This window comes from Lates calcarifer, unplaced genomic scaffold, assembly GCF_001640805.2.
Source record: "Lates calcarifer isolate ASB-BC8 unplaced genomic scaffold, TLL_Latcal_v3 _unitig_5708_quiver_918, whole genome shotgun sequence".
In the NCBI taxonomy this organism is placed as follows: domain Eukaryota; kingdom Metazoa; phylum Chordata; class Actinopteri; family Centropomidae; genus Lates; species Lates calcarifer.
The window spans coordinates 1-62,463 of NW_026117680.1; the positions used below are offsets into that span (position 1 = coordinate 1).

A 62,463-nucleotide genomic window follows, 5' to 3' on the forward strand; every position below is an offset into this window, starting at 1 on the left:
GTTAAGCTAACAGGCTGCTGGTTGTAGCTTAATATTTACTATTCAGATATGAGATATGATATGAGACCATGTATTGTACTGTTTTTGAAGTTTGACATTTGGGAAAATAGTCTCTAACATGCAAAGGGCTACGTGAATATTTATATATCAAATATGAAAATCAGGTAAAATTAGCTTAGCTTAGCATAAAGACAAAAAAACAAGCAAAACAGGTAAAAGTAAAAACAAGCATAAAACACATAATATCTTTTTGTTTTAATCTGTACATAAAAAAAGAGGGTTTTTATGGGTGGGGTGGGGGTTATGTGCTGGCAGTATTTCTCGGCACTGACATAATGTTTGTGTACAGATTAAGCAACAAGATATGTATTAATTGCCAATCTATATTTTTTTAAACTTTTCTCCTCTACACTGACCGGCACGGGAGGTGGTGCAGGCTCTTCCATTACGTGTGAACTGGGATCCAGGAATACAGCGGACCACAGCATGCAGCCTCCCCTGCATGGCACATCACTCCTGGGGAGGGACAGCTGGGCCTGACACTGTGACAGAGAGGCCTCCACACCCTGACACTGCACTTTCTCCACCCAGTAGGCCTTTTTAGTAATCTGTGTCCTCAGCCTGGAAGGGGAATGAAGTGGAGGAACAAGTAGAATGACAGGAGAGATTTATTTGTATTTACATGAATTAGGATCCTCTGTACTGAGAATATAAAGTTATTATGCTTCAGAGAGCTGATGTTAATTTTACCTGGATGAATCAGCTAACTTGGACTCCCACTGTTTCCTGAAAGACAGAGAACATCACGCTCTTTTTTAGGGTTACAACTGTACAGCTTTACATCCAGTAGACTAAACAACCAGCTTATATCCAGTCTTATACACTCCCACAGTCTACTCCTATGCCCCTGCCTCCTGCCCAATCTCTTTTTTTCCTCCTCAATCATCCTTTCTTCTCTTCCTTGACACCCCATACTCTTCCATTCTGATCATCAAACCTTAAATAAACAAGCCGAAAGCCATAAATATGAAGGAGACACAACATGCTGGAGAGGGCGTGTATTCTTCTGGATAAACATAGCCTCGTGTAAGAGACAGGGACTGAGGGAAATTTGCAATAACGGATCACATAACTCCCCATTTCTTTCTTTCTTCCCTCTCAAACCACTACCTTCTTGTCATGACTTTTTTTTTTTAGATCTTCCATTTCCACATTCATGGGTATTTCTGTTTTTAGTGTTTGTCTATATGTCTACAGTGGATGTCTGGTTTTGGGCATGCATGTGGAAAAAAGCCTAAAAATATGAATAAACCACTATACATTAATCCCTTGAAGAAGCCTTATTGAGGTCTGCCAACTTCAACAGGGTTTTCAAAACTGTGTCTAGTTTCATAGGTATTACTTAAACTAGAGTCAAATCCTAAAGGGAAACTGTGTATACAGAAAATGAGGCCCCCTATGCCTGGGCACACACACACCACACACACACACACACACACACACACACACACACACACACACACACACACACACACACACACACCCCATGCCAAAACCTAAAACAGCGAGAGAAAAAAAGGAGAATTCAATAAAAAGAATGATTCACAAACCAGGCAGAGTCTGGGAAGTGTCTTTCTACAACACACACAAACACACACACATCAGAGCTGACCACTTGCATCAGCCAGTGTGACCACAGACAGGTGCAGCGTGACTGACGCCCTTCATGAATGTGCCTGAATTAAATGAGTCAGAACACCAAGTATAGACAGGAGCAGAGTTTACTGTACGACCAGATTCATGATGCAATTAAATATTTAAAATGAGACATGTTTCATCTCTGGGAGAACCCCAGTACCCTGGTATTCCACAGGTTATTATCCACAGTCCCAACATTAGATGAGAAATGTGTTTGAGGCTGGAATTAATCCTGAGCCAGAGAAACTACTGGATGGAACATGTGAACCACAAATCATTCACAATCCAACAACAGGCCAGACAGTGAGGGGCAAACTTGTATATACAGTATAATTTCTTTAACAGTACAATTTCCACCCTAATATAAGTTTACATATTATTATTTTGTTACTTCTTCTGCAGTCCAACAGTAATGAAATGTAATTCGAACAGCCCGTCTGGTTCAGACAGCTGAATACATTTATTTATCTTCCTCTTTTACAGTGTGCAGGCTCAGTGTGGGTAAATCTGCAAAGAAACTCAAAGTCTTTGCTTCTCTCTGCATTGTACTTGTACTACCAATACATTAATGCTTGGAAACATATCATTGACATATCATGACCTTTCTGAATTGATATGGTGAGCGAGTTAGCAAACAGCTGCTTCTTTACACATCCAGTTATGGAGGTACACCTGTTGAATGTAAGTCCAACATTCACTCTCTTTTAGCTCTGTTTTTGGTCTACAAACTCCTGAGAAAAATATCTGGCTCTGTAGCTGCTAAACGCTTCACTATGTTCACAAACTACAACCAATGTTTATATGTCTGCTGTTTGGTGCTGAGCAGGTAGTTTGGTAGTTTAGTAAGTTTTTTTAAATAAAACTTTTCATTGAAATTAGCTACCTGCTGCGAGAGAGCATTGAAAACCATCCTTTTTTGTCTTCCCTCCTTCTTTTCCCCCTCAATTCTTTCCCCCTCACCCTATTTCCTTTTGTGGCATTTCTTCTTTTCTCTCTCTTTTTCCATTCTTCCTCCCTTCCTTCCTATTGCCCTTTCTCTTTGTTTAGGTTTCAGCTGATCTGAAAAGCATGAAAGTATATTGATCAACAAAACAGATATAGAAACACAGGCTGTTCCAGGGTAGATTTCTCTATGCTGATGAGACAGAACCTATGACTTTTCTGTGCAAAGTCAATCAGTTTATGTATATGTTAGCTGTGTATGATGGTGTGTGTTCACTTGTGTCTATTTGCATGCATGTGTCTGAGGCTATCTGTGTGTGTTTGCACAGTTTAAAATGTTTCATAACTCTGATAAATCAAAGTGAGAGAGACAGGCCGTAAGGAGGTGTTAGTTCATGGTTTGGAGGAGGGGGAAAGAGCACTACCCATATAATTGCCTGCTGTGCTTGGCAGTGTCTGCTCTGTGGTCGAGCAGTAGCATGTTGGTTCACACACACCAGACATGGAAATATGCACGTACATATCAGCTTTCCCTGCCTTGCCTCTGTAAAAACAAAGCTCTTTAAAAACCCCAGCGTCGTTACCCAACACTATGACTGCATGCTGGGAAACACGGAGCGAGTGATGTAAGACTGAAGTCTCTGTGAACTGGGCTACTTTTATGAGCATCACTGAACTTCACAGGAAGAGCAAAAGTGTATGGTTTCCAGACACATTTCAGTTATCCTGCAGAGAGCTGAAAACACTGTGTGTGATGTTCTTTGTCAGGTCGGAAACAAAAGTTGGAGCTGAGTTAAGGCTTTCTCAGTCTTATAAGGAGATTTAAAGGAAGGGAGGTGAACCACAGTATCAAGCCTCAACACAACAAACAGGTTGTGACCGCAACACTTCTGCTGAATCCCTTCAACCTGGATGAAGCTCTCTTACTTCTCAGGATCTTCAGCTGGATGCCAGGTTTTTTATGCAACTCTGACCACACAATACCATAAGCCACACTGGAGAGAGGAGCTGGCTGTCAGGAAAGCAGAGATAACCTGTTATTATGCTGCATGAATGCAAAGCTGCCTGACTGGAACAATCAACTCAGTCAGGAGACAGCAGGTTGCCACACTAACTCCACAAAAGCCTCTAGACAGTCCCATCAACCTCCGTGGAACAAAACTCAAAGGGGTCATAATGATGTACTTTCCATGAAATGTGGGTTTTAGTATAATTGCAGCAAAGGAATTAAGTGTGGCCTTAAAAAAGGCTGTAACTGAGGACGGGAGAAAAAAGGAGCAGGGGGTGAAAGTAAATTAGAAGAACTGAAGAAGTTTTAAGTCAGCCTCAAAGAGAGTGTGGATGTGATGAAACAAGGGAGCTGGAAAATGGTTTTAGTGCTCGCCTTTTGTAAGCATGGCAAAGTGGGGGAGTATTTAAACATCTGTAAAAACGCACTGAGCAACTTAACAGGCAGAGACAAAGGCAGTCACACCAAAAAAACAACCACATGGCCAGAGAGGGAAATGCTGACATAGCACAGGCGGGTGCAGCAGGTTCAGTCGAGAGAATATTCTAGATTAGAGGATCGCTCAAACCATAATTACAGCTGTTCAAGTGGATGCAAACCCTAAAGAAGAGCAGGCATGGAGCACTGCCAGCACAATGGGTAGCATCAGGAAGATGTTGTGTTATCATAAAGACTGATGGAAAAATTGGTTACTTTCACTTTTGCTATTGTGTGTGATACTGTTTGTCACAATTTCGTAGTAACAAGAAGACCAAGCATCTACAGCCATGCTAGTGGCTCCTGAAGGTTGTCCACACAGTAATGCTTTGAGCTAAATGCTAACATCAGCATGCTAAAGCTCATAATAACGCTGTTAACCTGTTGATGGAGAAGGTATAACATTTGCCATATGCATTACGTTCCCATTCTTGGTTTGGTGTATTAACATGCTAACATGCTCAAAATGTCAAAATGCTTATGTTTAGGAATTAATGTTCACCATGTTCATCATCTCTTAGCATGTTAACATTGCTAAATTAGCTGACGTGAATGTCATTTTGAAGGTATTAAATCAAAGTATTGGACAAACTGAAATTTTGATCTGATGGTGGCACTAGATTAAAAGTTATCAAGTTGCATTTTATTTAAAAACATATTTCAGTCTGGACAAAATTGGTGCACTGAGAGACCAGCATCGCTACACCCAGAGCCACGCTGCTGGAGGGGCTAAAATGTCTCTTGCCACCAGCTAGGTTAGTCCTGATACAAATTTAAAAGGGAACATTTTGAAAACATAAACAGCATAAACATCTGACTCAAAATACTTGATTGCAAATGCCAGAGATCCACCATATGCTGTGTTCTTTTCTGTGAAAAAACCCAACCTACCCCCCTCAGCTGTTTACTGTCAGACAGAAATGGCTGCTTGATTCATCTCCCACGTAGCTGGGTGGAGGTTGACAAAAAACAAACAACATTCTCTGGCCTGATCCTGTCTTTACGTAAACTGCTGGTTGAGTTCTTGGCACAGATATGTGATGTTTCTCCAGAATACTCTGAGGTGTTTTCACCGCAGAGAAGTCTACATTAGCATTAGATTTAGAAAGTCAGAATGATGGACAACTAGGCTCTGACGTCTTTACTCTATCTTCGATGTGAGAGGGCTCATAGTTTAACCAGAAGGACCAACATAAGTAAAAGTGAGTACAAAGCTTCTTGCATCATTGCATCTGGACTACACTGCTTCATTTCAAGGCTCTAATGCTTGTGGTGAACAGGGCAGCTGAGGAGAAGCCTGTACCCTGCTGCCGAGCAAAGCAGAGCAGGACACAAGGGGTAATTATTGGCAACATGGAGAGACAGATGGTGCAGGGCAGGCCAGCGGTCAGTACAGTCGCCCTGTTAGCCAAGCCATAAAAAGACCTCTGTGGGCAGACAGACGGACACACAGAGGCTTGTATTTGCATGTGCACAAGCATGTGTGAGTGTGTTTGCGTGTTTATTTGTGTGTGCACATGGATCTTGGATGTAGTTTATGTAAGGTCTCGTAGGATGCTGTGTGATGAGGGTGGAGGGAGGGATGTATTAGCATGTGTGTGTGCAAGTGAGGCATTGGGGTTTTGCTGGTATGTGTGTAAGAGCTTTGAAGGTTTGTGTAGGAGCTTCAGTGGATATTTATGGCTAATGTTAGACAGATGAGTTGGATTTATGGGGATAAAATCAACATAACAACCTGACATTATTAGCATAGCCAATGATTTGTGTTTGAGGGACAATGACAGAGCTCTGAAAACATGAACAAACAGAAACCTTAAGTCCTTCTTCTTCCCTTCTTCTGTTCCACTAGCTTCTGATTTTCTCATAGAGGGTTTATTTCATAGGTCTGTCTGAAAAGCTGAAACATATTTTTGGACTTTTCCGTCTATATGCTGAGGTAAATGTGTATTTGTGACCATACTACATAGTAAAATTTTAACACATTATAATTTTAACAAGGTAAACACTGTGATGTTTTACCGGGATTCAGTCGCTATATCTCCCTTTTGGCTGTAGCTGTTGAATCCTAACAAACAAATCATGATGTTCTCTTTGTTAAAACGTTGGAAGTGTAGTCAATTTTAAAACTGCACTAAGTGATGTTTTGTTCACTTGGGGGCAGAGGAAATTAGCTGTGAAAACAGTACTAACATATCATCTTACTTTAGCATTTATGTGAAGTCATGTCTCTGTCTCTGTGTAGTTTTGTGTCCTGCCACTAAACCCTCTGCTATGTTCACCAGCTAAGTTGCTAACTGTGTCTGTCTGCAGATTTGTACTGTGCAGGTACGTGCAGTGGGTTTCTAGAGCTTTTTCACTGAAATCAGCTGCCTGTTGTGTCTGGAAATGGTGTTGGTGTGAGCTAATATAATATAATATAAAAAACTGAAAGAAAACATGACAACATGTTACTTTTATTATAGAATGCTGTTGTTTAATCTGTTAACTGGTTTAAAATTTATGAATGTAATTTGTGATTTAATTTGAATCTTCTCTGTTAAGGGATTATTGTCTAATGATTTTGACAGAGACATACAGAGACATTAAATTGCCTCTGACACACCACTCTGCATTAGAAAGTGCTTCTGCACACAGTTCTTTCTGGGAGTTTCTTAATTATGTGAGATTAGAAACCATGTATGGGAGGATTCATGTAAAGACATACACCATGATGATGATGATAATCTTGTAGTCTGGATCTGACATTAATAACATACTCTCTCAAACTATTTTCAAGACTTGTTTTGAGGCCCTCTCAGCCAATGTGGCAGACAGGCCTGGCGGACAGCCGGGCTCGGCTAATACCACAGTGGACATGTCATGCCAAGTGTGGTCGTACTAATGACAGTAGTTGTGGTCAACCTCTACTACAGGGGGATGGAACAACAATCCAGGCATGGGGCTGCCTAATCCATGAGGGGATGTGTAGTCCACCACACTTTTCCATCCCTTTCATAACTATACACCCACACAAAGACACACACATCCGTTTTTATACACACTCTCTCTTTTTCTGTTTCCTTCCTCCTCTATTACTCTGCCGTGTCCCCTCACATACTCACCTGTAGCTGATTTGGTCGAACGCCTCTGCAGCAGGGAATCCTAACATGCCACAGACGACCCTGCTGCTGCTCATGTCCCATCCCTGGTTACACACGTGACGCCACCTCCCAGCATGCTTCACTTCCAGCACTCCCTCCGTCACCAGACCGCCATGATTGCCCAGCACAGGCCGTAGACGCACCTCCTCTAAGTGAACCCTATGAGATCCCTGTCCATGAGAGAACGCAGCTTTTGACTGATTTAAACATGACTGATTATTCAAAAAAGGAGAACTGCTTTGTTGCTTTTTGTACTGACACAGGAGAGAAATGGATCTTTGTCACACTTATTGAAGACTTTACTCCAACCTCAACCCACATCAACCAAGCTTTTGTCCTGACTCCAAAAGAAGAAAAATTTGATTTCATAAACATGACCTCATCTATGATCAAACAACACATTGTTTATTTAAATATCTGCAGACACTACACGATCGAGAGAATGATAACATGAGGAGATGCTATGTCTCTAATCATCACACTCTCTAATCATCTGCATGACGTACTGTAGGCAGCAGGATGGAAACTAACAGAAAACAAAGAGTTTGCTTCATGTGTCATGATGATTACAAAATGGTGAGGAAAGTGTAAACTCTGCAAGTTGAAAAGGAAGAAAACCAAACACAAGTGATAAATGTCTTGCAATTTCCTCTGTTATGAAGTTCTTGCACGTTTGAAGCTGTTGAGCGACTGGTGTTTTAACTAATTAACTTCAGGCCCTGCTGCTGCATATGAAGTGGATCTGGAGAAGGTTTGGTTTTAGCTTTGTCTCTAATTATATATTCCCACAAATGACATTTCAGCATAGGAGTCTGAATAAAGTGAAACTGGTGTACTTCTTTGGTGTGCACTAGAGGTTGTGCTGTCTGTGTGTGTGCGTTTTTACCTGTGTGTACTGAGCATCAGCCTCCAGTCCCATGTCTGGATAACCTGGGTCTGGTTCCACATGGTTCCCACTGAGCTGCTGATTCCTGTTGCTCCCCCTCTCAGACTGGAGTTGGGAATGAGGCTGCTGCTGCCTGTTCACCTGCCCCTCTGCTTCCCGTCTCACTGCTTGTGGACTGCTCCGCGCCATCTCCTGCCTCTGCCTGTAGGCTGCACCATTTATCAGATGTGAAGGCAGCTCGTGTCCTTGTGGCAAAGCCTGGCTCACCTGCTGGGTCGTTCTGGAACCTCCTCGATTCCGTCGCAGGATCTGGATCTCGTGGCCGTTTTCCTGTGGTGAGACGCTGCTGCGACGGGTAGAGGATGGGTTGCGATGGAGGGCAATCTCATGACCTCTTGCAGAAGAAGAGGAGATGTGGGCCACAGGTGGAGCTGGAGGGGACACAGACTGTGGCAGTGGGTTTCTCTGTCTTGGTTGGCTTTGTTGTTGCCTGGAAGATGAAGTGGCCTCCCCCAACGAGACCGGGGGGAAGCCAGGTCTCCTTTCTGGGCTGCAAATGACCCCCAGGTCCTCAGCGTGGGTGCAGTCATTGACTCCCCACCCATTGGAGAGACATTCTGCAATAGAGAGCTCTGTGCCCCTGCAGCGCACATTGTCCAACCAGATCAGACCTAAAAACAAGAAAAGCATGTGGTAAGTCATTGAATCATTAATTAGTGAACAAGTAAGTAAGGTTTTCAAAACTAAATATACTTGGCTGGACATACCTTGCCCCTCACCAAACTTGGCACTGTGCGCCCAAGTAAAGCTGCGTTGAAAGCCCAACTGTCTGCACACCACGTTGGCCAGGTTAAGATCCACCTCATCATCACACACGGTGCCCCACGCTCCATTATAGAACACCTCCACACGCCCCTCATTTGCACCGCGCCTCCCTACACCTGCCAGACGCACAAGCACCTCCTGAGCTGACAGCGGAGGGGGGTAGAGGAGAAGCAGGAGGAGGAGTGTGGACAGGGAGCTGAGGCACAGCATCCTGGAGAAAAATGGAGAATGAGGGACACCAGGTAAAGAGAAGTACAGCAGCACAGAAAACAGAGAACATACATGTCAAGTAGAAGCCCCATAAATAAATATGCACATGTTACCGCAAAAATCCCAAAAATCACACAAAGCCATGGAACTCACATTCCATTCTCTGACAAAACATATAATTAGAAACTTCTCCTCTAACCCTAATGGGACATTTCACAGTAAAATGAAAGATTGATAGATGTTTTTATCTTTTAAAATAATCAGAGTCGTTTAAAGGACAGTCAGAGGCTTGAGGAGCATTGTGAAAACGTAGCCCTCAGTCTGAACCAGCTGGGGCACAGGGAGTAATAACTGAAGCTAAAAGTAGCCTCCTCATCCAACCAACGGAAACCTTGGCTTTCCGCAAACCCTCAAGTTGAGCTGCATGTATTTAGCCAACAGACACAAAAGCAAATAAACACAGTCATAAAAATGTTCTCACACATAAATAAAGCAGCAGGTCTGCGTATCTGTGAGAGGCAGTTTGGTTAATGAGAAATGATTAGTTCATCCACCTCTAAAACCTTCACCTTCTATTAAAGAAGAAGAAGAAGCTGGAGAGGAGGAATCTGAGGAAGAGGAGATGTGGAGGACCTTGCATTGAATGAATTCAGCCAGGGGTCAGCTCCACATATGGATAACATACATTCATACAAGAACATAAATATAAGCAAATAAAAACAATAACTCAGACTAACGAGGGCTGAATTGAAGTTTGTTAAAAGGGTATGGATAAGTTCAGGTTCTCACAAGGATGAAATCTTGAATTATGGAAGAAAGATAAACTGAAGCAAAGAGGGGGAAAATGAACAAGGAATGAAAAGAAAGAAAATGCTGAAGTTGAACTCACCTATCCGTTGATCTCAGCCTGGAGTCACTGGAAGAAAGAAGGGAGAGAGCACTGGAGGAAAAGAAGGCAGTGAGTTTAGTCCTGCTGTCTCTCTATTCTCCTCTTTTCCCTCCCTCTCTCTTTTTCTGTCACTCCCTCAGATTAGCTACTTTATCCATCCCTCCCATTTTGCTCATTTAAGCAACTTTTCTCTCCTTTTCATCTGGTCACGTTTGCCCTTTCCATCACCTATCACCCATCAAACTAAACCTAGAAAAGGGGAAATGAGCCACGGAAATCAATTAAAACACAAAGGAAATACAATTAAATTAATACAATTAATTGTTTTGGTTTCCCAGCTGTCAGATTAGAAAATCAACAATTAGATGATTGTGTAATATTTAGTGCATCCCAACACATATCCATTAACACTTGCTTTATCTACTTACTTACCCTGCAGCAGGTAATTAAAATCAAACCAACCTCTATCTTACAGGCTGGTCACATGGTTGGATGCATGGGACACGTGAGCTCAACTTATAAAAGGGCATGATTTCATAAGGATCTCTTATTGTTTGTTTATCAGTCTCATTTCATCGTAACCCTTGATGTAAAAAAGTTAAAAGTTAGTTTCCCCTCTGATGTCTGAAAGTATGAAAGTGTGTGCATTTTTTTCCACACAATGGCTAAGTCATATACACACACTCACTTGTACAACTATCTTTGTGGGGACCCGTCATTGACATAATGCATTCCCTAGCCCCTTACACTAACCTTAAACATCACGGCTGAATGCCTAACTCCAACCCTTACCCAAGCCCTACCCCTTAAACCAAGTCTGAACCCTCAGACAAAGCTGTTAGACCTCACAAGTATAGTGGGCTCCTGGTTTTCAGATCCCATGAATGTAGAACAAGTCTACACACACACACACACACACACACACACACACACACACACCACACACACGAACACAGCCCTGGCACCATCCCATGCCCACAGTTAGTGGTGTCATGAAATAAAGAAATAAATACTATGTGCTCTGCAGTAAGAATGGATCTGCCTGTCTGAACTCCGTCTCTTTGCATGAAGTTCAGTTTCATAACATCCTCAGTCGTGGCACCTCCTCACTTGAAGGAAGCCTTCTCTAAGAATAGAGACAGATGGTGGCTCCATATTTAAACAAAGAAAAGCAGATATTCCCAATGCTTTAATACATATTGTGTTAAACATAACTAAAATGAAACATCAAGGAACATACATGATATCTACAGTGATTTATGTAATTTTATCTTTAAAATTCTAAAATGTTTGGTGTTTATGTGTGGCTTTATGTGTGGCTGTTTATCAGTTTTGTTGTTACTGTAATGCTTCTTCAAACCTAACCTTCTCAAATATTAGAGACGTTTATGTGAACTTGAAAAGAAAACATAAAAGATATTATAAAGTCATTAGAACTCATAGTAGATCTTTAAAACAAATGTTACAAAACACAGTAGTATCTACATCCGTAGATATTAAACTTACTAAACCACTTTATATATCATGACAGAATATTTCTACCAGATTATGATGCTTTTGTGGTGGAAGACAACTCACTGTAATGAAATGTGTCAGGAGAGGAGCTATTGAGGCTCAAGAGCTCACTCTAGTGGCGTAAATCATTACTATGGTTAAATACTGTAGCTTGAAATGACTTTCTCTGACTTTTAGTCTATGTATTACTGTTTTTATCATGTGGTCTGTATGTAGTTTATTGTATACTGTAGGACCCTTCAGTAACATTCATTTGGACAGGCCACTGTCTTACATCTTTTGTAAAATTTGACAATGATATTACTACAGTGGCTGTGAGAGCTCAAAACACAGCAGCTTAAGAAAACATCACAAGTTCAACAGCACATACATTTAGAAGAAAAATTACTGGCGGCAAACACACAAAACACTGAAGGTGGAGTGACGTGATGTTATGTTCACTCTTTTCATCTAGGACAAAGGGCCAATGGGGCAATGCAAAAAAGGATTCACGGGTCAGTTGTCTCTTGGTACACACAGTTAAGGGCTCAAATAGTAGCCAGTGTTTCAAAACCCCAACACAGGCACCCATCTCCATCCACAGCAGTCATTCCAGGTGCCCCTAAAGCCCCTCTGAAACTGAAACTCTGCAGGAGAAGAAAATGTTTTGTGATTTTTAAAACATTCAGTTTGAATCTGTTTTACTGAACTTTTAACACACACACGCCTGTGTGGCCCATAAGTCCTGAGTGCTGGTACATCTTGCCAGTCTAGGATATGTTAACTAAGGTGTAGGGGGACTGTGTGTGGTGGTGTGAGCAAGAACATCTCAAAAAACATACAGGTAAAACTCACACCATATCATCTACTCCAGGAGATATGGTACCACATATGTAATGCTAACTGGTCCCTGCTAAAACTACACAAGAAAAAATATTCTGATGGGTTAACAGTTTTTTTGTCTCTGTGGTAACTGCTCTGTGCATCACCACACTGGCTTGAAATTAAACCACTATGATGAAATTGATCCTACATCACAGATTAACAGAGCTTTAGTTTACTAATTTTAGCAGACCAAAGAGAAAGTGATCAGTTAAGATCAACTTTAGTCATTAAATCTAAGATTTGGGGTAAAATCTTTTCATTCATTGACTGTGTGAAGTCTATCATTCATGGACATCAGAATAGATGTGGTTTCTCCCTGTGATGCCAGGCCTCAACTGCAAACTGAACTTTTGACTTCAGTCTGATTTTCAGTGACTAACACCTGCTCAGCTTGACTGAAACTAGATTGCAAAATTATTCTGATGAATACTCGGGTCATATATTTGTATTTGTGTCTTTGGCCTAAGTTTGGCCCATATACAACATGAGTGTCAGCCAATACTGGCAGATAACAGCCAGGCATGTATTTCGCTAAAACAAACACAGATGTGTGGCCAGAATGATGTTGCTATCTGACTGACCTTTTGAGTCAGGAACATACAACATGGATATATTGACTACATGTTTAAGATTGACCTCCCCCTATACTGTCCTCAAATGTGTAGACTATAAAAAAGAGGCTTCAGTTGCCTTAATTTTCACCTATTATGGATGTAAACACAATCAAACAGCTTAAAGCTGAGTCAGCACTTTAATCTCAGTCATTGTTTTATTTGAAGTAAAATGCCACTCTCAGTGCACACACACACACACACACACACACACACACACACACACACACACACACACACACACACACACACACAGAGCTAAAAGTTTAACTCACTTGACTCAGTGGTGGACTGCTTTATGTGGGTAAGTACAACATGAAAGCAGAAAGAGCAGTGTCAAAGCGTATTTAGCCACTGTTGCAGCATGGCCATTGTGATAAGAACTAGCTAATGTCTTTATGCACTTACAATTACGTGAATGTGAGAGTACACCCACAAGAGCACCCAAAAGACAAGTTATCCAGTAAACAAAGTGAACTACTAGAGATTAATTATACACACATCCTACCTGCCTATTACCTGTGAAGGTAAGTTTATGAGGTTCAGTGATGGTGCGTGAGTCATAAACTTCGCCTTTTGAAATAAATAAAAACAACACAGCCATTATAAGGTTAAAAAGACAGAACCTGGTCAGGTCCCATTTGACTCAAAGACGCCAAAGTGTCTGAGGTCATGATTTCCAGTAAGTATGCGGAAGTGATAGATTTTAACATCCGCAAACTTCGCTGATATATATTGTGGGTGTGATATTTGTACATCAAGTATTCTCAACATTAAACACACTGCTGCTGTGTGAACAATCCATTTCCACATTCACATAGTAACATACAGCTGTTTACAATCAACATCAGGTGTGGTTTCTTGTAGTACCTGAGGATGAGGATGTGGAGCCCTCAAAATCTGCTGTTCATCTTCTGCTGTAGGTTCTCCTGAGTAAAAAAAAAAAAAAAGAAAGAAAGGAAGAAAAAAGAAATATATATATTTTTGTTTTGAGTAAATACATCTGATCAGTGGTTGAGTATTTTATCTTAGTAATTCTGTATCATGATCAAAATGAGTATACAGCAGTTTCACATCAGCATTTATGTCTGTATGATTAGATTAAACAATGTATTACATAACAATACAATCAGATATAAAATGTCTTCATGCACTTAAAGGTTGTCGAAAGACTCTATTGGTGTTGTCTCCTCTTTATAGTTGCTCTGAGTGGTGCAGCAGCAGTGATCCATGTGTCTGGATATGAAGGGAGAGATGTTAATGTTTCCTGCTCCTATGGAGAAGGTTATGAGTCCTATGAGAAATACCTGTGCAGGAATGACTGTGGCAACAGTGATGTTCTGATTACGACTACAAAAGCAAAGAAGAACAAATACTCCATCTATGATGACAAAAAGAGAAGAGTCTTCACAACGACCCTCTCTGATCTGAGCTCTGTGGATGCTGGGAAATACTGGTGTGGGGTGACCAGGACTGGAAAGGATATCTACACTGAAGTAAGAGTGGAAGTAGAGCCAGGTAAATACTAAATACGTTTTGGTCTACTATATTAACTGGCACATAGTTAGTTTTAGATTAATATGTTATCCTCAAAACAGATGTTCATCCTTTAAATTTTGATTCAGTGTTTTAGATTAAACTGCAGAGCAGACTATAAAGTATATAATTGCTCCAGATTGAGGGTTGTTCTGTCTGTATATAGTGAGCACTTAACTTTTGATGCTTTAACTATGTTTATTTAATGATACTTCTGTATTTATTTAAAATTAAAAAGTCCAGTATTTTCATACTGTGTTTGCTGCTTGTACTCAATGGTTAGCACTTGCCTCACAGGCAGGTTTCGAGTTCAAATCCCAGTAGCCCATGTGGAGTTTCCATGTTCTCCTTGTACCTGTGTGGATTTTGTATTTGATGATTCTAAATTGCCCAGGTGTGAAACTGAGTGTGAATAGTTGTTCGTCTGTATATGTCAGCTTGGCGACCTGTCTGGGGGGGGACCCCACTGACCCTTAAGGTTGAACAGTATAGAAAATGGATGGATGGGTCCTTTTATTCAAATATAGATCAAGATACATCTGTCTGTCCTTGTAACAGTCTGATGTTGTTTATTTCACTGACAGACAGCTGCTGTGATCGTTCCACCAACATTCAAAGTTATGAGGGAGGTTCAGTGTCCATCAGTTGTTCATATGAGTCTGAGGACCAGAACAACCTGAAGTACATCTGCAGAGGAAAGCAGCCCTCCACATGTCTGCAGCAGGCACTAATCACCTCTGACAACAAACGAAAAGGACGGTTCAGACTTACTGATGACAAGGAGTCAAGGAAATTCACAGTGAATATTACCAGTTTGACCCAAGAGGATTCTGGGTCGTACCTTTGTGGCGTCCATAGAAACACTGGCCTGGATGTTTTCTCTGCTGCTGAGCTGGAAGTCAAAGGTAAGAGGTCATAGATCTACCTCATAATACTGCAGTGAACCATTTACCTTTAACAGATGTTGAGAAAAAGTTACTAAAGAACTAAAGGTGTGTGGAGATCAACAAAACTTTGATTTGACTCTTTATTTAAAGGAAAGTGAGACAATAATATTTTCTAATCTGACCTGAGAACAGGTTACTGTGTTATTAAAATCCTTAACTAAATTAGCTCAAACCTCCTTCTGTGTGACAGAGTGGTGCTGTGTGAAATCAAACATACTGACTGGCACTATGGGACGTCCATTAACTATGCAGTGTCCCTATCCACCACAACACGAGACAAACAGGAAGTTCCTCTGTAAGGGAGACCAGCGCAACAACTGTACAGACATGGTGACGAGTCAAACCTCAGGCCAGACTGACCTCAGGTTCACACTGCAAGATGATGTTTCTTCCAGCTCTTTCTCAGTGACGATCACAGAGCTGAAAGCAGATGATGCTGGGACATACTGGTGTGGTTCAGACTCACAGTGGAGTCCTGGAAACTACACCAAGATTCAGCTGTTAGTAGGTACGATTATGAAAAGAGAGTAATGAGTAGTGAAAATGAATGTAGCTGTTAAGTTATATCCAGGTTTGATCCTTATTGTATAAACTCAGTGTCCTGGTGATTCTGTTTGCTCAGCTCTGTATCAGGTCACGATGACATAATATATTTAATCCCTTTTCCTGCCTTCTGGATTCCTGAAACTAAAACATGTCGAAACTGCCTTTACTTTCCATCAGGGAAATGGTGCACAGTGTTTTTATATACATATTAAGATATTTCGGTGCTTAAGTGTCATTTTTGATCTGCTCATGGCACTAGATCAAGATTCATCCTTTGGCGATCTGTCTGTCTGTCTGCATGAACTTTCATGGCAGGCCATCCAATGGTTGTTGAGATATTTTAGCCTGGACTAAAGTGGTTGACCAATCAACTGACTGATGTCACCAGAATAGTTTTTTTCCTGACAGTGTTTCCGACCAGCACTGTAATCTCTACCACCATTGTGGAAACTGTCAGATCACAACAACCCATATCAACCCATATCCCTAGCAAACCTCTCAAAGGTATGTGTTTGTGTGTGTGTGTGTGTGTGTGTGTGTGTGTGTGTGTACACACACACAGTGTATTTCAACAGTTATGTTGAAATACACACTGTTTATCATTAAAAAGGGAACATGAAAGCACCAAATGCTCTGAGGCCACAGATCTGATTTTTAGTGTAACATCTGCTGTTTTGCTCTTGAGATTGTGATAACAAATACGGGTGGATTGTGCAGCTAATGTGTGTTTTCAGGAAGTCTCTATTTCATTCTGTTCTCTCTGTGTGTGTGTATTTTTAGATCCATCTCTCTTTCACTCTGTGGTTTTCATTGTGCCTGCTGTGCTGCTGCCCATACTCATATTTGCCCTGGTTATAGTTTGTAAATACAAATGTTACAAAGAGCAAGGTATGTTTAATATACAAATATATGCACTGAACAATGCACTCACAAGCAAACCCACATACATATACATGCATGCAAACAAATGTGTAACAGTTTCTTGGACTGTGTGTTTCCAGGAGGTGGAGTCAACATGAACAGAAACAAGACCAAGGCAGCAGATGCAGAGGAAGCGATGGGTGGAGCAGATGTAAGAAAGTGATAGTCCAAAGCCTTTGTTAGTGTACAGTGTTACAATCCACATTACAAATGTGTGGGACAGAACAACCTACTGATGATTTTACTATTAGTGTATCAGTTTGTTTTCAGGGTGGCACTACTGGAAAGGCTGAGGGATCATCAAAATCAAAAGGGTTTATATCCTTAACACCATGAACGTGCTCAGCATATTTAACTGTACTCCACGTGTACAAGTTAGACATAATGGGCTTGGTGGAGGTGGCTGAGAAAAGCTCAAAGCTGAAGGGGTTTATCTTCTTGAAACCACAAATGAGCTCAGTGAATTTCATCTACTCTTTAGATTTTGATTTTTCTCAGGCAAAATTTGAAAAGTTAAACCTGATGATGGCATCAGATGAAAGGTCAGGAGGAACAAAACATGATTGTTTTCTGGTTTCCATGAATATCTACAGGAAATTTCATGGTTGATGTTGTGGCGTGTTTTACTTGGAAACATTTGAAGCCATGCTAGCAGCAAGGCTCCATGGATGGAAGTCTTGGTCGGTCCACAACTTAAGTCCACACTGAAATATTTCAGTAACTACTAGATGGGTTGCCTTGATAAGATATGAGAAATTATGCTAAACATTATACCTGCTACACTTCAGTATGTTAGCATTGTCACTGTGAGCATTTTAACATACTTTTGTCAGTAATCAGCTAAAAGCACCTTTGTGCCGATGTACAGCCTCACAGAGGTGCTGGCACAGCTGTAGACTCTTGGTCTTGTTACTTGACAGTGGTGTCGCCAAATGAAAGTTACTGAAGGAATGGCCTGAATAATTAAGTGATTATTGGACAATTTTTAGACTCTCTGGCAAGAAGAATACCGTTTTTAATAATGAAGTCGCCTTCTCATCTGTTTATTTTTTGTTGATTCTTTTTCAGATTTATGAAAATCAAGAAGTTGTGGCAGGCTCAATGAAGGGGAGCTCCAAAAAGCAGAGCACCTGCCACCAGTATGTTGATACAGGTGGAGACCAACAAGATTCTATTTATCAAAACTTCAACATAACAGACGACATCTACTGTAACGAATTTTACAGTAAAGGAGAAAAGAGATAAGAGAGAATCTTGTATTTTTTACTCACATTTATAGCAAAGTTATCCTGTTTGTATTTCTTAAAAATCTGTCCAACAGCCTGTCTCATTTTATAATTACCATCTGACTTATTCAGTACTTGCATTTTCATTTATTTAACTTTTATTTTATACGTTTGCTTTCACCTGTACACTTTTTATGATGCTTACTGTTAATATAACAAACAGTTTAACACACCTGCACTCCTTGTAAGAAACTGAGAATGTTAGTTTTAGCTAAATACCCCAAATATAAGATACCTACATGTGTATATGTACCTCTGGTAAGAGTGAATAAAGGAAACCAAGAAAATCCAGTCTTTACAAAGCATAGTAATCCAAGTATAATCCAGATTTTTCATGGATTGAAATAAAGTGGTGCAAAGCAACAAAATATATTTACTCAGATAAGCAGAATCTAGTTGACCCCTTGTCATGTTTTAGATGTGAGATCTTAGCAGTTGCATCAAAGGGACATTTCTCCTCCAATAAAATGCTGCTGTTAACTGATAATATCACATTAAATATCAGTTACAGAGGCCATTTAGCAGAATTAGTACTTTTACTTGTGTGGATAAAACACTTTCATTGATTCATAAGATAGATAGATAGATAGATAGATAGATAGATAGATAAGGCGGTGAACAGTCGCAGTAATAGTTCTGTAAATTTACTAAAGTTGTATTTTGAATGCAGTGTTTGTAAAGACATTTAGACAGGTTGGACTGGTCTCACTCAAGATCAGATTACTTCTTCAACTACTAAAAATAAGTAGGAGTCTATTGTCTATTTACATTAGAGCATAACAATATATTCCAGAGATATTGAAAGAAAGAGAAACCACACACACACACACACACACACACACACACACACAGACTTGTACTTCCAGCTCTCTGAGGACACTTGTTGACCTCAACCATCACAACTAACTGAAGAGGGAAAGCAAACGTGGCATAATGTGCAAATTATCATGATCAGTTTACGATGTAAAATAAAGAAAAAACATCATATAGTGCACACAACAAATGTACATTTGCCAATTTGTCACACATCACATCACAACAGATGTGCTCTGTGTTACACACACATATCTGCGCACTTGGTTTAACTTTAAATGACTACAGGTTACATCAAGTGAAAACCTGTTTTAAGCTATTTTGTTCTATTTGATTTTCTTCATAACGACCATCTCTGATCTGAGCTCTGTGGATGCTGGGAAATACTGGTGTGGGGTGACCAGGACTGGAAACTTACTTGGCAATAAAGTCTAATTCTGATTCTGATTCTGAAAGGATATCTACACTGAAGTAAGCCTGTTTAAGTGTTTTTTGAAACAGTCGACAGACTCTGCTGAGCTCATGGGAAGGGCAAGATCGTTCAAAAGTCTGTGTGGCAGGACAGCAAAAGTGCATTTGGCCAACAGGTTTTGATCAGATGACCTAAGAGATCACTCAGTGGTATAAGGGCTTGGTATCTTGGAAATGTAGGCAGAGTTCTGCATAGGGCAGGAGTGATATGTGATCAATGGCCAGTCCTAGACGATAGCCTAGATGCTGCATTTTGTACAAGCTGAAGATGTTCCAGTGTGGCTTGACTAAGGCAAGTGAACAGAGCATTACAGAAGTTGAGGTAGGATAAAATCAAGGCATGAAGGTTATGTCAATGTCACGACTAGGCTTGGAACCCCAATAGCAGAACACAGACTTTAAGACAAACAACGTTTATTTGGAAAATATGAGTGGCAGGCAGACTGGAGGGAATGGCAGGTGGGCAGGCAGGCGGGCAAAAACAGAACAGAGAACACAGGATAAGAAAAGAGCAGACTAGTACTACAGCAGTAACTGGTGTAAAACTAGAAGAGCCGAACTTCTCTCTAGACAAACCATGAACAGGAGCGAGGATCCGGCAGGGACTGAAGGCAGGAGCAGGGATTAAGTACATCCTGGGTGATGGGCTGATAGGAAACAGGTGAGCTTGATTGTAGAGGCACAGCAGGTGTGGAGTAGCAGATCCAGCAGGAGAGACAGAGAGCAAGGGGGAGGGGCAGGCAACACAGAGACAGACAAACAGACAGACACTGACAGACAGGTCAAGGAGCTGACCTCGTGACAGTCAAAGTCAGAGGCAGACAATAGTTGTTGGATTCTTTACAATGTTCAATAACTATCAGATGGATTGCTGTGAAATTTTGTACTGATATTTATAGCCTAAAAGAGGATGAATTATAATAAGTTCAGTGAAATCCTGACTCTTTATTTAGTGCCACCATCAGGTCAAAATGTCAGTTTGTCCAGTGTTTTGATTTATGACTGAATACCTGGAAAACTAACAACATTCCTCACATGTTTTTTGTGTTTAGTGATAATTATCAAATATTAGCAGGCTAACAGGCTAAACTAAGATGGCAAACATGGTAAACTTCAGTATGTTAGCATTGTCACTGTGAGCATTTTAGCATACTAATGTTAGTAATCAGCTAAATGAACCTTTGTGTCTCACAGAGGTGCTGGCATGGCTGTAGACTCTTGTCCTTGTTTCCTGATATAAAATGTCAGGAAGGTCACCACCATTATTATGAACTTTTTCCTTGGATAATGATTTCTTACATCTAATTTCATAGCAGTCTGACCTATAGATTAAAGAATAAGAATAAAGAATAAATTTTGCTTTCACTTCTACACTCATTATGATGCTTCCATAGAAACATCCATAGAAACACTGGCCTGGATGTTTTCTCTGCTGCTGAGCTGGAAGTCAAAGGTAAGAGGTCATAGATCTACCTCATAATACTGCAGTGAACCATTTACTAAAGGTGTGTGGAGATCAACATAACTCTGATTTGACTCTTTCTCAAAATATAGTAATTACTTAAAGGAAAGTGAGACAATTATATTTTCTAATCTGACTCTTAACTAAATTAGCTCAAACCTCCTTCTGTGTGACAGAGTGGTGCTGTGTGAAATCCAACAGACTGACTGGCACTATGGGACGTCCATTAACTATGCAGTGTCCCTATCCACCACAACACGAGACAAACAGGACGTTCCTCTGTAAGGGAGACCAGCGCAACAACTGTACAGACATGGTGACGAGTCAAACCTCAGGCCTTCTGGTTTCCTGAAACTAAAACATCTCAAAACTTCCTTTATATTCTATTTTGATCAGCTGATGGCGCTGGATAAAAATCCAGAACATTCCTGTGTCTGCATGTACTTTATTCCTTTTCTAACCACATCTGTCTCCAGTGGAGGTAAACAACACCAATGTGACTAACTTTTTGTTTCTATCAGTTCTTTTCTCCTGCTGATGTTTACATGCCCTGTCTGATAATATCATTTTGCAATAATGAGTCACTGTAGTGTTCGGTCTGCCCTCAGTCCAACATGAGAGGATGAAGAAGCTATTCTAACCTCTTGTTAACACAACAGTGGCTGAAGCTGTTGGTAAGTAAACAGCGTTTACTGCTAGCATTGTCTATGCAGTGTTAACAACAACTTCCTTACTATTAATAAAAAGGGAACATGAAAGTATCAAATGCTGAAAGGCCACAGTTATGATGTTTGCTGTTTTCCCAGCTGTTGTGCTCTAAAGATCTGTATTACAGACACAACACTGATTTCAGATGTCTGTATTTTATTTTTAGATCCGTCTCTCTTTCACTCTGTGGTTTTCATTGTGCCTGCTGTGCTGCTGCTCATATTCATATTTGCCCTGGTTATAGTTCATAAATACAAGTGTTATAAAGTGCAAGGTACAGTATGTTTAACATACAAATACATGCACTGAACCATGAACTCACAAGCAAACACACACATACATATACATACAAGCAAACTGTGTAACAGTTTCTTGGACTGTGTGTTTCCAGGAGGTGGAGTCAACATGAACAAAAACAAGACCAAGGCAGCAGATGCAAGTTTGTTTTCAGGGTGGCACTACTGTAAAGGTTGAGGGATCATCAAAATCAAAAAGGTTTATAGCCTTGAAACCATGAATATACTCAGCATATTAAACTGCAGCCTGCTTATTAGATGTTTTTGTATACAATTTAGACATAAAGGGCTTGATGGAGGTGGTTGAGAAAAGCTCAAAACCGTAGGGGTTTATCCTCTTGGAACCTTGAACGTACTCAGGGAAGTAAATGAAAATCCACACTGAAATATCTCGACATCTATGAGATAGATTGCCTTGACATTATGTACTGACATGTATAGCCTAAAAATGGTGTATTCTGATGTGCTACCATCAAAATGTCACTTTCTCCACTGTTTTGGTTTATGACCAAATACCTGTAAAACTAACAACATTCCCACCAGCCTCACGTGTATTTTGTGTTTAGTGATGATTAACAAATCTTAGCAGGCTAACAGGCTAAACTAATGGCAAATGTGGTAAATATATGTAAGCATTGTCACTGTGAGTATTTTAGCATGCAAATGTTATTAATCAGCTAAAAGATACCTTGGTGCCGATGTACAACCTCACAGAGGTGCTGGCACAGCTGTAGACTCTCTGTCTTGTTACTTGACAGTGGTGTCACCAAAATGATCAGGAATGTGTTACTCTGGAACAAGTTACTGAACAAATGAATTGAATAATCGAGTGATGATTTTTAGTTTATGGTAATTACTTACTGTTTTTTGTAAAATATGTCAACTGGTGTCTCTACAACATGTATTAATGACTGTGTGAGTGAAGTCACCCACTCATCTCTGTTTTTTATTGATCCTTATTTAGATTCATGAAATGGTGGAAGCGTGCCTAAAGAAGAGGAGCTCCAGACAACAGAGCACCTGTCACCAGAATGATGATACAGGTGGAGACCAACAAGACTCTGTGTATCAAAACTTGGTACCAACAGAAGACATCCACCGGAATCAGTTTTACAGTAAAGGAGATAAGAAACAATCTTGCATTGTTTTGTCACATTTGTAACGAAATGTTTGTGTTTTCTTTAACATTAACAGCTAACCAACACATAGTCACAAACCACCACTGACTGAAAACTTTGCTGGTCTCTGTGTATCCATCTAGACTTGTTTTATAATTACCATCAGACATATGCACTATTTAAGTTTTCATTGTTTTAACTTTGATTTTATACTTTTGCTTTCACATTTACATTCATTATGATGCTTACTGTTTATATAACAAACAGTTTAACACCTGCACTCCTTGTAAGAAACTGAGAATGTTAGTTTTAGCTGAATACCCCAAATATAAGATACCTACATGTGTATATGTACCTCTGGTAAGAGTGAATAAATAATAGAAACTAAGAAAATCAAGTATTTATAAAGCATTGTCATTGTTGAATAAATTCATCAATTCAAGTATTATTATCATTATTATTTTAAAATAATTAAATGAATAAAATAAATAAATGAAAAGGCTGTAAGGGAGCAGCCTGACCCCTAGGTTGAGAGCCATTGGACTAATTTACCCATCAGTAGTAGTTAAAACTAGCTCCACCTTGAACAGCTACACCAGTAAAATGTTGCTGTTAAGTGATAATGTTTATGTGTTTATTTAATGATGTATCAGATACAGAGGCCATTTAGCTGAAGTCATATTTTTACTTTTAGAATTAGATTAATTGATCGCATGAGGGAAATCGGCATGTTACAGCAAAATGGGGATAAAATAGAATTATAAATTAAAACCACAACTGCAGAATTACAGACCTGCAGAACCAGATACTAAATATGCAATATATAAATAAGAACAGTATTAAATCAAAATATACAATGTAAACATCAAAATCAGCATTAATTAAATATACAGTGTGCAATTTACCAAAGGTTTTAGTCCAAAGTGACTTCAAAAGGTGGGTTTTTAAATATTTTGAAGTCAGAGCTTGTTTGTGTTAACTACGATGAACAGGAACAGAGTTTAACTTCACATTTCCTGCCTCACAGTGGCATGAGACTGATCACCAGTCTTTTCTTGATCAGAGTAAGACTGGCAAGACGAGCAGTAGCTCTGAAAATTTACTTAAGTACAATTTTGAGCTTGTAAAGACATTTAGACTGTTGTACTGGTTTCAGTCAAGTAAAGGATCAGAATACATCTTCAGCTGCTGGAAATAAGTAAGTGCTGTTTATTTACTTTAGAGCATAACAATATATTCCAGAGAGTCAAACATGCATGCACCTACACATCCTACACATTATCCTAACCTGAAACCCAAAGGCAATATCAAACCTCAAAAAGCCATCTAAAGTTGTGAGGACCAGCCTAAATGTCCTTTTACCCAAAAGTTTTAAAACTCACACTCGTCTTCACAGAGATAAAAGTTCAAATACACACACACACATTTCAAAGGATTTTTATTTAGTTTTCTGAACTTGCTCTTCTGATTAAGCCCACTTTCTACAAAACAGACACACAGAACTCTGGTTAGTGTGTCACATTGAACCCTCTGTTGGTAATGTTTTAATGTCACATTGAATTCAATATGAGACACTTTCTGTATGATCCTGCAGAGAGAAGAGTCATCATATTATCTATGTGAGATTACAGATTGCATTGCACATTATTAAATGATTAAATGTAAATATGTCCAAAATGTTGTTGGTCTGCATTCATTAAAGAATATTTTCATATTAATTTTAAATAAAAAGCTTGATTTAATTTGATCTATTTTAGCATTTAAAAGGTTTTTGACACATACTTTCAGTGTAATATTTATCTCTCAACATTTTACACAGTGCTGTTTATGTGAAGAGTCAGTTCACACATTCACACAGTGGCATCAGTTATTTCTGATCACATCAGCTTAGTTTCTGTTTCTTTGCAGTGACATGAAGATGCAGAGCCTTCAAAACCTGCTGAACATCCTCTGTAGTAAGTAATTAGTATTTTATTTACCAAGATCACTTTGATCTTAAGATAAAGCCTCATATACTGTACACAAGTAACAAATGTACATCTGTCAATTTGTCTTGGAAATCAAACTTTAAGAGTGAAAATGATCTTGAATGAAGACATCATAACAGTGTTAAACACACATATCTGTGCACTTAGTTTAACTTTTTTGTTTTCAGCTATTTTTGTCATCTTGTCTTATCTGCACACTTGGTTTAACTTGAAATAACTACAAAGTTACTTCAAGTGAAAACCTGTTTTCAGTTTGGTGTTTTTTCTATTTCATCTTGTCTTGTCTTTACAGTTGCTCTGATCTGTGTGACCAGTACAGCAGCAGTGATCCATGTGTCTGGATATGAAGGGAGAGATGTTAATGTTTCCTGCTCCTATGGAGAAGGTTATGAGTCCTATGAGAAATACCTGTGCAGGGATGACTGTGGCGACAGTGATGTTCTGGTTAAGACTACAGAAGCAAAGAAGAACAAATACTCCATCTATGATGACAAAGAGAAACAAGTCTTCACAACGACCATCTCTGATCTGAGCTCTGTGGATGCTGGGAAATACTGGTGTGGGGTGGCCAGGACTGGAAAAGATACCTACACTGAAGTAAGACTGGAAGTAGTGCCAGGTAAATGAATAAACTCTGTTTGAACTTGCACTGAAATAATTTCATTTTAATTATCAAGACCATTTTGTATAATTGAAACTGCTTGTCCCTATAATTTATCATGGCAATGGAGCCACTGAGCAATACACAATTGTGGAAAGTAAGTCATTTACAGTTTTGAGGTACATGTACTTTAGTTGAGCACTTTTTTGTAACTGTATACTTCTGCAATACTACATTTCAGTTTCCTCTGAAATGTGATTAAATGTTCCAGGTTAAACTGCAGAACAGTTTTTAAAGTGGTTTAAAATAGCTCCAGATCAACATTTAAATGCACATAAATGCAGTACCAAGTACCAATTATCCATTAGTAATGTAACACTGAGAGCGATTTTTCTATTACTACCTTTAGTCAATGATACTCCTGTATTTTACCTAAAGTCCAGTATGTTCATATTGCGATTGCTGCTGTTACTCAAATATAGATCAAGATACATCTGTCTGTCCTTGTAACAGTCTGATGTTGTTTATTTCGCTGACAGACAGCTGCTGTGATCGTTCCACCAATATTCAAGGTTATGAGGGAGGTTCAGTGTCCATCAGTTGTTCATATGAGTCTGAGGACCAGAACAACCTGAAGTACATCTGCAGAGGAAAGCAGCCCTCCACATGTCTGCAGCAGGCACTAATCACCTCTGACAACACACACAATGCACAGTTCAGAATTACTGATGACAAGGAGTCAAGGAAATTCACAGTGAATATTACCAGTTTGACCCAAGAGGATTCTGGGTCGTACCTTTGTGGCGTCCATAGAAACACTGGCCTGGATGTTTTCTCTGCTGCTGAGCTGGAAGTCAAAGGTAAGAGGTCATAGATCTACCTCATAATACTGCAGTGAACCATTTACCTTTAACAGATGTTGAGAAAAAGTTACTAAAGAACTAAAGGTGTGTGGAGATCAACAAAACTTTGATTTGACTCTTTATTTAAAGGAAAGTGAGACAATAATATTTTCTAATCTGACCTGAGAACAGGTTACTGTGTTATTAAAATCCTTAACTAAATTAGCTCAAACCTCCTTCTGTGTGACAGAGTGGTGCTGTGTGAAATCAAACATACTGACTGGCACTATGGGACGTCCATTAACTATGCAGTGTCCCTATCCACCACAACACGAGACAAACAGGAAGTTCCTCTGTAAGGGAGACCAGCGCAACAACTGTACAGACATGGTGACGAGTCAAACCTCAGGCCAGACTGACCTCAGGTTCACACTGCAAGATGATGTTTCTTCCAGCTCTTTCTCAGTGACGATCACAGAGCTGAAAGCAGATGATGCTGGGACATACTGGTGTGGTTCAGACTCACAGTGGAGTCCTGGAAACTACACCAAGATTCAGCTGTTAGTAGGTACGATTATGAAAAGAGAGTAATGAGTAGTGAAAATGAATGTAGCTGTTAAGTTATATCCAGGTTTGATCCTTATTGTATAAACTCAGTGTCCTGGTGATTCTGTTTGCTCAGCTCTGTATCAGGTCACGATGACATAATATATTTAATCCCTTTTCCTGCCTTCTGGATTCCTGAAACTAAAACATGTCGAAACTGCCTTTACTTTCCATCAGGGAAAGTAAAGGCGCGTTTTTTTTGTTTGTTTGTTTTTTTTTTACATGGATGCAAATTTCATTGCAATGTAACATCTCACAAAAAAATCTAAATCAATCAAAAAATAAAATGGTCTGTTCTCAATCCTTTTATCTGACAGTCTTTCTGATCAGCACCGTGGAAACTGTCAGATCACAATCAACCCATGTCTCTGGCAAACAAATCAAAGGTATGTGTGTGTGTGTGTGTGTGTGTGTGTGGTGTGTGTGTGTGTGTGTGTGTGTGTGTGTGTGTGTGCACGTGTGTGTGTGTGTGTGTGTGTCTGTGTGTGTGTGTGTGTGTGTGTGTGTGTGTGTGTGTGTGTTGAAACAATTAAAAAGGGAACGTGAAAGCACAAATCTCATGTTTGGTGTTCCTTCTGCTGTTGTGCTCTTAAGATTGTGATCACAGATATAGGGGGACTGTGCTGCTAATATGTGTTTTCAGGAAGTCTATATTATATTCTGTTCTGTGTGTTTTTTTTAATTCATTTCTTTTGTTTTATTTTTGTTTTTTTTAGATCCGTCTCTCTTTCACTCTGTGGTTTTCATTGTGCCTGCTGTGCTGCTGGCCGTACTCGTATTTGCCCTGGTTATACTTTGTAAATACAAATGTTACAAAGAGCAAGGTATGTTTAATATACAAATACATGCACTGAACAATGCACTCACAAGCAAACACACATAAATATACATGCATGCAAACAACAACAGTTTCTTGGACTGTGTGTTTCCAGGAGGTGGAGTCAACATGAACAGAAACAGGACCAAGGCAGCAGATGCAGAGGAAGCGATGGGTGGAGCAGATGTAAGAAAACAATCATCCAAATCCTTTGTTAGTGGACACAAGAAGCTCCAGTGTGCTTCACAGTCCACATTACAAATGTGTGGGACAGAACAACCTACTAATAATTTTACTATTAGTGGAGCTGAATATGTCAAGTTTGTTTTTAGGGTGTGGGTGGCCTGGAAAAGCTCAAAACCGAAGGAGTTTGTCCTCTTGAAACCATGAATGTACTCAGCGAATTTCATGAACTGTGTACCTTTGGATTTTCTCAGGGACCAGTGAACATTTCACTGTGATGATGGCATTAGATTAAAGGTCAAATGATCAACAAAAATGTGGCAGTTACTCTGGTTGCTATGAATATCTACAGGAAATTAGGAAGGTCACAAAATTATTAGACGTAATTTACCTTGGTTAATGATTATTTATAACAAATTTCACAGCAGTCTGACCTACAGATGACAAGATGTGTTGCTCTACAACAAATTACTGAATGAATGAACTGAATAATTGATTATATTATTATATTATATTAATGATTATTGGGCCATTTTTAGATTCTCTGGCAAGAAGAATAGAGTTTTTAATAATTACTGATCTATTTATTACAAAATATGTGAATGATAACTGGAGTATGTGTGTTAATGACTGTGTGAGTGAAGTCGCCCTCTCATCTGTTCATTTTTTGTTGATTCTTCTTTTTAGATATATGAAAATCAAGAAGTTGTAACACACTCAAAGCAGGTGAGCTCCAAACAGCAGAGCGCCTGTCACCAGAATGATGATACAGGTGGAGACCAACAAGACTCTGTTTATCAAAACTTCGACATAACAGACGACATCTACTGTAATGAATAGGAGAAAACTTGTACTTGTGTTTTCACTGATTCATGGTTTTACACTTTTCTTTTCACCTTTACACTCTTAATGATGCTTACTGCAAATTGATCTGTTAATAAACTGAAAATATTAAGTACTTTTTAGCTAAATGCTCCAAATATATGTTACCTACATTTGCATGTACCTCTAGTAAAAGTGAATAAATAAACAAAACCAAGAAAATCCAGTCTTTACAAATTATAATCATGATTGAATCACTACATGAGCATTGTTTTTTGCACTATACAAATGGAACATAAAAACAACATCACCGGCCTGTCAGTGAGTGACAGTACTAGATTTTCTTTGACTGAAATTAAGTTGTGGAAAGTAAAAAAGAACAGTTACTCAAGTATTGTTAAGTACACATTTGAGTTACTTGTTTCCATTGTATAGTAGTAGTACTTTACACTCCATCACTTATATCTGACAGATATAGTTACTTTTCAGATTACATTTAACATTTACAAAATGATGTTGCAATAAGGTTTACAAAACACAATGCATTGTTAAAGTAGCTTTGTGAATGTTTGGCCATCACTTCATAGTAAATTATTAATAACTGTTTACCTTCTAGTCTAAGAAGAAATGTTGTGAGTTCATCTTCAAACTTCAGTCCTTTACTTACTGAAGGCTGTCTCTTTCTTCTTTCACTACCCTCATCTATTGACCAATCAGAAGACCCTCAAGAGCAGCCTGACCCTCAGGTTGAGAACCTCTGGATCAAATTACTCAACAGCATAAAGAGCAGTTAAAAATATCTATCACAAACAGTTATGACTGTTATGAAGCGCTTAGCGCTGAAAAAGGGAGGACTCAAGGATGCGGATTCACCAGGGCGTTTATTGTTCACAGAAAGCAAAGGGCCGAAATGGCTGGGGTAGAACACAAAGAGGCCGCCAAAAGAGCGGTGGGTCTGGCAGGGTCTGGGTCCGTGACCAGAGCGGGGTCCGGGGAATGGTGCAGGTAGAAGGCAGGTGAGGGAGGCCGGGAGGACGGGCTGGAGCTCGAGAGCCAGGACGACCAGGCCCCAGCTGCCGCATCATGACAGTACCCCCCCCTCTAACGACTCGCCAATGTCAGCTGGGCAACACCCCGTGGTGCGGGCTTGTCCGGATGTGTGGCGTGGAGCTCTCTTATTAATGCCGGATCCAGGATATCACCGGTGGGAACCCAGCTGCGCTCCTCCGGCCCATACCCCTCCCAGTCCATCAGGTACTGGAAGCCCCGTCCCCTCCGCCGGACATCAAGGAGGCGGTTGATAGTATATGCCGGCGCTCCGTCGATGATCTGCGGAGGGGGCGGAGCGGGGGCCGGAGGTTGCAGTGGATCGCCGAGGTGGGGCTTGAGCTGGGACACATGGAAGACGGGGTGGGGGGAAGGTCCAGCTTGAGGACCACCGGATTGACCACCTTCAGGATGCGGAAAGGGGAGCTAGTTTCCTGGAGGTGGCCTGCAGGGGAAGATTCCTGGTGGACAGCCACACTGACTGTCCAACCTGGTACTGGGGAGCCAGGGTCCGGTGGCGATCAGCGGTCCGACGGTTCTGTTCGGTGGTCCGGAGGAGCGCCTGGCGAGTCCGACGCCAGGTGCGGCGACAGCGGCGGAGGTGATGCTGAACGGACGGGATCGCTATCTCCTCCTCCTGGGCCGGGAACAGTGGGGGCAGGTAACCTAGTGAGGCTTCGAAGGGGGAGAGGCCGGTGGCAGCAGAGGTGTGGGTGTTGTGGGCGTATTCAACCCAGGGAAGCTGCTCCGACCAGGAGGAGGGATCCGCTGCACAGACACACCTGAGCGTGGACTCGAGGTGTTGGTTAGCCCGCTCGGTCTGCCCGTTGGTCTGGGGATGGTAGCCCGAGGAAAGGCTCACTGTGGCTCCCAGCGCCCGGCAGAAGGCCCTCCAGACCCGGGAGGTGAACTGGGGTCCGCGGTCGGAGACAATGTCCAAGGGGATACCATGGAGACGAAACACGTGGGTGACGAGGAGTTGGGCTGTCTCGGAGGCTGAGGGGAGCTTGGGGAGAGGGACAAAATGAACAGATAGAAAAGCGATCGATGATGGTGTTACCATGGGAGCGGGGCAAACCAGAAATAAAGTCCAAGGCTATGTGAGACCAGGGTCTGGAGGGCACGGGCAGGGGGCGGTGTGAGGCCTTTCCCCGGACACAGACCGAGCAAGCTGCCACGAAACGCTGAGCATCCTCTTCTATAGTGGGCCACCAGAAGAACCGCCGAAGGAGATGCAGGGTCGGGGAGAGTCCGGGGTGGCAGGACCAGCGGGAGGAGTGAGCCCACTGGAGGACGGCGGAACGGGCTCCCTGGGGAACAAAAGCACGGTTAGGGGGACCGTTACCTGGGTCAGGGTCCGTGCGAAGTCCCTCCTGGATTTGGTTCTGGAGTTCCCAGGTAACGGCCCCGAGCACCCGGAAGGGCGACACGATGGTGGCTGGAGAGGGCGTATCTTCGTCGGGAGAGTGCTGGCGGGACAGCGCATCAGGCTTAGCGTTGCGGGTTCCTGGTCTGAAAGTCAATGTGAAATTAAAACGGGTGAAAAACAGCTGCCAGCGTGCCTGGCGGGAGTTGAGCCGCTTGGCGGACTGGATTTAGGAGAGATTTTTGTGGTCTGTCCACACTACGAATGGCTGTTCCGCCCCCTCCAGCCAGTGTCGCCACTCCTCCAGTGCCAGCTTCACCGCCAGGAGCTCTCTGTTCCCCACATCATAGTTCCGCTCTGCCGGGGACAGTCGGCGGGAGAAGAAGGCGCAGGGGTGGAGTTTGCCGTCTTCCCCGGCTCGCTGGGACAGGACGGCCCCCACCCCGGAGTCTGAGGCGTCTACCTCTACTATAAACTGTCTAGAGGGATCAGGTTGGGTCAGGATAGGGGCGGTGGAAAATAGAGTTTTTAGTTTTACGAACGCCGCCTCGGCCGGGGGAGTCCAGTGAAAGGGCTTAGCAGGAGAGGTAAGCTGGGTGAGCGGGGAGGCGAGCTGGCTATAGTTCCGGATAAACCTCCGGTAAAAGTTAGCGAAGCCCAGGAACTGTTGGAGCTTGCGCCGGGTGGAGGGGCGGGGCCACGCTACCACCGCCTTAACCATCTCGGGGTCGGCCAGGATTTGTCCTGGCCCCACACAAAACCCCAGGAAGCTGACGGTGGTGGAGTGGAAGACGAAGTGATTGAGGAAGTCCCGGAGGACGTCATTAATCAGGTGCTGGAACACCGCGGGCGCGTTGGTTAAGCCGAAGGGCATCACGAGGTACTCGAAGTGACCGAGGGGGGTATTAAACCCCGTTTTCCACTCGTCCCCCTCCCGAATTCGGACCAGATGGTATGCGTTGCGCAGGTCTAGTTTAGTAAAAGGCCGAAGGCCGAATTCAGGAGGGGGAGCGGATACTTATGCGCACGGTGATGCGGTTCAAACCCCGGTAGTCTATGCATGGCCGAAGAGAGCCGTCCTTCTTCCCCACGAAGAAGAACCCGGCCCCCAGAGGGGAAGAAGAGGGCCGGATGAGACCCGCGGCGAGAGACTCTCGGATATACTGCTCCATTGACTCCCTCTCGGGCCGCGACAAGCTGTACAGCTTGCTGGAGGGGAATGACGCGCCCGGGAGGAGGTCAATGGAGCAATCGTACGGCCGGTGAGGGGGGAGTGACGTGGCGCGGTGCTTGCAGAAGACGGGTGCGAGGTCGTGATACTCGGGGGGCACAGAGCTGAGGTCGGGGGAATCCGGAACCGGAGCGGTCACGCCAGGTGCCGGTGGAAGCGCCGACTGTAAACAGACAGCATGGCACATGGTGCTCCAGCCCAGCACCCGACCCCCCCGCCAGTCTATGTGGGGATTGTGGAGCTGGAACCAAGGGAACCCCAGGATCACCGAAGTGGAGGAAGTGGAGAGGATAAAAAAACGGAGGTGTTCGCGGTGATTGCCAGAAACTATAACTTCTAGAGGGGGAGTGCAATGGGTGACGTGGGCGAGGCGGTGACGACTAGGGGAACTTCCAGGGGTTTGGGGGGTATGCGATTCTTAGCGCACCAGGCCGCCTCCACAAAATTCCCATCAGCTCCGGAGTCTAGAAGAGCAGAGACAGATAAGGAAGACTGGGCAAAATTAATAGTGAGGGGCAGGACCAACCGGGATTTATTCTTGCTAATAGTATTGCTCACCACTAACCTCGGCACTAGGGGTGAGCCCGGCCCTTTTGGGCGGACCGGGCAGGCAGACATGAAATGACCAGGGGCACCACAGTAAATACATCGACCTTCCCTGACCCGTGACTCTCTCTCCTCCGGGGTGAGGCGCGCCCTGCCCAGCTGCATGGGCTCACAGGGGTCGGGGGATGATCCACGCTCCCCGCCAGTTTGCAGTTGAGGCCTGGCATCACAGGGAGAAACCACATCTATTCTGATGTCCATGAATGATAGACTTCACACAGTCAGTGAATGAAAAGATTTTACCCCAAATCTTAGATTTAATGACTAAAGTTTCTTAACTGATCACTTTCTCTTTGCTTTACGCTGAGGAGGGGGGGCCGGTGGAGCCGGCCGGCTGCTGGAGGTGGCGTGCTTCTCCCACCGCCTCTCCTGAAGGCGGTTGTCCAGGCGCACCGCGAGGGATACGAGAGCGTCCAGCGTCGGCGGTTCGTCCTGGGCGGCGAGCTCATCCTTGAGCCGCTCGGCGAGTCCCCGGATAAAGATCCCCGAAGGGCGGGTTCGTCCCACCCGGTCTCCGCAGCCAGGATCCGGAACTCCACCGCGTAGTCTGCCACCGACCGGGTCCCCTGAGAGAGGGCGAGGAGGCGCTGGGCAACATTGCCAGCGTGATCGGGCAAGTCGAACACCGCTCGGAACAGAGTCAGGAAGTCGTTGTGGGAGCGAGTGCTCCAGGGTCTCCGGGAGCCCTCGGCCTCTGCCCAGGCGAGGGCGCGTCCCTGTAGCAGCCCGACCACATAGCTGATCTTTTTGTGCTCGGTGTCATAACACAGCGGCTTGAGGGCGAAGACGTTTTGGCACTGGAGCAGGAAGCCTCGGCAATTTCCCAGGGTGCCGTCGTAGACCTCGGGGTGAGGTAGGCGGGGTCAGGGGAGCGTGGAGCAGTGGCCACGGCCGAGGGAACAGCCGCGGCAGCGGACAGCTCGTTGAGCTTCGTGTGGAGGTGTTGGTTCTCAGCCTGCAGTAGGGAGAGGGCCTGCTCATGCTGGCGGAGACGAGCGCTCTGCCGCCGGATGAAGTCTCTCAGGTCCATCCCAGTGAGATTGTCCGCTGAGTCCATTCTGTGGCCAGTTCTTCTGTTATGAAGCGCTTAGCGCTGAAAAAGGGAGGACTCAAGGATGCGGATTCACCAGGGCGTTTATTGTTCACAGAAAGCAAAGGGCCGAAATGGCTGGGGTAGAACACAAAGAGGCCGCCAAAAGAGCGGTGGGTCTGGCAGGGTCTGGGTCCGTGACCAGAGCGGGGTCCGGGGAATGGTGCAGGTAGAAGGCAGATGAGGGAGGCCGGGAGGACGGGCTGGAGCTCGAGAGCCAGGACGACCAGGCAGGGACCAGGGGGAACTGGAGGAACGACACAGGAGAGACCACGTGAGCGACCTGGAGCACTGGGAGAGCACACAAGAGAGACAGGGCGAGGAAACAGCCAGGGACCCAAGGGAGGCACAGCGGTGTGGAAACACACTGGGGACGAGGACCGGGGGAGAAGCTGGAGGAGAAGACAGCCTGGAACTTCTGGCAGGATAAGGGGTGCACTGCTATGAAGAACTGGCGAGGAAGGGAAAACAGAGGGCAGGTTAAATAGGGAGAGTGATGAGGGGAAAGTGGAGACAGGTGTGGAAGGCTGCGCAGGTATATATATATATATATATATATATATATATATATGGAGAGAGAGAGAGAGAGAGAACACATAATGACTTTACTTGAGCCTCAGTTTTTTTCTTCTTTGTAATTGAGCCATTACTTTAACCCTTTTACTCTTTATTTGAAGAAGTTTTATGAAATGCTTCATGCATCTGTTGGGAACAAGTAGGTGTTATTGGCTATCAAAAAATTGTAAAAAAAAAAAAAATAATAATAATAATAAATAAAAAATTAATATAAAAAATATTAATATTAAGTAACTTTTTAAAGGGTTTAATTTATATTAAATCCACAGAACAGATAGCCAATTCATTAAATCAGTCAATATACTAATTATTAACTTGGAACCTTGATTAATAATTAAGTTAATAACTACAACCAAAATTACCATATCAATATTTCTTGTGTGTGTGTGTCTGTGGAAACAATGGCAAGATGGCTGACTTAAGATAGTTCTTTTGTCTTAAGCCGCATGGCTTAAAACAAAGGAACTGTAACAAGATGGCCGAATCAAAGATCAATCAGAGTCATGTCATGTGGAGGAGGTTAACCAAGAAGCATTCTTTTGTCTAAGGCCAAATCAGAAGGTGTCAGACAAAAAGGTGGAAGATAGCAAGTTGCATGCAAGACAGTGAGATGCACCTACATGTGTGAAAATGCTAACAACAGGTAACCTGACAGACAAACAGACAGAGCAAGTAATACATTGACTTAAATCAATGTATATACTGGCAGAGTTGAAAATCCTATGCTTACCCAAGCTGTGCTGGGAAGGACGCTGGGAGACTGAGTTCAATGACTCTCATTTGTCTGTGGAACAAAAGGAGCCATTAGGTCTTATCCTCCATTTTGAATGGGCTGAGTCCCAACACGTCATTCTGATGTTTTTGCAATAATTTCAGCTAGATATTAATCTATTAGTTTGAATAAGGAACTGAGGGATTTCAACATTTGCAAAGTTTGTTGACACATACTGTTCATGTGTTAATTAATATTCCCAACAGTTTATACACTGCTGTTTGTGCGATGAATCAATTCAACCATTCACACAGTTCACCAGTTATTTGTATTTTATTATGAGCAGTTTAAGAAGCAAAATGAAGAAAGAACATCATTTAGTCTACACAACAACAAACGTACATCTGTCATTTTCTGTCAGCAGGTGCTCCATGTTAAACACACATATCTGTGCACTTGGTTTAACTTTAAACAACTACAACTTGCATTAAATGAAAATTGACATGTCCACATGTCTGCAGCAGACCAAAAAGGACTCTGGGTCATACCTTTGTGGGGTCCATAGAAAAACCCACCTGGATAGTGAAAAAAAATCCTAAGGATCTTTATTTCCAGCAGTCAGGACTGTGATCTCGATCATCACCATGGAGCCTGTGAGACTGCAATCAACACATATCCCAAGCAAACATATCAAAGACACAAACTGTAATTGACTGTGTGACTGGACAAATCTAAGGTGCAAATCATATGAACATTCAATCATGTCTTTCTCACATGAAGAATACAGTACCTTGTTGATAAAGCACTGCTGATGCAAATATGGAACTGCAACATAGAGAAGGTTTGCAGACTCATGTTGTTAGTGTAATATTGACCAACCAGATATTTGAACACTGCTGTTTCAAAATATTTCTCATGAAATACAGCTACATCTGTTTTAGTTTCTATGTTTTCTTGTGATGTGAAGATGTGGAGCCTTCAAAACCTGCTGTTCATCATCTGCAGTGAGTTATTTGAATTATATGAACACACATTTATTTCTTTTTATGCAAATACAAGTAGTGTACATGGCAGGTTGCTTTGTCCTGGTAATGTTGTAATGATCTATTTAATTATAACAGTCTATGTGATGAAATTAAAGAAAAATATCAAAGACACTGCAGCAAATATGCTGTGAGAATCAAATGTGTATCTGTTCAGTGTCAATGTGAGGTTAATAAAAAAAAAAAGGACAATAGAAAACCCTTCTTTCTATTTCATGTTGTCTTGTCTTCACAGTTGCTCTGATCTGTGTGATCAGTACAGCAGCAGTGATCCATGTGTCTGGATATGAAGGGAGAGATGTTAATGTTTCCTGCTCCTATGGAGAAGGTTATGAGTCCTATGAGAAATACCTGTGCAGGAATGACTGTGGCAACAGTGATGTTCTGGTTAAGACTACAGAAGCAAAGAAGAACAAATACTCCATCTATGATGACAAAAAGAGAAGAGTCTTCACAACGACCCTCTCTGATCTGAGCTCTGTGGATGCTGGGAAATACTGGTGTGGGGTGACCAGGACTGGAAAAGATACCTACACTGAAGTAAGACTGGAAGTAGAGCCAGGTAAAATTATGCTGACTTATGCTTATTTCTGATATCTACAAAACAGCTTTTGATCCTCTTAAATGTGATTCAGTGCCCTAGATTAGACTGCAGGACAGTATTTAAAGTGGTTAAAATAGCTCCAGATCAACATTTAAATGCACATAAATGCAGTACCAAGTACCAATTATCCATTAGTGATGTAACACTGAGAGCGGTTTTTCTATTACTACCTTTAGTACTGTAATGTATTTGACCTTAAATCTAAAAGTCCAGCATTTTACTTTGTGATTGCTGCTGTTACTCAAATATAGATCAAGATACATCTGTCTGTCCTTGTAACAGTCTGATGTTGTTTATTTCACTGACAGACAGCTGCTGTGATCGTTCCACCAACATTCAAAGTTATGAGGGAGGTTCAGTGTCCATCAGTTGTTCATATGAGTCTGAGGACCAGCACAACCTGAAGTACATCTGCAGAGGAAAGCAGCCCTCCACATGTCTGCAGCAGGCACTAATCACCTCTGACAACACACACAATGCACAGTTCAGACTTACTGATGACAAGGAGTCAAGGAAATTCACAGTGAACATTACCAGTTTGACCCAAGAGGATTCTGGGTCGTACCTTTGTGGCGTCCATAGAAACACCGGCCTGGATGTTTTCTCTGCTGCTGAGCTGGAAGTCAAAGGTCAGGCTGTTCAAATTACTGCCAGGGTCAGACTTAGGGGTTAGGTAAGGCTAAGTTGTCCCTTTGCCTGCTGTATTTATTAAAAGTGAACATAGTGGATTGCTGTTGTACCCCGGGATGCCAGAATAGTCAGAGATAGGCAAAGGGGGGAGCATTTTATCAGATTACCAAAACATGCAAGAAGCGAGTGGAAGAACAGAGGAAAACAGAGTGATGGGAACACACAGTTCAATATCTTAAGTGTGAAGTGAGCTCTGACAGCTTGAAATCAGCACTGGTGTCATTCATTTTTGCATAGGCTTTTCCTGCCAACATGGCAGTATAAACAAACCAAGTCACGTGACCCCTGGATCACTATAAACTCAGTGTCCTGGTGTTTCAGTTAGCGCAGGTCTGTATCAGGACACCATGACATAATGGATTTATTCCCTCAACCTTATTTCTGGATTCCTAAAATGAAAAAATAGCTAAACCTTTGGGTCAGTGGTTATGGTTAGTGTAAGTCTCCAGGAAATGCAAGTCTATTACATATTAGGTTTAAGACTTGGTTTTAGTTAAAGTTAAGGTTAATGGAGTGGTTATGGTCACAGTTTGGGTAAGTCTTCAGGGAGTGAATGTGAGCAAAGGAAAAATATCCTCCTACTTGACAAAACACCTGTGTGTGTGCATGTGATAAACCAGCAGCTATGTTAAAACACACTGATTATTAATAAAAAGAGAACATGAAAGTATAAAATGCTGTGAGGCCACAGATCTGATGTTTGGTGTAACTTATGTTGTTGGTTGTGTTTTTAAGAATGTGATAACAAATCGTGGAGTGTACTGCTAATGTCTGTTGTCAGGAAGTGTATGTTTCATTAATTTGTTTTTCTTTGTTTTTGTTTTTTTTTAGATCCGTCTCACCCTGCAGTTTTCATTGTGCCGGCTGTGCTGCTACTCATACTCATATTTGCCCTGGTCATGTACAAGTACAAATGTTACAAAGTTCAAGGTATGTTTGATATACAAATACATGCACTTAACAGCTTGCACTCACAAGCAAACACGCATATATATATATATATATATATATATATATATATATATATATATATATATATATATATATATATATATATATAACAGTTTCTTGGACTGTGTGTTTCCAGGAGGTGGAGTCAACATGAACAGAAACAGGACCAAGGCAGCAGATGCAGAGGAAGCGATGGGTGGAGCAGATGTAAGAAAATGATAGTCCAAAGCCTTTGTTTGTGGATACAAGAGGCTGCAGTGTGCTTTAAAGTCCACATTACAAATGTGTGGGACAGAACACTACTCAAAATTCATCACTAAAATCAAAAGGGTCCACAATTTTCATCCAGACGCAAATACTGTAACAACTATTGGCTGGATTACCTTGACATTTTGTACTGACATTTACAGCCTAAAGCTGATTAATAATTTCTGGGGACACCCTCATAGCCAAATGGTTAGGGTGCGTACCATGCGGGCCCTAGTGGTTTGAGCAGGCGGACCCCGGTTTGACTCCCGATCTTTACTGCATGTCATTCCCCCACTCTCTCTCCCTGTCCTATGAATAAAGGTGAAAAAGCCCAAAAAAATACTTAAAAAAAAGGATCAATTATAATAACCCCAGTGAAATCCTGACTCTTTATTTAGTGCCACCATCAGGTCAAAATGTCAATTTGTCCAGTGTTTTGGTTTATGACTGAATACCTGTAAAACTAACAACATTCCCACCAGCCTCATGTTTTTTTGTGTTTAGTGATGATTAGAAAATATTAGCAGGCTAACAGGCTAAACTAAGATGGCAAACATGCAAAACATTATACCTGCTAAACTTCAGTATGTTAGCATTGTCATTGTGAGCATTGTTACATATTAATGTTATTAATCAGCTAAATGCACCTTTGTGTCTCACAGAGGTGCTGGCACGGCTGTAGACTCTTTATTACTTAATATGATAAATGTCAAGAAGGTTACCAAAATTATTAGGAGTCATTTTCCTGGAATAATGATTATTTAAATCTAATTTCACAGCAATCTGATCTGTAGACGTGCTGCTCAACAAATTACTCAACAAATGAACTGAATAATTAAGTGATTATTGGACAATTTTTAGACTCTCTGGCAAGAAGAATACAGTTTTTAATAATCACTCATCTGTTTATTCTAAATGTATGTGACTGATAACTGGTGTCTCTACAATGTGTTAATAAATGTGTGTGTCGCCCTCTCATCTGTCTATTTTTTGTTGATTCTTTTTTAGATTTATGAAAATCCAGAAGCTGCAACATGCTCGAAGAAGAGGAGCTCCAGACAACAGAGCACCTGTCACCAGAATGATGATACAGGTGGAGACCAACAAGACTCTATTTATCAAAACTTGGTACCAACAGAAGACATCTACTCTACTCTCTTTTACAGTAAAGGTGATAAGTGAGAATCTTGCATTGTTTCGTCACATTTGTACCCATAATTATCCTGTTTGTATTTTCTTTAACATTAACAGCTAACCAACACAAACCACCACTGACTGAAAACTTTGTTGGCCTTTGTGTTTATCTTTCAGAATTTGTTTTATAATTACCATTACACATATTTCAGTACTTGCATTTTCCTTGATTCAACTTTGATTTCACACTTTTGCTTTACATTCATTATGGTGCTTACTGTTTAAATAACAAACAGTTAACCACCCCTGCACTCCTTGTAAAAAACTGAGAAAATCCATTTCGGCTAAATAACAAAAATGTAACTTACTTACATGCGTATGTTTACCTGTGGTAAAAGTGAATCAATAAACAAAACAAAGAAAATCCAGTCTTTACAAAGTTATCACTGAATCGATTCATGAGGATTGTATTTTGTAATATATACATGAAATATAAAAACAGTATCACCAGATTGTTAGTGAGTGTCAGATTTTTGATGGACTGAAATAAAGTGGTGGAAAGTAACAAAGTACATTTCAAATGCTGTTAAGAACATATTTGAGGTAGCTGTGTTTATGCTTATTGTATAAGAGTTTACATTTCCTCTCCACTACTTGTCAGAAGTAAATTCTCTAAATGTAAAGGAAAGGAGCTTCAGTGCTTCCTATCTTATTACCTTTAGCACAGGATTCACTGAACCTTCATTTACAAAAGGAAAGGAGAGAATGACACCCCACAATTCCCTGCAGCAGCAGCATTAAAAGCAGTGCACTATCGTAGTTTCACTGAGGCAGATAACACGCATGAAGATGCAATAGAGCTCCTGTGTTATGTTTGTGACACGATCCAAAAACGTTTCTCTACTTAACAAACGTATAAACTATATATTTCTGTCTGAATATAATTTACTCTGGAACCTTCAGTTTCTTTTTTATCGTTATTTTGATGGCTCAACTTTTTCAACTTGTATACTCCTTTCATGTTATTATATTATTAGTGTTGGACAAGAAACCTCATTGAATTGTAGCCCACAGCACTAAGTTTATTGCTGTATGTCTTCCTTGTATTATAAATAAAGTTGGTTTAAAAAAAAACGCCTAGAGTGAGTGCGGTCAGATTCTCTAAATACAGCAGTTACCTATTCCTATTTCCTTATCAATGCTCCCTCACGTGTTTCCTTGGCCTCATGATATTTTCCATTGAGGTCAAGGAGAAGTGGCTAGGAAAGCAGCTTTTTTTTACTTGTCTACTCTTCCCCAGATTGTTCCGCATGCTACATGGTACCACGCTCCAGGCCGCTCAGCTTTCTAATTTGAACAGAGTCTTTCACACTGCTTTCTTTGCGCACTCACACACACACACACACACACACACACACACACACACACAGACAACCACACACACTGCATTTCCAATCTCCTCACCCTAACCTTAGCCTTATTCTACCCCTAACCCTAAAACCAAGTCTCAACCCTCAAACAGCCATTTAAACTGTGGGCCATGAAGCTGCCAGACCCCACAAATATAGTAAAACAAGATAATGCTGGCATACTTCCTCTCTTAAGATAAATGTCTACATGGAGTTTTGAAACTGCTGTAGTTCTGTGTCTAAGACATGTTTAACATGTTAACAACATTAACAACAATGTTTAAAAGATCTTAAAAACTGGATTTTCACTCAATTTTCTAATTCAGCTATGTAGGCTACTTTTAATCTTTTACTCTCTAACTAAAGAAATCACATGAAATGATTCAGTCATTCTGATGTTTTTGCAAATAGATACATTCATATAATGTAATATAATGTAATTGAGATAAAATCGATTAGTTTGAATTAGGAACTGAGTGATTTCTACATTTGCAAAGTTTGTTGACACATACATATTAATCTCATTGATAATCTCAACATTTTACACACTGCAGTTTGTGTGAAGAATCAGATCACACACTGACACAAAAGCATCAGTTATTTATAACATCAGCTGTAGTTTCTGTTTCTTTGCAGTAATATGAAGACATGGAGCCTTCAAATCCTGCTGTTCATCCTCTGCTGTAAGTGATTTTTAAAGAAATACAGTACACAACAACAAATGTACATCTGTGGATTTGCCTTGTAAATCAACCTTTAAAAGAGTAAAAATGATTATGAAGACATCACAACAGATGTGCTCTGTTAAATATACATATCTGTGCACTTGGTTTAACTTTAGATGCTGTTAAATCCCACACACTAGTCCTTCAAACAACTACAAGTTACATTAAATGAAAACCTGTTTTCAACATTTTTCTCCCATTTCATGTTGTCTTCTCTTTACAGTTGGGTGTAGTTTGTTGATAAAGCACTGCTGATGAAAATGTGGAACTGCAACATAGAGAAGGTTTGCAGACTCATGTTGTTAGTGTAATATTGACCAACCAGATATTTGCGACATTATGAACACTGCTGTTTCAAAATATTTCTCCTGTTCACACAGCACATGAAATACAACTACATCTGTTTTAGTTTCTACATTTTCTTGTGATGTGAAGATGTGGAGCCTTCAAAACCTGCTGTTCATCATCTGCAGTGAGTTATTTGAATTATATGAACACACATTTATTTCTTTTTATGCAAATACAATCATCTTAAGATGAGGGGCACCGACTGTTATACTTAGGTTATATTTATATTATGTCAATGAGTTATAACGCCCTGCGATGGACTGGCGATCTGTACAGGGTATAACCCGCCTAGCCCAATGTCAGCTGGGATAGGCTCCAGCTCCCCCATGACCCTTGAGGATAAGCGGTATAGATAATGAATGAATGAATGAATGAGTTAACAGAACATAATATGAAGGTCAGTTTTCTCTCTCTCTCTCTCTCTCTCTCTCCCCAGCTGCAGCAGTTTGGCGAGGTATAGACACACAGATAAAGTGTGAGAAAGCCAGTCTGTTGTAATGGCTCTCTTTATAGGTTATAAATTTATCACAGCGGGCGCCCCCATAGCCGAAAGGTTTGGGGCACGTACCACATTGGCCTTAGCGTCCTGTGTAGTTAATATATTTTAAATAGAAATATTAGATGTGAAGAAGCAGGGTCCCTTGTAAAGACAAATAAACACTTAACAATTAAAGCAGTAATGCTGCCCCCATGTGACCTGTATGGATTATGTGAGCAGCTCTCCATCTCATAAGATTTATTTATGAATTTCATTTATTTTTATTATTATTATTTTTATTCTAAATAAATATACAAAATTAAACAAAAGTGTTACCATATGGTTTATTATACCAGACTTCACTAAAAAGTAATTTTCATCTGTGGTCCTTTGTTAGGTCAGTTAAAGACAAGACATGACACGTAATATAAAATTACACATAGTAGTACATGAGTAGTGCATGGATATTTTAGACAAAGCAGAACTAATAAAATAGAGTCTTTGGCTACAGAGATGAGTTGCTTCAGCAGACATATGAATTTAAAGCTGCTGTGAGAACTGCATGTCTTTATGTCATCTGGTTGGACATTCCACTGAGTTGTGGTTTTCACAGAGCATGCTGACTGCCCAAATGCAGCATGATGAGGGAACTGTACAGTCTAAAGATCTTCAGGATCTCAGGATATCAAGATGAGAGTAAACAAAGTCACATAATGGAGGACAGCTCGAGCCATTTCTAAGTTTATACACATGACACAAATTTGAAAGTAATCTGAAAGATTTTGTTTCTCCAGCATCCTTCAATGAAGTATTCTTTTTAACAGTTTCTTTCATTTCTTTTCATAAAGACTGTGTAACAAGACTAATCTTAGGTGCACATATACACACCTCAGTCATGTTTTTTCTCATATAAAGAGTATGTAAGTGTTGATTTCTTAATAAAGCTAATGCAAATATGGAACTGCAACATACAGAAGTTTAACTGATGCATGTTGTGGGTATATTTTTAACACACCGGATATTCACAACATGACATAAATATAACACATAACATAGTTCACAGCTACATCTGTTTTAGTTTCTACATTTTCTTGTGATGTGAAGATGTGGAGCCTTCAAAACCTGCTGTTCATCATCTGCAGTGAGTTATTTGAATTATATGAACACACATTTATTTCTTTTTATGCAAATACAAGTAGTGTACATGGCAGGTTGCTTTGTCCTGGTAATGTTGTAATGATCTATTTAATTAAAACAGTCAGCATTAATGTGATAAAATAAATAAATCAAAGATACCAGAGCAGATATGCTGTGAGAATCAAATGTGCCTCTCTGTTCAGTGTCAATATGAGATTTATAAATAAATAAATAGAGAAACTTCGTTTCCTGGTGTTTTTTCTATTTCATCTTGTCTTGTCTTCACAGTTGCTCTGATCTGTGTGACCAGTACAGCAGCAGTGATCCATGTGTCTGGATATGAAGGGAGAGATGTTAATGTTTCCTGCTCCTATGGAGAAGGTTATGAGTCCTATGAGAAATACCTGTGCAGGAATGACTGTGGCAACAGTGATGTTCTGATTACGACTACAAAAGCAAAGAAGAACAAATACTCCATCTATGATGACAAAAAGAGAAGAGTCTTCACAACGACCCTCTCTGATCTGAGCTCTGTGGATGCTGGGAAATACTGGTGTGGGGTGACCAGGACTGGAAAGGATATCTACACTGAAGTAAGAGTGGAAGTAGAGCCAGGTAAATACTAAATACGTTTTGGTCTACTATATTAACTGGCACATAGTTAGTTTTAGATTAATATGTTATCCTCAAAACAGATGTTCATCCTTTAAATTTTGATTCAGTGTTTTAGATTAAACTGCAGAGCAGACTATAAAGTATATAATTGCTCCAGATTGAGGGTTGTTCTGTCTGTATATAGTGAGCACTTAACTTTTGATGTTTATTTAATGATACTTCTGTATTTATTTAAAATTAAAAAAGTCCAGCATTTTCATACTGTGTTTGCTGCTTGTACTCAATGGTTAGCACTTGCCTCACAGGCAGGTTTCGAGTTCAAATCCCAGTAGCCCATGTGGAGTTTCCATGTTCTCCTTGTACCTGTGTGGATTTTCTAATTGATGATTCTAAATTGCCCAAAGGTGTGAAACTGAGTGTGAATAGTTGTTCGTCTGTATATGTCAGCTTGGCGACCTGTCTGGGGGGGGACCCCACTGACCCTTAAGGTTGAACAGTATAGAAAATGGATGGATGGGTCCTTTTATTCAAATATAGATCAAGATACATCTGTCTGTCCTTGTAACAGTCTGATGTTGTTTATTTCACTGACAGACAGCTGCTGTGATCGTTCCACCAACATTCAAAGTTATGAGGGAGGTTCAGTGTCCATCAGTTGTTCATATGAGTCTGAGGACCAGAACAACCTGAAGTACATCTGCAGAGGAAAGCAGCCCTCCACATGTCTGCAGCAGGCACTAATCACCTCTGACAACAAACGAAAAGGACGGTTCAGACTTACTGATGACAAGGAGTCAAGGAAATTCACAGTGAACATTACCAGTTTGACCCAAGAGGATTCTGGGTTGTACCTTTGTGGCGTCAGGTTGAAAGGTTTTATGGAGCTGTGCTCTTTGTAAACTCTTGGTATATCTGTGTGAATTCACATATTCACATGTGTATTTACAAGTTGTTGGAAATAAATTTTCCTTGTGATTTGTGGTGATATACTATGTATACATGTATACTTGATTCCCTCCATATGAGTTGAACTGAACTGAGTCGTGTAATGCTGATTCTTGTTTTCAGGAAACAATTTTTATTCTTTTTGTGGTCTTCAGATGCAGAACCATCTCGCTGTGTGGTTTTCATGTGCCTCTAAATCTGGTTGTACTGTGCTGTGCTAATGCTGACATTTGCATTTGTCACGATTTATAAATACAAAGTGCAAAGTACGGTTTACACACAACATGCTAAAACACACAAACAAATACATGTATACACGCTTTAACTATGATTCAGTTTGTATTGTTCCAGAAGCTGGAGTCAACATTAACATGTGAAAGACTCTTATAGGGTTCATATAGACTGTAATGTTCATCATTAATATATAAACATGTGAATGAATATGTTGATGAATATGATGTTGGTGGCACCAGAGTAAAGTGTCATGATGCGGCAGCTGGGGCCGCATCGGGGAGGGTTCAGGGATTATTTTCTGTTTTGTGTTCTTTTCTCGTTTGCCGCAGGCTGGGAGGCGGAGCCGGAGGTTGAGTTCTCTGTGTAGCGACGACCAGGCACACCTGCGCAGCCTTCCACACCTGTCTCCACTTTCCCCTCATCACTCTCCCTATTTAACCTGCCCTCTGTTTTCCCTTCCTCGCCAGTTCTTCATTGCAGTTCACCACTGATCATGCCATATGCTCCAGGCTGTACTAACTCCTCCTGCTGCTCCCCCGTTCCTCGTCCCTAGTGTGTTTCCACACCGCTGTGCCTCCCTTGGGTCCCTGGCTGTTTCCTCGCCCTGTCTCTCCTGTGTGCTCTCCCAGTGCTCCAGGTCGCTCACGTGGTCTCTCCTGTGTCGTTCCTCCTGTTCCCCTGGTCCCTGCCTGGTCGTCCTGGCTCTCGAGCTCCAGCCCGTCCTCCCGGCCTCCCTCGCCTGCCTTCTACCTGCGCTATTCCCCGGGCCCCGCTCTGGTCACGGACCCAGACCCTGCCAGACCCACCGCTCTTTTGGCGGCCTCTTTGTGTTCTTCCCCAGCCCTTTTGGCTCCTTGTTTTCTTTGGACAATAAACGCCCTGGTGAATCCGCATCTTTGAGTCCTCCCCTTTTCACTGCCAAGGCGCTTCATAACAGAAGAACTGGTCACAGAATGGACTCAGCGGACAATCTCACTGGGATGGACCTGAGAGACTTCATCCGGCGGCAGAGCGCTCGTCTCCGCCAGCATGAGCAGGCCCTCTCCCTGCTGCAGGCTGAGAACCAACACCTCCACACGAAGCTCAACGAGCTGTCCGCTGCCGCGGCGGTTCCCTCGGCCGTGGCCACTGCTCCACGCTCCCCTGAACCCCGCCTACCTCACCCCGAGGTCTACGACGGCACCCTGGGGAATTGTCGAGGCTTCCTGCTCCAGTGCCAAAACGTCTTCGCCCTCAAGCCGCTGTGTTATGACACCGAGCACAAAAAGATCAGCTATGTGGTCGGGCTGCTACAGGGACGCGCCCTCGCCTGGGCAGAGGCAGAGGGCTCCTAGAGACCCTGGAGCACTCGCTCCCTCAACAACTTCCTGACTCTGTTCCGAGCGGTGTTCGACTTGCCCGATCACGCTGGCAATGTTGCCCAGCGCCTCCTCGCCCTCTCTCAGGGGACCCGGTCGGTGGCAGACTACGCGGTGGAGTTCCGGATCCTGGCTGCAGAGACCGGGTGGGACGAACCCGCCCTTCGGGGCATCTTTATCCGGGGACTCGCCGAGCGGCTCAAGGATGAGCTCGCCGCCCGGGACGAACCGCCGACGCTGGACGCTCTCGTATCCCTCGCGGTGCGCCTGGACAACCGCCTTCGGGAGAGGCGGTGGGAGAAGCACGCCACCTCCAGCAGCCGGCCGGCTCCACCGGCCCCCCCTCCTCGGCGTAAAGCAAAGAGAAAGTGATCAGTTAAGAAACTTTAGTCATTAAATCTAAGATTTGGGGTAAAATCTTTTCATTAATGTGTGAAGTCTATCATTCATGGACATCAGAATAGATGTGGTTTCTCCCTGTGATGCCAGGCCTCAACTGCAAACTGGCGGGGAGCGTGGATCATCCCCCGACCCCTGTGAGCCCATGCAGCTGGGCAGGGCACTCCTCACCCAGGAGGAGAGAGAGTCACGGGTCAGGGAAGGTCGGTGTATTTACTGTGGTGCCCCTGGTCATTTCATGTCTGCCTGCCCGGTCCGCCCAAAAGGGCCGGGCTCACCCCTAGTGCCGAGGTTAGTGGTGAGCAATACTATTAGCAAGAATAAATCCCGGTTGGTCCTGCCCCTCACTATTAATTTTGCCCAGTCTTCCTTATCTGTCTCTGCTCTTCTAGACTCCGGAGCTGATGGGAATTTTGTGGAGGCGGCCTGGTGCGCTAAGAATCGCATACCCCCCAAACCCCTGGAAGTTCCCCTAGTCGTCACCGCCTCGCCCACGTCACCCATTGCACTCCCCCTCTAGAAGTTATAGTTTCTGGCAATCACCGCGAACACCTCCGTTTTTTTATCCTCTCCACTTCCTCCACTTCGGTGATCCTGGGGTTCCCTTGGTTCCAGCTCCACAATCCCCACATAGACTGGCGGGGGGGTCGGGTGCTGGGCTGGAGCACCATGTGCCATGCTGTCTGTTTACAGTCGGCGCTTCCACCGGCACCTGGCGTGACCGCTCCGGTTCCGGATTCCCCCGACCTCAGCTCTGTGCCCCCCGAGTATCACGACCTCGCACCCGTCTTCTGCAAGCACCGCGCCACGTCACTCCCCCCTCACCGGCCGTACGATTGCTCCATTGACCTCCTCCCGGGCGCGTCATTCCCCTCCAGCAAGCTGTACAGCTTGTCGCGGCCCGAGAGGGAGTCAATGGAGCAGTATATCCGAGAGTCTCTCGCCGCGGGTCTCATCCGGCCCTCTTCTTCCCCTCTGGGGGCCGGGTTCTTCTTCGTGGGGAAGAAGGACGGCTCTCTTCGGCCATGCATAGACTACCGGGGTTTGAACCGCATCACCGTGCGCATAAGTATCCGCTCCCCCTCCTGAATTCGGCCTTCGGCCTTTTACTAAACTAGACCTGCGCAACGCATACCATCTGGTCCGAATTCGGGAGGGGGACGAGTGGAAAACGGGGTTTAATACCCCCCTCGGTCACTTCGAGTACCTCGTGATGCCCTTCGGCTTAACCAACGCGCCCGCGGTGTTCCAGCACCTGATTAATGACGTCCTCCGGGACTTCCTCAATCACTTCGTCTTCCACTCCACCACCGTCAGCTTCCTGGGGTTTTGTGTGGGGCCAGGACAAATCCTGGCCGACCCCGAGATGGTTAAGGCGGTGGTAGCGTGGCCCCGCCCCTCCACCCGGCGCAAGCTCCAACAGTTCCTGGGCTTCGCTAACTTTTACCGGAGGTTTATCCGGAACTATAGCCAGCTCGCCTCCCCGCTCACCCAGCTTACCTCTCCTGCTAAGCCCTTTCACTGGACTCCCCCGGCCGAGGCGGCGTTCGTAAAACTAAAAACTCTATTTTCCACCGCCCCTATCCTGACCCAACCTGATCCCTCTAGACAGTTTATAGTAGAGGTAGACGCCTCAGACTCCGGGGTGGGGGCCGTCCTGTCCCAGCGAGCCGGGGAAGACGGCAAACTCCACCCCTGCGCCTTCTTCTCCCGCCGACTGTCCCCGGCAGAGCGGAACTATGATGTGGGGAACAGAGAGCTCCTGGCGGTGAAGCTGGCACTGGAGGAGTGGCGACACTGGCTGGAGGGGGCGGAACAGCCATTCGTAGTGTGGACAGACCACAAAAATCTCTCCTAAATCCAGTCCGCCAAGCGGCTCAACTCCCGCCAGGCACGCTGGCAGCTGTTTTTCACCCGTTTTAATTTCACATTGACTTTCAGACCAGGAACCCGCAACGCTAAGCCTGATGCGCTGTCCCGCCAGCACTCTCCCGACGAAGATACGCCCTCTCCAGCCACCATCGTGTCGCCCTTCCGGGTGCTCGGGGCCGTTACCTGGGAACTCCAGAACCAAATCCAGGAGGGACTTCGCACGGACCCTGACCCAGGTAACGGTCCCCCTAACCGTGCTTTTGTTCCCCAGGGAGCCCGTTCCGCCGTCCTCCAGTGGGCTCACTCCTCCCGCTGGTCCTGCCACCCCGGACTCTCCCCGACCCTGCATCTCCTTCGGCGGTTCTTCTGGTGGCCCACTATAGAAGAGGATGCTCAGCGTTTCGTGGCAGCTTGCTCGGTCTGTGTCCGGGGAAAGGCCTCACACCGCCCACCTGCTGGACTCCTGCGCCCCCTGCCCGTGCCCTCCAGACCCTGGTCTCACATAGCCTTGGACTTTATTTCTGGTTTGCCCCGCTCCCTGTGCCTCCCTTGGGTCCCTGGCTGTTTCTTCGCCCTGTCTCTCTTGTGTGCTCTCCCAGTGCTCCAGGTCGCTCACGTGGTCTCTCCTGTGTCGTTCCTCCTGTTCCCCTGGTCCCTGCCTCGTCTCCTGGCTCTCAAGCTCCAGCCCGTCCTCCCGGCTTCCCTCGCCTGCCTTCTACCTGCGCTATTCCCCGGGCCCCGCTCTGGTCACGGACCCAGACCCTGCCAGAGCCACCGCTCTTTTGGCGGCCTCTTTGTGTTCTTCCCCAGCCCTTTTGGCTCCTTGTTTTCTTTGGACAATAAACGCCCTGGTGAATCCGCATCTTTGAGTCCTCCCTTTTTCAGTGCCAAGGCGCTTCATAACATAAAGAGTGTCCAGAGTGGAATGGGTTGATTAAACACACTTAGTAAATTTGATGGCATTTTGGCATTGTTACCAAAGCAGACAGTGAAAGTGGAGTACAAGAAAAACATTAAATTTAATTCTCTAGTTTCAATGAACATTTGTAGTAAATTTAATTTTCAAGTGACCTTTACACCAAGGGGACATTTTGACCAGATGGTGGTGCTATAACTGATCCTCTGACATATCACTATATTAACTGAACCTGTTTACATATTTTGTTCATTCTTGTCTTTTTAGATTTATTTTATAATTCTACACGACTCAAGGAACAGTTCCTCTAAGCAGCAGAGCATTTTGCAACTTGTTACCAATTATAACAATATCAATAACAACTGAAGAGCATACTCCACATACATGACTGTGGTCAAACTTTGCATTTTGGGGTACTTTTGTACAAAATTATGGTCATAATAATCTGGTTTGCATTATTTCCAGTAACATATGACCATATTCTTGTACAACTGTAATCCAACCTTCAAACTTTCTGTTGGACATTGTGATCATTTGCATTTAAATTCATTACTTTTATGCTATTACATTCATTACTAACTGTTTACGAGCAGTATATATGAACTTTTTGTAAATATTAATGAATAAAGAAAATGACAGAATATAGAACATAATGAGCATTGATTCAACACCACACATAGCAATCTCATATGACATGTTTATGATTTTTTTTTAACTCGACAGAAGAAATTTTCTACCTATACCCATCAAAACTGAATCAGAATATGTGCTATGCTATTGAGTTTTCAGGTTTTCTTAATCAAGGAGTATTTTATTGATGCTAACAACACAGCACAACAAAGTAAACAATAAAGTAATTCAAGAGTGTCAACTAACACTTGGAGTCACCTTCTTCAGTATCCTGACAGCATTGAGATGGTTGGGTATCGTTTACGATGAGTCATGCACTTGTCTCTCTCAATTAACAGAGAGTGGGTTTTACAGTTTATGTCCTTTTCGAGGGTCATGCGCGACTCCTCCAGGTGGGACAGGGACCCCCTGGCCTCGCTCAGCTGCTGGTGCAGAGATGCCAGAGTGGCATCAATCTGCCTCACCTCCCCCTCCAAACTACAGACACGGGCAGGAAGTGAGGAGAGGGACAGACCGAAAGGACATAGATAATGTTGGTTTTGTGTGTTTGTGTTACCTAGGTGTTACTGATGTTGTGGGGACCTAAGTCTGTTCACACAGATACATTATAGGGACCTGTCTTCCTTATGAGGACAAAAAGCAAGTCCTCATAATGTAAATCATTACATTTTAAGGTGAAGATATGTTTTAAGGTTAGAGTAAGGCTAGATTGAGGTTGAGGTTAGGCTAAGGGTAAGGGTTAGACAAGTAGTACTTATGGTTAAGGTTAGAGTAAGAAAATGAATGTAAGTCAATGTAATGTCCCCTGAAGTCATGGAGGCAAGACTCTGTTTGTGTATCTGTGTGTATGTTTACCTGAGCTGGGGCTCATCCCTGCAGTGCTCCATGTTGGGTCTGAGGGAGCGAAGGTAAAGTCTGGACTGAGCTACTCTCAGCGGTGCCTCTTTGTTGTGGATGGCCTGCTGTAGAGCCACAACGTTCCTCTCCTGGGTCCCAATCTGCTCCAAGACCTGTGCATACACATGATCATACAACAGATAATCAATTAATCAGTCAGCCAATCGCCCCACCTGTCTGTCTGTCTACCTGTGCAAGCTTCATCTCCAGCTGGGTCTTGGCCTCTATCAGCTCCTCACAGCGCTGGCTGAAGGCTCGGTCCACACGGGAGCACTGGACTCTCAGATCCTCAGTGGTGTCCTGCAGCACTCGCTCCACCAGCAGCCTGATACACATAAACACCATCACTTACTGAACATATGAAATCATATGCCACAGTGTCACTTTCAGTCTCTTTCACACAGTCTGAGCCACACTGTGCTCTGACCTGAGACTGTGGGTGGCCTGTTCCTCCTGCAAAGCCTTGCTCAGGTTGTCCTGTGTAAACTTTGTCCACGATGTGGGGTTACACACCCTGCAGCAGACCAGAGGGTAGATTGTGTATTAAGTATGAAGGCTATCAGCACAGTTTCTCATTTTCAGAGGTAAATTTATTCCATGTATTCATACAAACACACACACACACACACACACACACACACACACAAAGACTCACTGATCCTGCATGGCGGCTGAGCTGGGGTGACGCTGAGTATCTGGACTCATGTTACTGTATCTTCCACAGTGGTCGTCAAAGTTGTAGGCCTGGTACTTATCAGACCAGTCCAACTCTAACGTCTGCTTGGACTCTCTGTTCAACCTGATACACACACAAACACAGAAAATTCATCTCTCAAGCTAATGAAGGCATTCAAGAGTGACGTGCATCTAATAAACAGGACTTACTTGATCTGAGTGACAACCTGAGCTGTAGTTCTCTTGAGAAGAGCCTGCACGCTCCTGATCAGGTCCACTTCCTACAAAACACATGGTCAGGCTCCTGGTTAGAGTCACAATGAGCCTCTGCTGGTGCTGTGTCACTGATACATTGAATATAGTATTAGACTCTCCTTCCCATGAATGTTACTGCAAGGTCATAACCGAATTATAATCTTACAGGGCTGCATCTAATGATTGATAATTATTCTCCTGATCAATTTACCTGCTGAATATTTTTCACAAATCAATCATTTGGTTAATGAAGCATCAGGAAAAAAGTTGTTCATCCTAATTTTCTAGAGCCTGAGGTGATATCATCAAATTACTTGTTTTGTCTGACCAACAGTCCAAAAGACAATGATATTAAATTTACTGTAATGCAAGACAAGGATAAGCAGCAAAGAAGCAGAAACCATCAAATGTTTGTGATGCATTTTTGCTCAAAAATGGACTCCAAGGAAGACCTGATTAATCAGAATGGTTGTATATTAATTTAACTGACCATCATTGCAACTTCATTTGTTTTTTATTAGAAAGTGTCCATACATTTTGTTTTTGTGTGCTTTATTTAATTTATTTATCAAAAATATATCCCATATTTGTCCTGTTTATAGGGCTATTGATTGTAGACTATTCTTTATTCATCACACTGATGTACAGACAGGGATCCTTAGTGATGCTTTGTTTCACTTCACTTTACTAAACTTTATATAGCCGGTGATCACCTTTAACAGCTCCTCCTCCACAGAGTCTTTGACCAGGTCTGGTCCCAGTCTTCTTGTCCTGCAGTTCAGATTGTCGGTGGCGATGGCATACGGAGTCTCAGTGGCGTCCAGCGCTTTCTCCAGCCGCCTCTTCAGCCCCAGTAGTGACTCGGTGTCGGCCAGCAGCTGATCGATGTGCCGCTGCAGCTCTGACTTCCAGTAGTGGATCTCTTGTAGTCTCTCTCCCAATAGACGCGTTCCCTCGGCCTGGGTCTGCAAAGTGGCTGCCTCGGTGTCCTGGGACAGAGTTTTGGACTCTCGCTGGATGCTCCGGGCCTGGTAGCGGTCGGTACCAGCCTGTTGGAGGATGGTGTGGTAGTTGGAGAACCACTCAGCCGGGGTGTATTTAGCGGAGCGGTACCCCGCGGTGGCTGAGCCCGAGGACGGCTGTGGGATCTCTACAGGTGGATCCTTCTCTGGAACCCCCAAAGCCACAGCTCTGCTGTCATAGTGTGGCCGAGGAACTAAAACCTCAGAGCTCATTTTTGATAATTACAGATATACGAAAAAATAAACTAAAACCGATCAGTTAATGTAAACAGATTTAGGTCTTAACAAAAAGCAGCATCAGAGATGAACAGTGTTCACAGTCCTGGAGTGGACCAAGCCGTGTGTTTGTTTGGTGTCGCCTGGTTACACATGTTGGCAGGATCAGCTTTGGCTCAGATAACTAATGAGCTGATGCAGATTAAATGACAGTTTCAGTCACTGGACAACTGTAACATATACAACAGACTATGCAATAATGAAATCATCAATAATAAAAAAAAATCCGGGGTTCACTCCAACTAAGAATTACACAATATAACTGAAAAGAACTGCACCTGATGTGTTTAGGACCCACCACCTGTATTTGTGGTTGTTGTTCTCCTCTTCATTATTTTCTTATTGTAAGCTTACAGGGGAATTATTCACTCATAATTAAGGTGTGAAAGTTATAAAGCACACAGTTCAATCAGGGGAGACTTTTAAGAAGAACTCAAGAGAAAATATGAAGTAGAATAAAATGTATCGTGTTGCGTTTAGGCACAGGAATGAGGAATGAAGCCCAAGGTTTTTTGTTTTTTTGTTCTTTCATCAGCAGCATTCTTCTGCTTCAGCATTTCTCATTATGCCTCTGTTCCTGTTGACTCCAGCTCCTGCAACAGTACCAGTTTACAACAAAACAGATTGAGTCAAAAACCTTTCTCATAACCTTGAAATTTAGTGGAATGATCACAACAGCTGTCTGTCAGTGAAATAAACAACATCAGACTGTTACAAGGACAGACACCAGACACAGAAAGCTAGCTCGATGCTACAATGATTTGGTGAACAGGTTTTTATTTGGCACCAAAATCTGTGTTTCAGTCGCCATCATACTCTTCTATATACAGTATAGAAGTGACAATGTGACATATAATTTTTTTTCTTTTAATTGAGGGACATAGCTTTAGTGAAATATTATACTTTTGTGACTTCATTTTGTTGTCAAATAAATATTTGATCTTTTATCTGAATCAGATTTTAAATATGACATTAGTGTACATCATTTTTTCGACCAATTGGGCGACCATATTCCCACTCTAACTGGACCTTATTATACAAAGACTAGGAGGTGTTGCATGCCCTCTTTAGATTTCATTAACAAAAAACAACAACAACAACAACAAAAAAAAAACATATAGTTTTACATTGAAAACATATACAAAGAGGTTTATACCAAGAGAAGTGAATTTAATTTTTTGCTTCACAGTCTTTAAAAAAATGTGGCATGATGCAGCTGAAGGACATATACAAGTTGTACACATGGTTAATTGATTAATTCATTCTTATACCTGGCTCTACTTCCAGTTTTACTTCAGCAGTGTAGGGATCCATTCCAAATCTGGTCACCCCACACCAGTATTTCCCAGCATCCGTAGGATAAAGATCAGAGATGGTCACTGTGAAGACTTGATTCTTGTTGTCATCATGAATGGAGTATCTCCCCTTCTCCCCTTCTGAAGTTCTGATCACAACATCATAATTTTTGGCACAGTCATTCCTGCACAGGTACTTCTCATGAGACGTATAACCTTCTTCATAGGGGCAGGAAACTGTAACTTCTCTCCCTTTGTATCCAGCTGCATGGATCACCTCTGCTGCACGGGTCACACGACTCAGAGCAACTGCAAGAAGAGAACATAGAATAGACAAAATAATCTAGCAAAAACCCCCTTGTATTTTGATTTTTAAAATTTTATTAAACCTGAGAAACTGGATGAACAATGGGTTTTGAGAGCTCCACATCTTCATGTTACTGCAAGGGCACATAGAAAAACACAGCTGATGTGATTCTAGAGGAGAAGAGAACATGACATAGATAAAATGTCTTCATTTAGTATAATTTTTTTGTTTCAGTTGAATTTATTGGATATCAGATTAATTGGTCTCTGAAAAATACTGTATTTCCATTTGCCCATGATTTGTTTCTAACCTTATAGGCTACAAAACTCTCCATGTGTTGCAGCTGTGTAATGATATTGCTTAAGTCAAAGGATGATCAAGGCAAAGGAATCTGTCCCTAAACACTAGTATTTAGATAAACAAGATTAAATCAGTTGATTTAATATAAAGGACTTACTGCAGATGAAGAACAGGACATGACACCTCAACATCCTCGTGACACTGGTAGGAAACACAGGAACCACAGCAGTGGCTGTGTGGTTGGAACGAAACTGTCCGTGTAGATGTGTGAACCTTTCATACATCTCATCCCACTTCTTCACACAGACAGCAGGGTTTAATGTTGGTGGCATGTGCCCCAGTATAAATGAGCTGTGTCCCAGTATAAATGCTACAATTAATTTTTAACAACAATAAATGTGGATCATTGCATTAATTCAGATAATTACGGCATACTGATGGGAAAAGAATAGATGTATTTCTACTCAAACGTGTAGCGAGAGTACGTGTAGTAAGAGTATTAACTCCAAATAGTAGCTATAGCCCACACACACATTCTGCAGTGTATGTCACTGAGCGGCAGGTGAACACACATGTAGCTTCCTCATGTGTTGGTGCGCGACAGTGAGTGCAGTTTGAGGTTTTGGTAACGTGACACAACAACAGTCATATTTTATTTTTTTTTTAATTATTGAAACCCAATTACCTTATACTAACTAAAACATTATTGCATGACTTCTGTGGATGTGTGTTTGTTATTATTTGGATGGAATAGTTTGCTTTTTCTGCCATGGAACATGTTCAGAATGTTCATGTATCATAAAACTAATATGTTCATATACAGTCATTAATATCTAACTACTTGTACCAGAAGTAGTTTTAGTAGGAGTGTGGCATTGGTGTAAATGTGACCATACTGATGTGACATTGAACATAACGCACTGTGAGATGTTTCCATGGCCTCAGCAACACAATCAGTGCCATAACAGTTAACCACATTAAAACATTCATGGACTGAACTGTTAAGTTAATGAGTGTATTCTGCTGGTGTGGAAATATTGTTGCAAACAGAAAAAGCAGCATGATGAGAGTCACGCACACACAAACACACAAACACGTACATACAGGAAGAGGAAACTTTATCTGTCAGATGCTATGAACCATTGCCATTTCTCAATTTTTTTCTTTTCTTGACTTAAAATTCTGATACTTTCACTTTCTTACTGAGAAAAATTGATATTTTCAATCTGACAAAATTGTATTATGTTTATGAAGCTTAGAAACATTCAGTAGTTTCTCTTAATGGCACTTGTTTTCTCAAAATGTCAGATTTATATTCAAATCATAATTGTTTCATGTGACTAGTTTAAGTTATTTCACAGCTTGAGTTATGATTTTGATCAGTCTAAGTTTTTACTTAGCCCACAGATGATTATGAATCTTTTACTTTTTGAAGATATTATGGGCTTGTTTTAGAAATACACAGGCATGCAGAATTTCTCCTGTGGATTAAAGAAAATGTAAAATCCTCCTAAATACTGTTGTTATGACTGGTTCATTTCACCTATGACATCAACAATCCCTTCTCTCCATTAATGTATTACTCTATGTATGTATTTTGCATTATAACCTCTACATGCTCTCATCTCGCTTTGAGTTTTTTTTAAATAGCTCACAGTTCCTCTGCACTACTTTCTTCACTGGAACATACTGTCACATTGCAAAGTAAAATGATAAATCATTGTATAACAAACCTGACAGCTACTGAAGCCACTGACAAAGTAATGACATTGTTACATTTGTTTATTTAATACAGGAAACTGTACTATTGTGTTGTTGCTAAAGGTCTATAGTATATATCCTACTCAAGGACATTTCAGTATTTAGCTGAAACATTTTTTGCTAAGAATGCAGGTGAAAAAATCTGAAATATTTTTTATACCACCAGTCCATTACAAACAATCGTGAGTCTAAAGGCAAACAAAGCTGTAAAAACTGTAAAAGCGCTTAATGTATGTTCATATACAAGGTCCTTATAGAATAAGTCTGCACATATAATAACATAAGTCTGATCTGCTTTTTAATCTGACAGTATAGAAAGGCTGGATCAGTAAATGAAAAATCATTGATTTGCTGTTAACTGTCACTTTACAAACTTGATATTTTTCAGGCCATAATTTGGGGACAAATGAGCAGTATGCAAAGTTAGACCACATTCATGCATACTGGTAAGTTGTTGTACCTATTTGCAGGTAGAGTAGACCTCTGTCAAAGTGAGTATCTGGCACAGAGACTCTTGTTGGTCTTCATCAACATCATCATCATGGTGCAGGGTGCTCTGCTGTGTGCAGGAGGCCAGGCTTGAGTACGCCACATCTTCTTGAAATTCATAAATCTTAATGAAAAAATCAACAAACAAATGAATACATAAGTTTTATTTGCACAGAGAAGCAGAGGCTCCAGTGATCTGTCAAAACTTAGTCATGTTATTATTTTATGTGCAACGGTGTAAAATGAACTGCAGACCATTGTACACTTTGGTCCAGAAGACGATCACACCTACAGGCCATACAATGCAATGTGATATGAATACTTATGGACCTAAGAACATGACCTACAGCAGCACCTTCAGGTCAAATGAATAAACATGTCTTGAGGAGGTAGCTCAATGAAATAGGCTGCAAATGTTGAATGAATCTTATCATTTGTTTTGGGGCCTTCTGCTTTTCCCTTTCACTTGCGTGAACATCAAAATCAGTTTTAGACACTGTGAGCTTTACTCTACTGCCACCATCTGGACAAAATGTCACCCTTGCACATGACAGGTCTCATAACTGCTCAGCATATTCAATTACATTTAAATAAGTGCATTGCCTGTTTTCTATTACCACCCTCAGGTCAAACAAAAGGAGTTCATTCTGTCCTGTGTGTCTGTAATGTGGAGTGTAATGAACATTTAGACATTTAGTTCTGTTTTCTTACATCTACAGCCTTCATCATTTCTTCTTCTTCAGAAATCCTCACCATGTTTCTGTTCACGTTGACCCCAGCTCCTGTAACTATACAAATTTACAACATAGTAGACTGAATCGTAGTTAGTGTTCTACATGTGTGTGTGTGTGTGTGTGTGTGTCAAAAATACCTTGCAGCTTGTAGTATCTATAAACCATGACAAGAACAATTGTCAGGCTCAACAGAGCAGCCAGAATTGCAGGAGAAGTAAGAAGCAAACAGTCAGTGGGTACTGTATGTGAAAAAAAGAGTTTCATTTACATGAATGATGCTAATGAATAATGTTAAAACATTATTGACAGATGCATTGCATTATGTTTCAATATTTAGAAAGTCAATGTCAGTGTCTGTGTCAGAAAACATATCATTCCAGAGTGCTAAATACAGTATGTTAACTTCTTTTAGGCCATACATGTTCTTGACCATAAACACTTTGGAATAAAAAATTCTAATGAATCCCACAAACATTCTTAATTTGTGCAAATGCTGGGGTGTTAGGTTTCTGCCATGTTAGGATCAAATCTGTAATGTAAAAGCTCCATGAATGAGGTTTAGTGCGCACATTAACACACATGTACAGACACGTGTACCTTTGATGGATTGCTCAGAGATTTGTGTTGTTGGTGACCTAGCAGGTTCCACAGTGGTGAGAGGGGTCACAGAGCTGGTGTGCTGTGGGAGAACTGTCAGAGAACAAGACTCTTAGGGTCACTAAATCTACTCATCCTTTACCTTCATAGTAAATTAATTAAAGAAATGAAGAATTCAGTGCAATATGGTTTGTAGATCTGTGACCTCTGACCTTTGACTTCCAGCTCAGCAGCAGAGAAAACATCCAGGCCGGTGTTTCTATGGACGCCACAAAGGTACGACCCAGAATCCTCTTGGGTCAAACTGGTAATGCTCACTGTGAATTTCCTTGACACCTTGTCATCAGTAAGTCTGAACCGTCCTTTTCGTTTGTTGTCAGAGGTGATTAGTGCCTGCTGCAGACATGTGGAGGGCTGGCTTTCCTCTGCAGATGTACTTCAGGTTGTTGCGGTACTGAGAGTTATACACACAACTGATGGACACTGAACCTCCCTCATAACTTTGAATGTTGGTGGAATGATCACAGCAGCTGTCTGTCAAGTGAAATAAACAACATCACAGACTTACAAGCACAGACACCAGATGTAGAATATATGAAGAAAACAATTTATCAGACAAAAAACAAACATGAAATCAAAAGGTTTGGTCCAAGGTTAGCCACCTACAGCTACATGGTACTGTACATGTCGCCATCTTCACTTATTAACAGAAGCCAGCTTTGATAGTAGAACACAGAGCTCAAACACAGGTAGCTGGTGAAGAAAAGGGGCAAAGCTGAATATGTAGTAATTTGTGCACTAGATGGACGTCTGATGGGTTATGTTGCAGTTTCTTTGCTGTTGTACCAGATAATCCCAGAACATTTGTATATGCTCTGTTATCTGCCCCATGCTAGTAAAAGAATGATTCTTCTTTTGAGTCTGTATGACGTCATTGACATCATTATGACACATATACAAACATTTCCTCAACAAACTTGTGTTTATCTAACACTCCCTTATGCAATCATCAAAAATAAAACAAAACAAACTTTTAAAAAAATGGTTACTGTTTTATGTCAGCAGCGTAGCAACCGTAGCATTGTAGCCACTCTCACCCTGGTCACCATGGTAAAAAACTGCAACATGATCCAACAAATCATCCAACACTTTGGGTATCAATAAGCTAAAGAAGATTCAGTGTATTGAAACTGATCAATTTGCCTACCTGGCTCTACTTCCAGTTTTACTTCAGCAGTGTAGGGATCCATTCCAAGGTCTGGTCACCCCACACCAGTATTTCCCAGCATCCACAGAGCTCAGATCAGAGATGGTCACTGTGAAGACTTGATTCTTGTTGTCATCATGAATGGAGTATCTCCCCTTCTCCCCTTCTGAAGTTCTGATCACAACATCATAATTTTTGGCACAGTCATTCCTGCACAGGTACTTTCTCATGAGACGTATAACCTTCTTCATAGGGGCAGGAAACTGTAACTTCTCTCCCTTTGTATCCAGCTGCATGGATCACCTCTGCTGCACGGGTCACACGACTCAGAGCAACTGCAAGAAGAGAACATAGAATAGAAGCAGATCCTGATTTAATATGATCTTGATTTTGATTTTTCACTGCATGAATACAAACATTTATCAATCAGGGCCTGTCTACCGGTTTCTAATCTTATCATGTGCTGGTTATATGATGGTGATAAGATGGTGGTTGTAACAGAGCATTGCAAAGACAAAGTAATCTGTATTGTATTTGGATAGAAATGTTCATTTAGATGAAAAAGACTTACTGCAGAGGATGAACAGCAGGCTTTGAGGGTTTCCACATCTTCATGATAAAGTAAAGGAAACAGCAAAAACAACTTCAGCTGAATACCTTTATTCACTGTGAGAATGTGTGAGGTGTGAACACACAAACAGCCCTCTGTTTAATATTGAGAATACTGAGCCTTGCAATGTGTTCTAACACCTTGCAAATATGGAAATCACTACGTTTCTTTTCTTCATTTGGCCCAATTTTGACTAATAGAGATAAATATAGCACTTAGTTGACTTAACTTTGTTCACCAAGGGGAAAATAACAGTTCTCAGTTTGGCTTAATCACTTAAGTTTAGATAGAGAGAAAAGAGACAGAGTGAGATTCCTCAGTTAACTTTTTTACACCACATGTAATACAGAACATCTATACAGGGCTCTCTGCTTCTCATCATAGATATTTCAGTTTGACATGTGTTGGACTGATCTATATCATCAGAATCTGATCCTGTGACCTGTGATCATGATCTGCTTCTTAAACCTCAGAAGTCTATGAGCTGCACTGTAAAGCATCATGGGGCCGACTTCACATGTCTTCTGACCGAATGACATCAGTGGAAAAAAAAAAAAAAAACTGCATTAACAGATGGGGGAGTGTCCAGAAATCAGAAACGGGAAAGGCAGCAAGAAAGTGATATGTCTGGTCGAACACTTCAC

At 42.0% G+C, this 62,463-nt stretch overlaps 4 protein-coding genes and 1 pseudogene across 5 annotated transcripts; 3 read left to right on the forward strand and 2 right to left on the reverse strand.

Moving 5' to 3' along the window:
• Positions 1 to 416: 416 nt before the first annotated feature.
• LOC108875737 (lysyl oxidase homolog 4-like) lies at positions 417 to 10,168 on the reverse strand (annotated as a pseudogene).
• A 3,780-nt stretch (positions 10,169 to 13,948) lies between these two features.
• On the forward strand, positions 13,949 to 18,674 carry LOC108875741 (polymeric immunoglobulin receptor). Its single transcript, XM_018664855.2, has 8 exons — positions 13,949 to 13,985; positions 14,267 to 14,584; positions 15,187 to 15,507; positions 15,740 to 16,057; positions 16,504 to 16,599; positions 16,876 to 16,983; positions 17,097 to 17,167; positions 18,085 to 18,674. The coding sequence occupies exons 1-8, from the start codon at positions 13,949 to 13,951 to the stop codon at positions 18,259 to 18,261; spliced, it is 1,446 nt and encodes a 481-aa protein (XP_018520371.2). The 3' UTR covers positions 18,262 to 18,674.
• Positions 18,675 to 25,082: 6,408 nt separating this feature from the next.
• On the forward strand, positions 25,083 to 41,394 carry LOC108875744 (polymeric immunoglobulin receptor-like). The gene is made up of 8 exons (XM_051069038.1): positions 25,083 to 25,125; positions 25,451 to 25,777; positions 26,299 to 26,619; positions 26,852 to 27,169; positions 27,525 to 27,593; positions 27,924 to 28,031; positions 28,140 to 28,210; positions 40,203 to 41,394. The coding sequence occupies exons 1-8, from the start codon at positions 25,083 to 25,085 to the stop codon at positions 40,374 to 40,376; spliced, it is 1,431 nt and encodes a 476-aa protein (XP_050924995.1). The 3' UTR covers positions 40,377 to 41,394.
• A 1,476-nt stretch (positions 41,395 to 42,870) lies between these two features.
• Positions 42,871 to 46,020, forward strand: LOC108875739 (polymeric immunoglobulin receptor). Of its 2 annotated transcripts, none has more exons than XM_051069040.1 (3): positions 42,871 to 42,934; positions 44,714 to 45,040; positions 45,635 to 46,020. In XM_051069040.1, the coding sequence occupies exons 1-3, from the start codon at positions 42,898 to 42,900 to the stop codon at positions 45,937 to 45,939; spliced, it is 669 nt and encodes a 222-aa protein (XP_050924997.1). In that variant the 5' UTR covers positions 42,871 to 42,897; the 3' UTR covers positions 45,940 to 46,020. The 2 variants fall into 2 exon arrangements, with proteins under 2 accessions (XP_050924997.1, XP_050924996.1); XM_051069039.1 differs by lacking the exon at positions 42,871 to 42,934 and adding an exon at positions 43,678 to 44,429.
• Positions 46,021 to 51,657: 5,637 nt separating this feature from the next.
• Positions 51,658 to 54,570, reverse strand: LOC108875740 (tektin-4-like). Its single transcript, XM_018664854.2, has 7 exons — positions 53,935 to 54,570; positions 53,177 to 53,247; positions 52,947 to 53,090; positions 52,719 to 52,805; positions 52,481 to 52,616; positions 52,250 to 52,404; positions 51,658 to 51,871 (listed from the first exon to the last, which is right to left on the reverse strand). The coding sequence occupies exons 1-7, from the start codon at positions 54,454 to 54,456 to the stop codon at positions 51,658 to 51,660; spliced, it is 1,329 nt and encodes a 442-aa protein (XP_018520370.1). The 5' UTR covers positions 54,457 to 54,570.
• Positions 54,571 to 62,463: the final 7,893 nt, after the last annotated feature.

Bases quoted from the DNA above. Each gene is read 5' to 3' on its own strand.
- LOC108875739 (XM_051069040.1), top strand. From the start codon at position 42,898: ATGTGGAGCCTTCAAAACCTGCTGTTCATCATCTGCA. The intron at 42,935-44,713 runs GTGAGTTATTTG...TTGTCTTCACAG, and splicing joins CCTGCTGTTCATCATCTGCA to TTGCTCTGATCTGTGTGACC. The intron at 45,041-45,634 runs GTAAATACTAAA...TTTCACTGACAG, and splicing joins AAGAGTGGAAGTAGAGCCAG to ACAGCTGCTGTGATCGTTCC.
- LOC108875744 (XM_051069038.1), top strand. From the start codon at position 25,083: ATGAAGATGCAGAGCCTTCAAAACCTGCTGAACATCCTCTGTA. The intron at 27,170-27,524 runs GTACGATTATGA...TTTATCTGACAG, and splicing joins CAAGATTCAGCTGTTAGTAG to TCTTTCTGATCAGCACCGTG. The intron at 28,211-40,202 runs GTAAGAAAACAA...ATTCTTTTTTAG, and splicing joins AAGCGATGGGTGGAGCAGAT to ATTTATGAAAATCCAGAAGC.
- LOC108875740 (XM_018664854.2), bottom strand. From the start codon at position 54,456: ATGAGCTCTGAGGTTTTAGTTCCTCGGCCACACTATGACAGCAGAGCT. The intron at 53,091-53,176 runs GTAAGTCCTGTT...TGTGTGTATCAG, and splicing joins CAGGTTGTCACTCAGATCAA to GTTGAACAGAGAGTCCAAGC. The intron at 52,617-52,718 runs GTCAGAGCACAG...TATGTGTATCAG, and splicing joins CAGGCCACCCACAGTCTCAG to GCTGCTGGTGGAGCGAGTGC.
- LOC108875741 (XM_018664855.2), top strand. From the start codon at position 13,949: ATGTGGAGCCCTCAAAATCTGCTGTTCATCTTCTGCT. The intron at 15,508-15,739 runs GTAAGAGGTCAT...TCTGTGTGACAG, and splicing joins TGCTGAGCTGGAAGTCAAAG to AGTGGTGCTGTGTGAAATCA. The intron at 16,984-17,096 runs GTATGTTTAATA...GTGTGTTTCCAG, and splicing joins CAAATGTTACAAAGAGCAAG to GAGGTGGAGTCAACATGAAC.